General features: G+C 49.2%; 1 protein-coding gene and 1 long non-coding RNA gene across 2 annotated transcripts; one reads left to right on the forward strand and one right to left on the reverse strand.

Moving 5' to 3' along the window:
* Positions 1 to 11,880: 11,880 nt before the first annotated feature.
* Positions 11,881 to 35,141, reverse strand: LOC311620748. Its single transcript, XR_014794740.1, has 3 exons — positions 34,137 to 35,141; positions 13,323 to 13,543; positions 11,881 to 13,232 (listed from the first exon to the last, which is right to left on the reverse strand). It is a non-coding gene; the product is annotated as an uncharacterized lncRNA (long non-coding RNA).
* CCND2 (cyclin D2) lies at positions 32,823 to 58,548 on the forward strand. Its single transcript, XM_084880361.1, has 5 exons — positions 32,823 to 33,321; positions 35,148 to 35,363; positions 37,816 to 37,975; positions 45,822 to 45,970; positions 53,212 to 58,548. Exons 1-5 carry the CDS (start codon positions 33,127 to 33,129, stop codon positions 53,359 to 53,361), a joined length of 870 nt encoding a protein of 289 aa, XP_084736487.1. The 5' UTR covers positions 32,823 to 33,126; the 3' UTR covers positions 53,362 to 58,548.
* The last annotated feature ends 12,567 nt before the right edge of the window (positions 58,549 to 71,115 follow it).

The raw sequence follows: 71,115 nt of genomic DNA on the forward strand, positions 1-71,115 counted from the left end.
GTATGTCCACTCCTGCTCCTCCACTGAACTAACTAGAGCATTAGGCTAATGAAGACACAGTTATTGCTTTCCTGGGCTGGTTAGCTTTGACCAGGCTGAAGTCCTGGGTCCTGGGTCCTAGCATTGTTTTGTTGTTGTTGTTGCTGTTTTTGTTTTTGTTTTATTGATTTCAGAGATGAAGGGAGAGGGGGAGAGAGATAGAAGCATCAATTATGAGGGAGAATCATTGATTGGCTGCCTCCTGCATCCCCCTACTGGGGATCAAGCCCACAATCTGGGCATGTGCCCTGACCAGGAATTGATACATGACCTCCTGGTTATTAAGTTGATGCTCAACCACTGAGCTACGCTGGCCAGGTCCTGGCAGTGTTTTTATAGATGGTACAGAGAATTTTGTTAAAATCCATAACATTCACTAGTGCCCAGAGAATAAAACCCAAAATCTTTATGGTAGAACTGGGATCCTTTGGCCTCCAAGCCCCTGTATCTCCAATAATGTCTTTCATAGTCTTACTCAAATCCTAACTCTAATCACCCACTTCCCCCTAACATGGATGGTTCAGTCAAATTTAATATTTACCATTCCTTACATTTCTTATGCTTGTTACCAAGCCTTTGCTTGCATCTTCCTATGCCTTGTAGTGACACCCCATCTCTCTCTACCCAAATTTTACTGCCTTCCAAATTCTGAATTAAATCCCATCTCCTCTAAGCTTCCTGTTACCCTGGCCACCTGTTGGAAGGTCATTAAGATCTCACATCCTATATGTTCTCAGAGGCACATTTACTTCCCAGTATTATGGTTAGTTTTACATGCTCTGTGTCTGGCTGTGCAGAGAGCAGGGATGCTGGCCTCTCTGTTTCCTGTCTCTCTCACTCTCATCTCCAGCATTGGACCCAGGAGAGATTCTGGTACATCCCACACTGAGGGTCAAGGACAGTGGTCAGTAGCATTTCCTCTGGTTAAAAGAGCAGAGCTTTCTTAATTGTCCATGCTCTGAAGCAGGACATCCCAATGGACCATCCTTCCTTAAGCTAGATGAGGCCATTACTGTGTGAGGAGGAGACATTAGGTCTTGGGAACCATGATATTAAGCAGGGATCCTCTGAGCTAGCCTGTCCACTGGCAGGGGGAGGAGCCTAGGCTGGGAGAACTGGCTGGCCCAGTCCTTGGAAAAGGTCACTCAGATCCTCAAATGGGCAGGAGAACTGGGTTATGGGTTCCCAGGAGGCTCAGTGGACCAAAAAGAGTAGAGAGACCAAATGCGGACATGGCCATAAACCCACCAGCCCCTCTTCCTGCTCTCTCCTCCCATGTCCCATTGCCTCTAGGAAGAAGAGACAGAGGCAGGAATGACAGCATACAGAAGAGAACACGGGCATGAGGATCTTCTCTTTTTGGGATCTTCTTCAATACCTTTGTCAAGAAGTTGTCTTTTTAATTCAGAACAAAGCATATAAAGTTCCTACTCTTTGTAAACCGTCTCTACCTGGCACAAATGAGTGATTTGTTAAAACAAATGTTTGAAACTGCTTCCTATGTGAAAGGGTCTCCCATAGCAGGCCGTGAGGGCTCCTGTGAGGTCAGCCATCCTCTCTGGCAGTGTTCAGGGGCATAATCCACAGACATCACCTCCCAGCTGTCTACTTATTCCCTCCTTTAAAGGTCTCTAGAGAAATATTCCATAGTCCCTGGAATTCACTAGCCCAGAGCTCCAGCAGAGCTAGTTCCCATCAGTAGCCTTTTCCCAATATCCTCCATGCACCCCTCCCCCATTCACTCTGTGCCTTTTCCCTCCAAAGGTCACTGGGATCTTTGGATGGAAGGCATTAGCAGCCCCATGGGTTTCCGGGCAGCCGCTACTCCCCTAGACTCTGGGTACTGGCAACCTTGGCTCCAATACGGCCATGACCCATGGGCTTGGAACCTGGGTCATTAACTTTGCTTCCCTCTCATTCTCCTAAAAGTGTGTGGCAGGGGAGCTGGCTTCCGGGAAGTAATTGGGCTCCCCACCACCTGGTGCTACTTGGAACTTCTGACTCAGGGCAAGAACAAGAGAGCAGCCTGGGGTTAAGTCCTCCGTGCTTTCCTGCAGAGAGCCAGCTCACCTGCCTGTGAAGCACAGCTCCACGTCTGACCAGCTGTATGTGCAAGCTGCTTTGTCTCTCTGAGCCTCGGTTCTCTCACCTGCAACAAGGACAGGATAACAGAACAATTATAGCAGTCCCCTTTATTCATGGGGATAAGTCCCAAGACCCTCCATGGACGTCTGACACTATAGATAGTGCTGAACTATATATAGTATATACTATGTTTTTCCAATACATACCCATATAAAGTTTAATTTATAAATTAGGACAGAAATAGATAACAACAATAACTAAGAATAAAATAGAACAGTTATAACAAAATACTGAATAAAAGGTATGTGAGTGAGGTCTTTCTCAAAGGCATTGTGATGTAGTGTAGGCCACTATTGACCTTTCATAGAGGCCTATACTACATGATGATGTCATGTCTTCCACCCATAAATGCAATGCCTCTTTCATCTTAACTAAGCACTTACCAAGCACTATGGTTGAAACTTTTGCATTTTGAGGCTTAACAGCAAAACTAGCATGATTTTCTTTATCCTTCTTCACAATTTCACAAAAGATTTGTTCTTACTGTAGATCTTAGCAACTGCAGCATACATTTTCTTTTCTTTCCTTATTAAGTTGAGAACTTCCACCTTTTCATTTAAAGAAAATACGTTATGGTTTCTCTTTGGCATATCCAAATTACTAGCATCACTCCTCTTGCACTTTGGGGCCATTAGTAAGTGGGACCCAATGATCCCACTTCTAAAAATATATCCTAAGAAACCCAAAACATCAATCAGAAAGAATGTGTGCACCCTTATGTTCATAGCAGCGCAATTTACAATAGCTAAGATCTGGAAATAGCCCAACTGCCCATCAGCAAATGAGTGGATAAAAAAGGCTGTGGTACATTTATACCATGGAATACTATGCAGTAGTAAAAAAAAAGAAGAGCCTCTTACCCTTTGAGACAGTATGGAGGGACCTGGAAAGCATCCTGCTAGGTTAAATAAGTCAGTCAGAGAAAGACAAGTATCTCAGTAATCTAAGTAGCAAAACAAACTGATGTGTTATCTAAGTAACAAAATAAACTGATGAGCGGAGTGGATCCAGAGACATGGAAGCATGCAACAGAGTGTGGAATCTTGGAGCAAAGGTGGGAGAGGGTGCGTGGGTGGGAGGAAAAATAAATAAGTAAAAAATGAAATAAGGATCACATGCGTACAATCACTGAAATATCAGGACTGTTGATCTAATGACTGAGAGAGATGCCTACTGCGTGACTCACAAGAGATGCCTTGGTCACAGTGTGAACAGGCGATGTGATGGAGTGGGACAGTGTGAGATTTCATCATGCTACTCAGCATGGTGCACAATTGAAAACTTCTAAATGATTAATTTCTGGAATTTTCCATTTAATATTGTTGGACCAGGGTTGACCACGGGTAACTGAAACCGCAGAAAGCAAAACCACTGTACTATCAAACGTAAACAGCTGTTAGAGTGGCACACCGGGGTGGCCTCTGTGTGATTTCTCATGGTGGGACGCACAGGCTTTGTCTGGGAGGCTGTGGGCTTCGGGCTGGGAGAACGTGGGACTCAGAAAGAACTACTTGGGGGGGGGGGGGGGGAGGTCACAGCAATGGAGGAGGCATCCTTTGTCTGCTTCAGTATTCCAGGAAAATGCTGGTGAGGGGCCGAAGTGCTAATGGGAGTGGGAGAGGGTCAACATATTCGGTGGGTTTGGAGGCAAAATTGACCATTTGGTGAAACTTAAATGAGTTGAATGATAGAGAAGAGAAATTGAGGGTGAAGCCCTTACCAACTAGAATTATGGTTTTTCGTGATGATTAAAGGGGGGAAAAATGGATGGTATATAGTAAGCACACAAAGTTAGCATAATTATTCCTCTTGTTATTACTGAGGTTTCTTTCGGGGGGGGGGGGGGGGGGGGAGAGAAACCGGGCCATCCCCTCCTTTCCAAGATGGAAAAGCTGAGGCCCAAAGAGGCAAAGTCACTCTCCCAAGACCATGGGTGAGGAAAGGGGGGCTGGAGGAGGGGAGGGGAATGATCAGCCGTGAGCTTGAAACTAGTACTGGGGAATCCTTGGGCCAGGAAGCCAATGACATTGGTTCCATAGCTTCATGCAGAAATAGCTGCATTTTAGTTTTTAAAACCATGTTATGTGCTATTTAAATTAGCCCTAAAATGCTGTGTCCTGCAACAGGGGACAAGGGCCCTTTTATGAGAGGCCAGCTGCTGTCAGGGGCCAGACACCCAGTGTCTCCGAGGATGCAACTTGCCTGGAGGGTGGACCTTGAGAGCCCAGGGCACTGAGTGGCAGCAGCCCTGTGTCCGGCAGACTCTTCTGTCAACTCCATGTCACCGTCCCTGCACCAGGAGCCACCCTGCTCGGTGAGGGGGCCAGATGGGGAACTGAGTGAGAGCAGGCAGGAGCAAACTGGACAGTCCGCTCCATCTGTGTGCCCTCCGTAGGCTGCAGCTGTGTGTGGACGGGGGTGGGGCTGTGTGTGTGTGTTTTTTTTTTTTTTGGGGGGGGGGTGGCTGTGGGGGAAAGGATACAGAGATCTTTGCATACCAGGAGCAGCAGGTGAGTTGGTGGTCTCTCACATGATTCTGGCCCAGCAAGGTGCCTCTGTATTGGAGGAAGAGCCAGCTAGGACTGCCAGGCTGGACCCAATCCCCTCTGGTTGACAGGCCATGTGCACCTTATGTCCTGCCTGCTGGCCCCTACCTCCCAGCATCCCACACACAGGCTCCCGGCCCTCAGCCTGCCAGAGCCACCCACGCGGGCCCACGCTGAGGGCAGGCAGCCGTCCCCAGGCCTCGCGCAGGCTGGCAGGAGAAGGGCTCCCTCCAGCTCAGTACCCTCCAGCTGTCACTTCCCCTCCATGCCCACCACTTGGCAGAGTGCAGCCCCCGCCCCCACCACGGTCTGGTCCAGCAGGCACAGCTTAAGTTTCCACAGAAACTCTGACTTTCCTGGGGTTTGGAAGGCCAGGCGAGGAGGGAGGTCGGGTGGTGTGTGCCGGCCGCAGCCCAACTGCTGCTGGAGCCCTTCTCCTGCCACAGCCGCTGGCAGGGACGGTCCCTGCGCTCAGGAGGCGTGGAAAATCCTGGAAGACGAGGGCAGGGACCGTCTGGAGCGGGTTCCTGTTCCTCACGTCCTGCCATCCAGCACAACAATCACACTTAAATGTCACTTTTAACTTTTCCAACAACTTTCCAAATTTTATTTCACTGTGCAAAGGCCCTCACAATTTCCTTGGGAGGCAAGCAGGAGAACGAGGATGAACCCCATTGGGCCAGCAGAGAAACAGAGCCCAGGGGGAGGGGGATGACTTGCCCGAATCCCGAAGTCCAAAGCCAGTGGCCGGTTGGCTGGCAGGGGACCCAGGGAGTCTTCCTCAGGCCACATCGCCACCACCACCCCCTCCGCGGGTGGTACAACACCCGCCCAGAGGTCACGCAAAAATGTCTTTACACATTTTTTTAAAAATTCATTTTATTGATTGTTTTTGTTTTGTTTTGTTTTGTTTTTTACAGAGAGGAAGGGAGAGGGATAGAGAGCTAGAAACATCGATCAGCTGCCTCCTGTACACCTCCCATTGGGGATGTACCTGCAACCAAGGTACATGCCCTTGACCGAAATCGAACCCTGGACCTTTCAGTCTGAAGGCTGACGCTCTATCCACGAGCCACATCAGATTCGGCTGTTTTTACACTTTCCGCAGCCTCCCTCTGCAGACAAGAATCTGGAGGGACTCTGTTGGGGAGCACGGGGGAAGGGGGGCAGCTTCACCACGTCTGGGCACCAGACCTGCCCTCACTTCTCCCACAGAACAAAGCCCCCCTGCCCCCCCAGACTTGCTGAAACATGTGCTTTGCGATCAACCCTGTGTCCCGGGCCAGTCTTTTTCCTTATCAGCACGCAGACTGGAGGAGGAGGAGAGGTGCTCTGTGCGCTGCTAGAGGGGTAACGGGATGCTTCAAAGGGTAAAGGAAATGAGAGAAGCTTGGGAGTCTGAGGGCAGAAGAGGAAAAGGTGTGCAGCACGTGTGCGGCTGGGCCCGGCGGTGTCTGGAGCTTGCTGGTCCACGCCCGCTCTTGGCCGATCCCCTGTGGGCTGATGGACTTGACCCCAGCCAGGCTGGAGAAGAGGATGCCTCCAAGGGTAACCGGCTGTGCTCATCCTGAATTCACAGGACCCATGTCCCCGGGGCCATGCCTCGGCCTCTGTGCCGGCCCAGGGAGGAGTCTGAACCCTCGTCTTAAACATTTCCAGACCCGGAGATGCCTGACCGGTCTCCGCCTGTGTCTCCAGGCTCTGGTGGTTTTGATGCGCTTCCTTACGTCTACCCTCAATCATTCCTGCTGCATTTTTTAAAAGCCCTCTTCTTCTGTTCTCTGTGAAGGAGAGCAGGCATGGTGCCAATAGGCAGGAAATGAAATCACACTGCTGGTCATTTCCCCCTCTTCTTCCCTCGCCTGTCCTCCCTCCTCTTCCCATCACTGTTCCCCCTCACCCCCCCATAGGGGGGCTGCTTGTCAGATGTTTCCGCTGTGATGAGCAAAGCCTGTGTGCACAGTGCCTTGATGTGCTGTAGATTTTTGCTGTAAGCCTTCAGGCTTCTCCTTGCAGCCCTGACAAGGGAAATCCCATAATGAAGGATTTCACGGAGCTCCACAGGCCGGGAGAGGCTTTTCTCACCATCTGTCATTTTTCTTCAAGCCTTGACCTTTCTGTTCCCATGCAAGGCGGGGCCAGGAAGAAGCTTGGGCTGGGGAGCGGGTGTCTGGGTTGGGACCATGGACTGGGCAGGGAATAAACCAAAGCCAGGGATCTGAGTGGTTTTAAAATGGGGAGTTAACACCTGGCTGGCGTGTCTCAGTGGTTGAGCGTCGACCTATGAACCAGGAGGTCGCCGTTCCATTCCCGGGTGGTGGGCTCAGTCTCCAGTGTGAGGCGTGCAAGAGGCAGCCGATCGATGGTTCTCTCTCATCGTTGATGTTTCTATCTCTCTCCCTCTCTCATACTCTCTGACATCAATAAAAATATTTTTTAAGGAATAAGATACCACAGGGAATTAAGGGCGATGGTGCACACCTCAGGGGGTGTGGATGAGGCGGGATGGGGTGAATGGTTAAAAGAAAGAAGAGCCCCCCCGGGTGAGAGAGAAGCAGGTCCTGCATGCCTATAGGAGCATGAGATCCCAGGAGCCCCCTGCCTAGCCATCGCCCTCCAGACACTTGGGAGTGCAAGCTTTACCAAAGAGGGCGGCGGCTTTGGACCCCCCAAAATCTGTGTTTAAATACTGGCTCCACCCCCTTGCTTGCTATGACTTTGGGCCGTTTGCTTCATCTCCTTAAGCCTCAGTTTCCTCATTTGGAAGTTAGTGAGTGTGTGGGAAGAGGGAGAGGAGGGTAACTCAGACTTCCAGGATTACTGTGCAGAGGGAACAGGGTCCTCTCTCGTGCTCGGCATCACTGCCGGCAGCCTCGCAGAGTCCAGGGTGGCTGCCCGCACTCTCAGATGAGGAGAAACCCTCACCACCACCTGGAAAACGGGAGCCAGACGTCCCGCTTGGCCTCTCCTGCTGACCAGACTGCCCGAAACCCCGCAAGGGCCCTCACCCCGGGACGAACAGCCGATGGGAAAGCAAGCTCAAAGCTTTGATGCCAGCGAATGGCCACCTTCTGACCGACTTTCCCATGTCAGGTCTATTGGGAGACCGAAACAAAAAACACACAAACCCCAGTCTCCGAGCTCCATAATCAAACACCCGCCCCGCTCGCCGCCGAAAGGGCAAAGCCTCCGAGATGCACAAGGATTGTAATTGTTTGAGATGTTGGTAACATTTCATCTTCCCAGGGACCTTGTTCATTTATCAGGGTTCTTAAAACCCTTTTGTTCATAAGCTTGTGGTGAGCACAGAAAACATTCTATCTAATATCAGAGCACAGCTGTTCCGCAGCAGAGAGACTTAGGGAGAAAGCCCTCACAAGGAAGGGGGAAACCCCACCAGGGATACAAACATGGGAAAAGCAACCTTGGGGGGAGGGGGGCCGGAGAGAGGGCCTCTTGAGCAACAGCTGCCTAACAAGAATACGCTATTTGGAGAAGTGTGAGAAACGGCATCGCAGCCGCATGGACAGTGGGCCTCCGAGCTCTCAGTAAACACTGTGACCAAAGCAGCCCCAGAGCCGGGCTCCTCCTCTCAGTAGGGTTCCTGGCAATCACACAGGAGGCCCTACCAGGGCCCCTAAAAAATGTTTGAAGTAGGTGTGGAGCCCTGAGTAATATCTTCTTAAGGGCCAGTGTGGCTGGGGGGAAAAAGTTAGTGGAAAACTCTGTCCATCCAAGGCCACAGAAGACCAGGAAATATTTTCTAAAAGGGCTTTGATTGCTCCTGAAAGCACAGCACAGAGTGAGCGGGGCCGGGCCCAGGCGGGGACCCAGTGACGCTGGCCATTGGCTGTGTGAGGTCGGTGCCTACGGGCCCTGGAGCATAGGGTTTATTGACAGCTCTTAATTATTGGATAGGGTGCTATGCAGACCTTCACAAATTCAGATAAAGGAAAACCACATCAATGTTTACAGGCTGTGTGAACAGAGGAAAGCCATGTCCGCATTTATGAAAAGTCTGAATTGTAGAAGCTGTTTAAATGTAATTCCAGTTCATGTTTAAAGCCAAATGCTAGAAGGGGAAAAAAGGTAAGTCAATGGAGGTATATTTCCAACCCCCCAAACTACAGTGGCCTGGTAATCCAACACAAATACATTGCAGAGGTTATGAGCATGGGCTCGGGAATCAGAAAGACCTGGATTTCAATGCTGGTGCTACATGAACTTGAGAAAAGGTTTCAACCCTCTGGGCCTGGGTTTCCTCATCAGTGAAAAGGGAATAAAGGCGCCTACTTCATAGGGTTGCTCTGACAGTTACACGTGTACGATATGAAAGCATTTCGAGAGGATGGGGACCTGTTGAGCAGCCCCCCCCCCCCCCCGCCCTGCACACCCCCCTAAACAAAAGCTATGGTTGTAATGAGACGGAGGTTTTAATGACATTTTGTTGCAGTAATAAGAAGAGAACTGAGGAGGTCTCAGCTTGAACAGTAATTGAGTCTTCTAACACCTCCAAGCCTCGATTTTCCCTGTCTGAGGCAAACACTGCCTGGGCACTGGCTCTGACATGAAGGCAGTGGGTCCAAGAGGCACATAAAATGTAGACATATATCAATGTGACCTATGATTACTATGAAGTATCCTTATTATGCAATTTATTTCCCTATGTCCAGCAAACATCCTAATGCAAGAATTTTGAATGACCAGCCAATCATTCTACATGACACTAGAGATCTGGCCTCCCGCTTTGTTTGGATCCTGATCCTAACAGATCAATTGCAAGAGAGACAGACAGACAATCAGGGAAATTTGATGATATTAGATATTAACAACTTTTGTTAGTTGTGATAATCATATTACACACACACACACACACACACACACACACATATATATATATATATAGGTTCTTACATGATTACACATGGAGCATTTATAGAGGAAATTACATGATGTTTGGATTGCTTTAAAATCATCTGTGTGGGAGGGGTGGCTAGGGGTAGGTATGGATAAAAGAAGGTGGCCATATGTTAATACTTGTAGAAGCTGGGAGAGGAGCACATGGGAGTTATTTAGATTCTATTCTCTAGCTTTATGTTTGGAAGTTTTCCACAATAAAAGAAAAAATAATAGCAAAAATATCCAAAAGGAGACTGATGATTAACTGTCCGTGACGGCAGCTGAGGACCAGGTAGAGAGCCCTAAGGAGGGACGGTCAGGTATGTGGGTGCAGGAAGAGGCAGAGTGATGCGAGAAGGCTGGACACCAGACAGCCTGCCACAGACAATGCCTTGATGTGACCGAGTCCCTTCTGTTCCTCGATTTTAAAGTGAGGAGGTGAGACTCAAATGCCTCTTTCAGCCTTAACATACTTTTTTTTAAGGATTTCAAAATCAAGTACACTTCGCATATTTTCTGAATGGAATATATAAATCTCACTTTCAAGTGAATGAAACCATTTAAAACATACCAGACATGCTCTCAATTTAAAGAAGCACTGTGGGAGAGCGTCTGGCTCAGGTAACAAATCTTTTGGTGAAGTCTGTACCTTCTTCCCTCATTTTTTTTTTTTAATGTGTCTGTGTGCGTATCTTCCAATTTACTTGTTACAGTAAAAGGTCAAATTGACCAAAACACACAGAATTTGCAGAAGTTTTTCCAAAGTCTATATTTATGAGCTGAATGTTAATCTGAAAAACATCCTTTATGTTTCAATTCTTGTTACAGAGAAATCTCTCAAAAACTGGAGTCTACTTTCCAATCTCAGCACAGAGAAACAGATGCAACCTTCTTGGTGATCGGGGTTAGGGGCTTCTTTGGGCTTGAGGTCACCACTGGGCATCAAGTCTTACGGTCCCGGGGCTGGAGGTGTAGATGGAGGGGGCTTGGAGATCAAGTGAAGTCTACACAGATGCTTGGCATCTCCTGGAAGGTACATTTTCAACATCAGTCCTTGTGAGAGCTAGTTTTATCTCATAATTCTTCAAGGACAGAAGAAGTAAGAGCAGTTAATGATGTGTTGTTTTTTTTATTGGGTGAGTCAATTAATCAAGATTTAATTGAAATGGCTTGTCTCCCTGAACCCCTCTCATTTTTCCCTTTGTTTCTATGAACTTTCTCCACTCACAACACATTTGACACCAAATGTGGGGCCATTTCTCCACACTATTCAATTCTCCAACTCTCTGGACATGGTGTCCTGCAATTCTGGCACTAACATTTGGAGTTAGCATAGAGCCTACAGGTTAGGGGCTCATCCCTGAAGCTGCCCCCACTTTGGATGCAGTCACAAGCCCCGTGTTGCCAGCCGTAGCCCTGACTGACCATAAATGCAGTGTTTCCCACACACCCTCCTCAGATTTGGTCATTTGATAGAGCTGGAGTAGTTCACAGAACTTGGGAACAGTTTACTTATTACCACCAGTTTATTTTAAAGGATATTATGAAGGTTACAAATAAACAGATGAAGTACACAGGGTGAAGTCTGGCAGGATCCCAAGTAAAGGAGCTTCTGTCCCATGGAGTTGGCATGCACCACTGTCCCAGGCATGACTGACCAAATCCTTGGCCTTTGGTGATTAACTCCATCTCCAGCCCCTCTCCCCTCCTAGAGGCTGGGGGTGAAGCTCAATGTCCCAACCCTTTAGATATGCCTGGTCCTTTTGATGACCACCCGCATCCTAAAGCTCCCTGGGGACCCCCCAAGGGTGGCCTCATTAGCACAAAAGACCCTCCTGTCACTTCTATCACCTAGGAAATCCCAAGGGATTTAAGAGCTCTGTGTCAGGGGACAAAAAACAAACATTTTTTTATTGTATCACAGCTACCCTGAAGACTTAGAGTAAAACGTTTTAGGCACTGCCTACAAATGTCACATCTTCCCAAATGTACATGATGTTGTCTAGCGATGATTCAGCACTATTTTGTCCTCTCAAAAGCACCCCAACTCACTGATCAATGAACAGGCAGACAACAAATGTCTTTGGTCAGTCAATGAGCCAGCATTTACTGAACAACCACTGTGTACAACCACTTGCTAGGAGCTCTAGGAAATTCAAAGAGACAGAAGGTCCCTGGCTGCTGCTGCTGCTTCTTCTTCTGGCTGCTTCTTCTTCTTCTTCTTCTTCTTCTTCTTCTTCTTCTTCTTCTTCTTCTTCTTTTTTTAAATATATTTTATTGTTTTTTTACAGAGAGGAAGAGGGAAGGATGGAGAGTTAGAAACATCAATCAGCCACCTCTTGCCCACCTCCCACTGGGGATGTGCCCGCAACCAAGGTACGTGCTCTTGACCTGAATCGAACCTGGGACCTTTCGATCCGCAGGCTGACGCTCTATCCACTGAGCCAAACTGGTTTCGGCTTCCTGGCTTCCTTTTGTTGAGGACAAGTAAGAGATAAACCCCAGGCTTTGGTGCCTGGGGTTTCAACATCATGTTCAAGTCCCAGCTTTCTCCTTAGCTGCTTCGGACTTGGGCCTCTCTCCCCTCCTTAGTAATGTGGTAATAATAATAATAACATCGATTCACAGGGTTGTCGGGAGAGTTAAATGGGATAATTCCAGGACAAGTTATGATAGTGCTTGATACGTGGTAAGTACTCAAGAAGTGCTGTCTGAGCATCTGACAAATGCATACCTGCAAGAAGCTGCTAGCACAGGAGACATCATGCCAGAGAGCTGACGGGACACTGACTCGGAGACCAAGGGAACAGCGGAAGGGGGCTGATGCGGGAGAGGTCCTGGGGCTGACGGGGTTGGCTTCCAGAGTGCCTGAGGCTTCCATCAGCAGCCTGCCTGTCTTAGCCTCACCCCTGAGGGACCCCTGCCCGAATGAATGTGGGCTGGTCTGGACCTCGGATACTTAGGCTTTCTGTCCCCTCAGTGGAACTCTGAGTCCTTCGGCGCGGGGGATAGCAGGTCCGGAAGAGCTTCATGAAGAAGGTGGCGCTGGAGCCAAGGGTCTCAGCAGGTTCGGGGCAGAGACAACGAAGAGGTCAGCTTAAGGGTGGCCCATCTGTTCTGTAGGGGCTCAGGTCTGTGGCCACCGCTCCTTGGTGGAACACTGTGCACTGTAGGGAATGTGCCCTCCTTCTCCCTGAAACCCCCCTGCTGCTGCCCACACAGAAACCTACTTTCTCTTGCCTGGCACTTGGGAGAGCCGCCTCCTACACCCCCTGTGCCACAGAACAGCCCTTCTCAGATCTGAAGGCTGAGGCCATGCCAGCCCTTCCCTCCAGTCTTCCCTCCCAAGCACCACGCTCTGCTGGTCTCCCAGAAGCCGCGGCTCGTCGCTGTGCACTGCCCAGCACAGGGGTGCCAACCCACGATGTGCTCTGAGGCCTCCCCTGGCAAAGCCCCAGGCTTGTGGCTGCCATCTCATCGCCCTCTCCACCCCCTCCATCCCAAGACTTGCAGGGACGTGGTCGCTGGCACCTCTTCCCAGCTCAGCTCAGAGACACTCTTCTCAGGATCCTGGCACCCCCACTCTGGGCCATCAAAAGAGATCTGAAGTGAAAAACAAGACAAAAACTAAGAAACCTCCTATTTTATCACAAAATATGAGCGGTGGAAAATAACCCCAGCTTTGCCACTTACCAGCTGGGCAAGCTTGGGCAAATTACAAAACAACATCAACTTTTCTGTGCCTCAGTTTCCCCATCTGTTACACAAGGGCGACTGACGGTCGTCTCTGTCATGGTGCAGTTGTGAGGACCACAGGGCTTCCTGTACTAGGGATTGGAAGCAGTGCCGTGTACGGAGCGGGGGCAACGCTGGTTTCATGTTGTCGTCGTTACCGTGGTGAAGAGGGCTAGGCGCTGAATGAGCAGACACACAAAACCTCCCTGAGCTTCATTTCTTCATCTTCTTAAAATGGAAACAATAATTGTACCTACCTCATTCATTTGTTGGAGAACCAAAGAGATGCTGCATCCTCAGGGTGTTGTTAATGATTTTTTTAAAATATATTTTATTGATTTTTTTTTTTTACAGAGAGGAAGGGAGAGGGAGAGAGTTAAAAACATCAATGAGGGAGGGAGGGAGGGAGGGAGGGAGGGAGGGAGAGAGAGAGAGAGAGAGAGAGAGAGAGAGAGAGAGAGAGAGAGAGAAACATCAATCAGCTTGCTCCTGCACACCCCCTACTGGGGATGTGCCTGCAATCAAGGTATATGCCCTTGACCGGAATTAAACCCGGGACCCTTCAGTCCACAGGCTGACGCTCTATCCACTGAGCCAAAATGGTCAGGGTGGGTGCTGTTAATGATTGAGCACAATTACTTGATACACATCAAGTTAGAAAAAGGTAAGAAAAAAAAAATCTTAGAAGAAAAAAGAAGAAAGACACCCCCCCCCCCCCCCCCCCGGCCAGGAAAGTCAGGAGAAAACTCATTCTCAGATCTAAGACGCACCCAGCCTCCCACCCTTGTCTGCGCTCTGCAGCCCCTCCAGCGCCCACCTCCAGCTGCTCACCTTCCCTCGCCTGCCTCGCCAGGAGTCTTGCACCACACAATCGCCGAGCTCAACCAGAGTTGAATGAACAGCATGTTTATTTCATTATTTATTTATTTTTTATTTGTTGATTTTAGAGAGAGATGAAAGGAGAGAAAAAAACATAGACATCTATTTGTTGTTCCATTTATTTGCACACTCACTGGTTGATTCTTGTATGCCCTGACTGGGATTGAACCCACAGCCTTGGCATATCACAATGATGCTCAAACCAACTGAGCTACCCAGCCAGGGCAAATGAACAGTATGCTAGACATGCCTACCCGACCCCCAGGAAACCAGGAGAGAAAAAAGAATCCCTTTAGCCCAGAGTTCCACCTCCTGGGAGGGTGGCTGCTGTGGGTGGCACAGCTCCCACACAGCAGTCACATGACTGAGTGCAGTGGTCAGGAGCCCAGGCTTTAGCTTTTGAAAGACAGTGGTTCAAGTCCTGATTCTGCCAGTTTCTGGCTATGGATTCAGGTGAGTGCTAGCCTCAGTTTCCTCCTTCATAAAATGGGAATTGTGAAAATTTCCTCACCACGGAGTTGTATTAAACGAATTCTTTGGAAGGAGCCTCGCACCGTGTCTGGTAGATCAAAGTGCTTAAAAAACTTCAGCAACTATTACCCACTCTGGAGTTGTCGAACCTCTGGGGACAGCAGAGCATTTTGTTCAGGAAGTGGTTCTAGGGAAAAGCTGGTAATATCTAATTTTTCTGGTGGGGGTCAGGAGAAGAAGGGCGTGGCTATGGCCTGAGCCCCTGGAATGCTCCTGCCCAGTGGCCCCGCGTTACTGACGTGTGCCCATCCCGCTTTGGGGTCAGCGTCCTCCTCTGGCTGCCATTGTCATTCCCGTCACCGTGCACACTCCTCCTTTGAAGAGATGGGAACACTCTCACATTGTTTCTCGTGGCCAATGGCTTCTCTCTGGCCTGTGATTGGTACCCCCGAGATTCCATCGCAACGCAGGCATGCCAGCTATGTCAGCGTGACTCGAGTTGTATGTGGCTGACATCCACATGGCCCCGTAGAAGGCAGGCTCCAGCTAAAGGTTATTTGGAATGCTGCTTAATGTTTGACGTCTGTCAAGTTATCTTTTTTGGGGTTAGGCCATTAAAGTCGCATCTGATGTTTTATGGAACAAACAAGATAAACTGCATGTTGAATTTCATGGGGCATGGAAAGAATTTTTATGGATGTAGACAGAGTGGCAGCTAAAAGTAGGTTGGGATTTTTCCCCCCCCTAAAACTTTGTAGTGTTTCTTCCACATGGCTGTTTCACTTGAACACAAAGCAGAAACAACCCCAAAAGTGAAGCATAGAGGCTGCCATAGCAACAGACTCAGTAACACCTGGGGCTATTAGGCACCTGTAAAGAACAGAGATCCATCTATCTGGCTCATATCATCCCAATCATAGAGCTGTCAACCCTGTCCTTAAATCCTCTACCCAACCTTGATCATACGCTCTGAAGAAAAATCCTTTTCCAGGCAAATCTGAATCCTCTTGGGCGCTTTTTTAGCCCACGCCCTGACATCCCTTCTCCCTCCCGCTTCCCAGGTGATCCATGCGCCAGATACTCCAGCCACAACAGCCGGTTCCTGGCCTCTGCGCATACTGTGCACTTTCTACTTTTGTTCCTGAGCTTTGTCTCCACTGCCCGGAGTGTCCTTCCTTTCCTTCTCTGCCACTGTGCATCCAACCAAATGGTCTAACAGAGCCCAACCAAATAATAGGCACATTGCCAGGCAATGATAGAAGGATGAGTGGACAAAGCATCAGAGCCTTACCATCCTCCAAGCTCAGACTCAAGGACCACCCCCTCCAGGCATTCTTCTCAATCATCCACTCAGCTGAACCCGTTTCTCTTTTCTGCACTCCCATTGTGGTAATCCTTATCCACCACCCCCACCACCCCTTATATTACAGTGAAAGTTATGTGTGTATGTGTCTGCTCCCTTATACCTTGTAAGGCCGTAGAAGCGAGGAACCTCAGACATTCATTTTCTATTTTGGCCCTCTTAATTTATAGAATCAAGACCTTAATATTTTCCTCCCCCTATGGACACTCAAATGCACAAAGAAGCAAAGTATAATGATGCTTGATGGAATATATTTCCAAAAGCAAAAAATTGGTAAGAGAGGGCACCCAAATATTTATTAACTGTAGGAAATGGTTAAATTAGAATACTTTTGAGAAACATTCTGTACATATAATGAATGAAATAGAGCTATATGTACCAGCAGAGAAAAACTCCAAATAATCATTGTTTAACTGGGGGGAAAAAATTAAGTTATAGAACAATAAGTTTGGCATGATCCTGTTCAGGTTTTTAAACTTTTTTTTTTTTAAGATCTCACTGGTATGATATGGAAGGTGATGAGTTATCTGAAAATGTTGGGAAAGTGAGAAATCGTTTGAAAAATCATATATACCTTAAACATTTCTTTGAAGTTAACAAACATTTATTTACCATTTTTTTTATGTTTTCAAAAGCCTATATTTAAGTACATGTATGGTGATTAGTGTTCTGTACCACCTTTTATGTGTAGTCACACCCATAATGCACTGGTTAAGTGTTCTAGTTTTATTTTCTGTACAGTGGAATAAGAACTTAAAGACAGGGATATAGTCATTTGAATTCAGGATTCCAAATTAATGCTATGTATCAGTGGTATGACCTATGCAACTTAAATAACCTCTCTGAACATCAGTTTCTCATGTGTAACACAGGGCATCATAATAGTAGCCATAGGTAACCGAGAGGAAAAAATATGACTCTGTGTGTACAACGAAAAATGCTTAGTGCTCAATAAGGCTTAGCTAATCTGGAAAGCATTTTGTTTTCTATTACTGTACCATGGCAGGAAGATGAAGCAGCCAAGAACCACCCTACACGGCACTCTGGCCACTTTCTCTTTCTGCCTCCAAGATGGATGCTCAAAGCCCATGAATGGCAGGGAGAAATAAGTGCTATGGCCTGAAGTTTAGGTGAATGAGAACCTGCTGTGTGACAGAACTGGACCAGGGTGCACGGCAGCACAGAGCTCATCAAGTTATTTTATGATCTGAAGGCTATTACAATCTAATGGCAAAGGTTAAGGCAAAGATGACAATATAGAGTATCAATTACAAAATTTTCAAAAACAGCAACAACAAAGTAGCTTAATGCTACATTTTTCAATTGGCTCAAGCCATGGAAAATTCCAGAGGTTAGGGTAACTTCAGGAAGATACTAGATCAGCCCTGTGCTTCTAGTTCTCTTTGATTTCTCAGCTCTGCCTTACTGCATTTGCTCTCAGGCTGGCTTCCTACTCGTAAAATAAATAAAAATACATACATACATACATACATACATACATATACATATACATACATATACATATGCATATACATATACATACATATACATACACACACACACACACACACACACACACACACATATATTTTTTTTTTCTAGCAATTCAAGGCCTCACATCTGAGACCACATCATCAAACTGCAGTCTTGAAAACCACTCTGAACTAGTCAAATTCATGTACCTATTTCTAACTGACAAGATGAATGGAATTATGTTGATCAGATTGGGCCAGTCGGGGCTTACCCCTCGATCTGGTGGTGGAGTCAATTTATTGAATGCTTCTTGCATGAGCCAGGCACTGTGCTACCTGGCTTTACACATGAAGTAAGTGCAACTAGCATCTCTAGTTTGTAATAAGGAAAGTGAGGCCCAGAGAGGTTAACAATTTTCCCAAGGTTACACAGCTAATAAGTAATACAGCCAGATTCATACTTTGGCCCTCTGACTCCAGACACCACATTCATAACCACTAAGCCATAGAATCAATCAAGACATCAGTCCCAAGCAGGTGTCTGATGTATATTGTAGATGACACTAGCTGGGTAAATTGAGAAAGAAGAGAACTTTGCCAGGCTGAGGTGATGAGAAGGCAGGGCTTGTGGAAGGTCTTATGCAAGTATGGGAAAATTAGATTAAGTGAACCTTCAGACACAGGAATCACGTTATAGCAGAAATAACAAATACAGTGGGGTCAGACAGCTGTCAAGCCTGCCACTTACATATAAACTGATTGGCCTTTCCAAATTATTTGACTCTCTGAGCCCACAGATGAAATAAGAAGCCATCAGAATGAATCAAAGGTGCATGGGGAGACTCTAAAGAGAAAAAAGGGAAGCAAATGCAATCCTGGAAACTCTAAATGTAAGTCAGCCAAATCATATGAACATGGAAAGGCCTTGGGAGGGTAGAGAGTAGGAAGCCACATGGCCTCACTATAGTGACAAGTCTAAAGCAATTCTACAGCAACCTTACCAACCTTGCCAGCTGGGAAATTAAAAAAAAAAGAAAGAAAGAAAGAAGGAAAGAAAATGAAAGAAGAGGATAAACATGAACTATGTCCTAATTATGCCTTCATTTTTGAAGGATAATTTTGGCAGAAATAGAATTATTGGTTGATAGTCTTTTTCCTTCAGCACTTTGAAGATGTAATTCCACTGCCTCTGGCCTTCATGGTTTCTGATGAGAAGTCAGCTATTACTAAGGATCCCTGGTCTATGAAAGTTACTTTATTTCTTGCTGTTTTTAAGATTCTCTCTTTGTCTTTTTTAAAAAAATAACTATTGCTTTAAAAAAAATCTGTTTTTATTTAGAAAGCAAGGAAAGAAGGATAGAGAGATAGAAACATCAATGAGAGGAACATTGATTGGCCACCTCCCACATTCTCCCTACTGGGGATTGAGCCGAGCATGTGCCCTAACCAGGAATTGATCCTGTGAGTTCTTGGTTCACAAATTGATGCTCAATCACTGAGCCACACCAGTTGGGCTCTCCTTGTGTTTTGAAAGTATGACTATGATATGTGTATTTGTGACTGTCTTTGAGTTTATTCTACTTAGAGTTTGTTGAGCTTTTTGAATGTGTAGGTTCTAAAATAAATTTGGGAAATTTTCAGCCATTATTTCTTCAAATATTCTTTCTGCCTCTTGCTCTCTCTCCTCTCCTTCTGGGACTCCCATTACAGGTATGTTGGTATGCTTTATGGTGTTCCACAGGTCTCTGAGATTGCTCTCTTTTCTTCACTCTCTTTTCTTTTGTTCATACGACTGAATAATCTCAATTTATATTCAAGTTAGCTGGTTTTTTCTTCTGCTAGCTCAAATCTTCTATTGAAACTTTCTAGTGAAATTTTCATTTTACTTATTATACATATTTACTCCAGAATTTACATTTGGTTTTTTAATAATTTGCTTCTTGGTTGATATATTCTATTTCTTATGCTTTAATTCTTTATAGTTTCCTTTAGTGCTTTGAACATCTTTATATTTTAAATAACTGACTTAAAGTTACACATTTAATCAACCTCTGGGTTTGTGTGCATAGGTTTTCCCCTGACCTTTCTATTCAGATTATCTCTTAATACATGTCTTCCTGAGGACAAGGTAATCTGGAGTTTAGAATGGACTTGTTTGAGAGTAAACCATGTTGGCAGCATCCCTGAGTAACCAGCCCATGTTGGTGGTAAACAGTGGGTACAGACACCCAGAGCTGAGATATGGTACAAAAATGTTGACACTTTCACAGAGGATATAAAATACATTAATAATTTCATGAACTCCTAGAGCTGAGAAAACACAAAAAAAAATAGAGTTTAATGATAATAATAAACCTCACTTAGCTTTCTTTCCATGCTTACTATACTTTAGGGCACTGTGCTAAATACACTACAAACATTTACTCCTTTATTTTTTATTTATTTTTTTTTAAAAAAATATATTTTATTGATTTTTTACAGAGAGGAAGAGAGAGGGATAGAGAGTTAGAAACATTGATGAGAGAGAATCATTGATCAGCTGCCTCTTGCACATCCCCTACTGGGGATGTGCCCGCAACCAAGGCCGTGCCCTTGACCGGAATCGAACTTGGGACCTTTCAGTCCGCAGACCGACACTCTATCTACTGAACCAAACCAGTTTCAGCCATTTACTTCTTTCAATCACTTTACTAGGTAGATATTATTACCATCTGACATATGAGGAAACCAAGGATCAGAGAGAAAAAAAAAAGAAAAGAAAAGAAAAAAAGACTCATCAATCCCCTCACAACATCCCTAGTGAATTACCTGGTCCTTTATTTGATCACTGATGGTACCTCTTGACTTGTTAGGATGGATGGTAGAGAAAGCTCATTATATGAACAGAACTATGTCTCCTTCTAATGTTTTACCAGAGACACTAGTTTTGTTCTCTGAAGCCAGAGAACACAGATAAGGTATGATCATCCATAGTTTAATTCACCCAATGTATAGGTGAGAAAATGAAGTGAAATTTGGGGTTTTATTAATAAAAGCAGCTTCCACAGCCGGGTCTGGTGTGGCCAGGCCCGGAGCAGCGGCTGCCAGGCTGGGAGCGGCCAGGCCCGGAGCAGCTGGGTTGGGTGCGGCCAGGCCCGGAGCAGCGGCTGCCAGGCTGGGAGCGGCCAGGCCCGGAGCAGCCGGGTCGGGTGCGGCCAGGCCCGGAGCAGCAGCAGCCAGGTCCAGAGCAACTAGGTCGGGAGCGGTGGTGACCAGACCCGGAGCAGCTGGTTGTGGAATGAACCAGAGCAACAGAGGCCAGACCCGGAGCAGCCAGGCCCAGAACAGCTCGCTCCTCGCCTGCCCCTCCCCCACGGCTGCCTCTCAGACATGGCTGGAAACTTTTGTGGGAACTTGAGGGTCTGCTGAATCAAGTGATGAAGGCTTAGATCTGGATGTGTTGAGTTAGTATAGGGCTGGGGTGTTGATCTGTGAGTGCCTTGGGTGGGGCCTGGATGAGGCTGGTTAACCTATTTGGAAATGTCTTTTGTGTGAAATGTATCATTGGGCATGTGGTGGTATTACTGATATGAGAAAATGCTAAGTAACTGATTTACTATCTGAAAAGGGATTTACTATTGGGGAAAGGGAGGGAGGAAGAGACTGAACATAAACTGCACCTATGGATGAGGACAGTGGGGGATGAGGAGGGGGCGGAGGGTGGGGTGGGAACCTGGTGGAGGGGGGAAGAAATGAGGAACCTTTGTAACAATATGAACAATAAAGATTGATTTAAAAAAAAAAAATAAAAGCAGCTTCCAGAAGATGGGATAACCATTTTATATTTCCTTTCTAGGTAGGTAAGTCCTCAATGGTCCTGGGGGATGCTTTCTCTGGAAAAATGGGGTGAGGGAAGATCCATTGGCCTAGTGTGTTTGCTGTAACCACATTGATTATCTGAAGGTTTGTAAGTTGCCGAGTTGCTTTCCTGTTAGCCTAAGATGAAGGAAACCACACTTTAAAATGAGTACCAGTGAACTATTTGAGATCCAGAGGAGACTGGCCTGCTAGTATCCAAATGAGTAGCTGAAGAGAAAGTATAGTCCAGCCTGGGGGAAAAGGGTGAGGAGATGGCATCCTCAAATATCTGACCAATTGTCAGCATAAATAAGGGAGAGGGTTAATTCTGCCTTGTTTCAGTGGCCAGAGACTGCATTTCTGGGCAGAAATGGCCAGGAAGCAGGAAGTTTGGGGCGCCTTATTGACTGGCCTTCAGTAAGTTACTTAACCTTCCTGTCCTCCAGGATTGCAATGACACATGGTTCTTGGAAAGCTCCTCTAAGGCAAAGGACCTAGCTCAAGGCCCACCAAGAGTAAGTAGACACCAATGTTGCTGAGTTCAGATGTTAATAAAGAATCCTGTTCAGCCCTAACCGGTTTGGCTCAGTGGATAGAGCATTGGCCTGCAGATTGAAGGGTCCCCAGTTCCATCACGGTCAAGGGCACATGCCTGGGTTTGGGGCTTGATCCCCAGTAGGGGGCATGCAGGAGACAGCCAATCAATGATTCTCTCTCATCATTGATGCTCATACCTCTCTCTCCCTCTCCCTTCCTCCCTGAAATCAATAAAAATAAATATTTCTTTAAAAAGTAATTATTTTTTAAAAAAAGAATCCTGTTCAATCTAAGAAAGCAACATATAAACTTACAATGGGCATACAATGGGGTTATGACAGGAGTTCTTTATCAGTAGAAACATTGGAGCAAAGACATCACCTTTAGGGATGTCCTAGGGGTTCCCCTGTGATAGACCAGGGTACGGACTAAGAGACCCGTGGGTTCTTTTACAACCCTAAAACATTGTATTATCATACAGATCTTGCCCTGTTACACAGCTTGTGGAATACAGGAACTAGTACTCACTAACCCGAACCCTAAGTCCAGTGCTCTCTCCATGACACTATATGCCATACATTTTAAAAAGTTATATAGAGCCCTAGCTGGTTTGGCTCCGTGAATAGAGTATCACCCTGTGGACTGAAGGGTCCCAGGTTTGATTCCGGCCAAGGGCACAAGCCTAGGTTTGCGGGTTCAATCCCCAGTGGGGGGCATGCAAGAGGCAGCCAATTGGTGATTCTCTCTCATCATTGATGTTTCTATCTCTCTCTCCTTCTCCCTTCTTCTCTGAAATCAATAAATATATTTTAAAAATAAATAAAATAAAAAGTTTCATAGAACACCTATCTCAAATATAATTGTTTATTAATTACTACAATTTTTTTCTTTCATTAGTCACAATTTAGAAAGAAAAATGTCTACAAACACATACATCTTTAAAGTAAATAATGTGTATCTAAGGGTATTTTATTGGAGTATAAAGGATCCTGATGTGCGAAGTTTCTCACACATTCAAAGTAATAAAAAGTGGAGCACAGCAGACAGCTTTGCTTGCTTATCCCTAGTTATCAGAACACACCAGAAAGCAAGCAGAGATGTCTTATCTAATGTTGCAACTCTAGGAAATTTGCCTTGCCCTGTTTTTACCAAAGGAACCATCTGATGCTCCATGAGTTCCACAGAGCTCAGGATGAGCCCCATTTAATGATCCCGCAATGGCTGTGAGCTGTCACTTAGTCACCTAGAAGGATCAGCAAATCAGGGTCCATTCAAAACTGGATGTCTCTATGTGCTCTAATGGGGGCTATGTTTGAGTTGTAGAAATAAGTATGTCAGTTTAACTTATGTGCTGGGATTGAGTGAAGCACCTTGAAACAGATATATGTTCCATATATTTTTACATCTCATATAATTCAGAGAATTGCCATTCTAGTCTACTGACTTAGGATAAGGAAAACAGCATTCTCCTTCACCTGACAACATACATCATGTCTACCTATAGAAGGAACTGAATTTTAAAAGTTCCAACCCAGGGTGAGTTAATATCTCCCAGGTACCTGGGGAGTGAGAATATAGCTAAATCCACAATTTAAGAATCGTTCTGTAAAACATAAAATATATAAAAGGTGCTATAAGATATGATTCCTATTTTTAGGATTCCTATCAATGGCTTGATAAAGCCATTGGGAATTTTATAAATCTAGAGTTGAATGGGAGGTTCATATCTTTTCTACAGCTAGCTAAATTGTGCAGATGAGGAACTTCAGAAATGAAAACATTTAAGCTATCCCCAGGTCACACAGTGCTGGCTTGTGGCAGAGTAGGAACCAGAATGCAAGTATTCTGACTTCCAGCCTAGTGTCATTTCACCCAACTGGTGCCAATGAGAAGGACATTCCTTCTTGCATCCGTTTGAGGAGACGTCCAGGCTAACAATCAGTGGTCTATATTCTGCTCTGCCCATGTCTGAGTGATTTAGGACAAGTAAATGAACTACTCTGACATCAGCTTCCCTAATCAAAGCAGTGAAACACTAATCAATACCCTGTCAGATTCAGGGTGGGTTCGTTCAGACAAGAAACAGATGCTCTGGGAAATACAGCTACTCAAAGAAAGGAATGCTCTCAGGATGGTGGGCTAAGCAAGCTGCTCTATCATTGGCTACTTTAAAAGGATGAAAAACGAAGTCCAGAATGTGACCAAGACATCATCTAATGGTAGTTTTTAAAGATTATAAACAAATTAAGGACATAATTTAAGAACATAATAAAAATACTGTGAAATCCAAGTAATAATTACTTGATTAGACTAGTTTTAAAGAGAAGATAAATTTCCAAATCCCTGGTTTAAGGTAGATTGTATAACAGGGATAAAGCATGGCATCTAAGCATCCACTTATGGGATATTAATTATTTCCCATATTTAATCACTGAACAATGCACTTCTCAGGGACAGGGACTGTATTCTTTTTTTTTTTTTTTTTTTGGGGGGGGGGTGGTGGGGGAGCTCTGTATTCAACTCTTTTTCCTTCCTGCCTGCCTTTTAAAACATTCATTGAGTGTCTAACTATGTGGCCCACTACATCCCCAATGCCTAACACACTTATTGGCACATGTTAAGATCTCAATTTTTATCAAATAAATAAATGAATAAATCACAAAAACCAAAGGCATTTGCAAAGCACAGAAATCTCAAGGTACTTGATTTCTCCATTAAAATCATTAAAAGTAAACCTTACAAATCTGAAGCATACCCCACATGCTCTGATGTATCTGTACACAGTCCTATGATGTTATCAGTGTAATACATGGGATCGCTCAGCATGAATAACCTTGATGAATACTATATAGAATTTCAATCTCAGACTCCCAGACACAGGAGGCATATTCTATGACTAGCCAAAATGTCATGAGATTCTACCCTCTTTTCCCTTATTTCCAAACACGACTGCATTTAATCTATGGTAGTGAACAAGGCTTTCCTAAATCTGGAAGATTTTCACTCAGCAAAACTTACAAACAGCCTAGGTAAAGTCTTACATGTGTAAACGAAAGGTCAGACTTTGATTTCTCAAGGTAAGTTTGGTTTTCATCCCAAGTGTAGCAAATTTCACTGGCGTTCCATTACGGACTGACTTAAGTCATTTGCTAGATGACATAAAATTGCTGGTAATTACACTATAAAGAGTAATTTTATTAACTTTTTTTGTACAAAGGCAAGTAAATTGAAGCTTTATTCGATTTCTTATTAGGGAAATATTACAATAGACATACCATCTTATTTAAAAAGAGAAACACTAGAAGAGTAATCTTTAGAAGTAGGGGTTAGAAAAACCTGCTATTTACCAGTTAATTGGAATCACACAACGGAGACCTCAGGGGCTGCTCCTGGAGACAACAGAATTTCCTGAGGCCAGATGATCTCAGGAAGACACCCCCCCCCCCCCCCAACAAAAGGCTCTGCACACATCTTACCTCTGACCTAGACTCCCCTCTCTCAAAATATTTTTAAAAAATAATGTTTCACAATCCTGAAAGAACTGATGTACACAGGATGCCACATGTAAGGCATTTCACCTGAAACCTCAAGCAAACTAACCCAAACCATTTGTTTCAGATGTTTTCCTTGACACCAGGAGAGAGTTTTGGTCCTGGGTTTGCATTTGCTTGATGGACCAGCTGCTCTCAAAAACGGAAACATATGTGGGCATGATGAAGGAAAGAATTTGGAAGTTAGGCACAGAAATTCTCGTTCTTTTCTAATCCTGTGTGTTTTTTCCTTCACCTTAGCAAATGGTATATTAAATTTTGGTGACTTTTCATTTTCAAAAGTGCAAAATTGAGTGCTTTAGTATTATTTTCCAGGACAAAAACCCAGCTTTAACATCCATGATTTTTTTACAATTTGATGGCAATTTTTAAGGAAAAATAAAGTGAAGGCTTACACATACGCTCATTGATAAAAGAAGAGACAGAGGAATCATCATCATCATCATTATTAAACAAGGCTTGGAGGAACACCTTCACACATCACAAGAATGATTGGGTTTGTAGTTGCTAAGACCACAGTGAAAGTATGATTTGAGATTGCTAACAACAGAAATAAAATATAATTTTTTGTTCTAATTTCACCTTTCACACAAACCCCTCAGCTCTGGATTTGTGCTTTCCTAAGTTGTTTAGATAATGCATAGGCACACACTTTGTTTCAAGTTCATGTAAGAGCAGATGCTCTTTCTTCAGGCTGAGCGAAGAGGAAATACATTCCTCCGAAGAGTCTAAATCCAACCTAGTTTGGAGTGTCTAGCATACTTACACAAACTGCCTGCTTTCAGGTTAATCCTAAAATAGAAACAACATCTCTCTCCAGAGGTGCACATTTTGCAGATTATAAAACTTTAAAAACAACCTGCTTCACACTTCAAAGCTCATTCCTTTTAATGCCAACAAAAGACCACCACAAAAATAATTTTAGAAAAATTTTCAATCTGTCTCCTGATATTTACCACTGGGAGAAAAAATAGAAAGAAAAAAGCCTCAACAAGAAAACTATTTCTCCAGTTTTTGTTAATTAGTTTTTAAAAGTTTGGAGAATATGAATTCAGCATGTCGTAGAATTATGTTACAAACGGCACTAACAGATGCTGGCAATCTTTGTGTTTAGAGATTAGAAAATAAAATATGAATAAGGAATATTAATTATAAATATTTTATATTGCTTCAATTTGGTTGCTATTTAAGCTGAATAAATCCATGAAATCGAAAGAATATTCAATCATACTGAGAAAGTGGACATTTTTAAGGGAAATGAATGTGTGAACTTTGACCAAATTAAAGAATTTAGAAAACAAATAAAAATAACTATTGCTCAAAAAAAAAATTCTGGTGGGAATAGTCTTGACATTTTACTAAGAATTTAGATCTACAAAGTGCCTAACTTGACCTCCCATCACTTAAATGTCTAAAATTAAGCAGGAGCAAAATTTAAAGGGCAGTTGCCTTTTTGTTTTTTGTTTTGTTTTTTTGAATACTTCTTCCCTTTTTTCCCCTCTTCAATAATTTATCCTATTTTTCTATCTTTGTACACAAACCAAATGTCCATCAAGTCAGGCACCAAAAAAGCAAGCCCTCAAATACAGTTCACTCATGCTGAACATCCCCAGCAAATCTTGACATTTTTATTAATTTTAACCTTTTTGTCCAGAAGGAACAAAACAAAGTCACTTGAGTCAGATCAGCAACCATTAAACGAAAAAGAAATATTAAATTTAAAATAGAAGGACCATGTTAAAAATCAAGAAAGTACTGCTCATAACCAAATTCTGTCATCTTAAAAAAAGAAGAATTGTCACACTTGAAATATGAGTCTAACAGTAAGCTTCTCCTTTACATTAGAAACAAATAATTCCAACTCAAATCCACATTTTTTCGAAGAAGCCCCCAGCTTTCTGCATCTGATTCCTGCCACCATTTCTGTACCTCACTGAGGTAGAAGTCAGTTCATTATTGACTGTTTTTCTCCCTAACATTCCCACTGAAGGTCCTTGTACATTTCAGCAAAATCTCAGAATTGTCACCGTGGGTTTGGAAATGACATATTTCAGATCTCACCCCCTAGATTGAAAGATTAAAAGGATGTTGCCCAAGTTTAGGGGAAATGAAGGTGCGTGGGCTCACTGTGCCGCCGCAGCTTGCAGCCCTGCAGTCTGGGTTCCCCGCGAGGAGGGTACCACAGGGGCGCCCGCGGGTGGAAGGGGAGCCCCCTGCACGTATGCCCATCTATTTGTTTCTGACAAGCATGTTTCTAGACGAATTTGCTCCTAACGCCAAATTGGTTCCAATTTTGCTCACACCCATCATCAGCAGATGTATCTTACACGTAATTACCATAGTATCAAGCAACTCGGGGTATTTAAATGGTGAGTGGAGCGGGCAGCAGGAAGGACTAGGTCTCGCGTGGAGCACTCCTGGCATAAAAGCAAATGCAGAACTCATGCTCCTAAGGACAGAAAGCTACGTTCCCGTCCCCCTGGCTGCAGAGAAGGTAGAAAGCTAAGTGACGGGTGTCGTGACCAGCAGTCGGGATGTTCAGGCAGCTGTCAGTATCCAGCGGAACTGGACCACCAGCCAAAGAAATAAGCCTTTTCCGGAGTCAAGAGTTGCTCCTGGTTTAAAAAAGACAAAACAAAACAAAAAACCAACCACACACACAAAACAAACAAACAAAAAACAACCACCACAAAACACCTCTCTGGCGGTGGCGGATGGAGGGGGGCAGTGGAAGATGGCGGGGGCGGAGGGGTTGGGGAGGGTGCCCGGCGGCTCGCGAGCAAACCAGCCTTCCCCTCCGCGGGGCCCCGGGGCGCGCGCCCCCCGCGCGGAGCCGGACACGCGGCCGCCACCCCGCGCGCGCCCCGCCGCCCCCGCCCCCGCCGCTTCCTCCCGCGCCCCGGCCCCCGCCCCCCGTGCGGTGACGTCAAAATTCCGCGAAAAAGCCGCGTGGTGGCTCCGCGAGCGGAGCAGCGGCCCCCTCCCGGGGCGCCCGGGGGCGAGGGGGGGCGAGGGGCCGGGAGGGGCCGTTCCTGTCCTCCCCGGAGGCAGGGCCGCCCTCCGCCCCAAATCGGGTTGGGAAATTCACTTTTATGAAGCGAATGCGCTTCCAGAGCTATTTTCGGCCACGTGAGGCGTGTCCTACCGCTGAATCAGACAGGAAGAGGGGGAAGTTCGGGTCTTTTTACTGTTTGTTTTCTAAGAGAGGGCAGAGAGATGCGAGGTGGGCGAAAGGACGGCTGCGCCCTGCCCAACCCACGCCAATCGCAGTGCAGCCCCGGCGCGCGGCCCCGGCCCGAGCTGCAGGCCCCCCGGCTGCGCCCCCCAGTGTGCCCCCGCAGGACCCCGAGCTCCCGGGGACGTGGCGGGTGGGGGCGGCGGCGAGAGCGCCCCCGGAAGCCTGTTCACACCTGGAATTGCCTTGCCCAGGTTTCGGGGGGACTCCCGGCCCCTCGTTCCGAACCACCCACCCACCTTCCCCCTTGTTCTCCAGTTGCCGACCTTTTCGTCTTTTACTTTCACACTTTTTTTTTTAGTTTATTCTTATTCTCTTTTTATTCTCTCCCCTCACACACACACAAAAAATTATCTTTCTATACTTCTTCCCGTTCCGTCCCGGTATTCCCGAGGCCCGAAGCTGGAACTGGGACTTATTGCCGTCCACTTTGCAGTAACTGTCGGGTTTTCGGTTTTGGTTGTCTGACCATCCATCCCTCCAAGGAGAAGCACACAGACCGCTCTGCCCTTCGGGGGAGGCAGGGGAGGGCGACGGCCCCGTCCCTGAGCCTGAACTCATCCCCTTCCTCCACCCCGGCCTGGCAGCCCCGACGCGGAGGCACCGGGGCTCGAACTCTCCGGACTCCGCAGCTTGGAGGCTCCGGGATCACCTGGAGGGCGGGCATCTGCCGGGCTAGCTGGGGAGTCTGTGTGTTCAGCGTTGCAAGTTCCTGCAGAAATGTGTCTATAAACACCCAACACCTGGCTGCACCCTGCACCTACAGGGTTTTGTACACTTTCCAACCGAAACTCCAAAACGCTAGGAGTAGGAAGTGGGGAGCCCGCAAGGGAGGGACTAAAAAAAGGCTTTTAAAACTTGCATTTGCTCAAGTTTATCACTGATCCTACAAAGGACGGGGTGTGGGGTTCCCCCCACACACACACACACTTGAAGGGTGAAAAGATGTAAGGAAGAACCAACATTTTTTTTTCTTTCTTTTTCCTACCACCCCTCCCCAAGCGCCCAGTTTTTACTTCGAAGCCTCAGCACAGGCGCCTGATTTTTCTCTCAGAGCAAGTCTTCACTTACAGAAAACGCGCGCTGCTGCCCAGGAGGCAACACGCTTTTCCCCCACGTGCGGGGCGGAGAGCTGCCGGCCCAGCAGAAGTAAGGCTTTAACACGTGGTCTGAGCAGCCACCGAAGGGAAAGTCGGCTTCCAGTCCAAGCCTCTCCGAGGCATTCCTGCCAACCTCCGCACCCTCCCGCGCCCCACCCCGCGAGTGGGGGAGACTGAACCGGGACTGGGGGGGCTGATTCGCTGCGAAGTTGACGTTCAGGAGCAGTCCGTATAGGAAGGGGAAGTAAATGGGGGAACTTGCAAAGGCGAGACCTCTGAGCCGCGGGAAGCTTCCTAACCTGAGGGTCCCGGTGAACTGAGAAGGGGGGGCTCCACTCTCGCCCCGCCCCGCCGCAGCCACCTCTGCCCCCGCCCGCTCCCCACTGAATTCCTCTCCAAAGCGGGACTGGGGTAGGGGTAGGGGTAGGGCGGAGGGAAGGGGCCAGAGGGCCGGAGACTTGAGGGTTCGCCACCCGTGGTGTCTCCCCAGGGTGGGTGAGACCCGGAGGTAGACCACCCGCCTCTTCCCCGCCCCCTCCTGGGGACCAGGGCTGGGGACGCTTTTTCTGCCGGAGGGAGGGGTAGGGGTAGGGGTGGGGGTGGGGGGTGGAGAGAGAACCCCTCTCGATTAGTTATCAAGTGATGTCAAGAGGCTGGAAGCCCTCCCTGGCTTCTGTCCTTGCCTGTCGGGGTAGATTTATACTTTAAAAATACCTCTCCCAGCACCCCCCACCCCCGCAGCTTTCTTTGATCTGCTCAAAGGCGGCTACGTTTGAGTTTTTCCCTTTAAGGGGGTCTTCACATGTAAGTCGGTGTATTTACCCGGAGTGACTGACTCAAAGTTGGAGTCGGGAAGTCCAAGTTGAGCAAAATCAATAGGTGATTGTTAGGGACCGACTCTACTCCGGGGAACAAGCACCCGATGTCATCGCTTTGAGCTGGTCCTCCTCGACTGTTTCATTTTGAATTTGCTACTCGGGTTTTTCAGTACGCTTTTTTTTTTTTTCTTCTTCCCTAAAACTAATGGCTTCCACAGCAATTAGTCATTTTCCTCGCCCGCCCCTCCCCTCCCCTCTCTCTCCGTACAGTAGATGGAACACCAATTGCCGCAGCTATTGATAAGGACCGAGGCGCCCGGCCTCTGCCCAGCCTCGCCCGCGGGCCCCGCTCTCCCTCCGCCCAGCCTAGGCTTCCTTTTGATGTAGCGAAGAACCCTTCCTACCAAAAGAAAAAAAAAAAGAAAAGAAAAGAAAAGAAAAAGAAAAGAAAAAAAAAAAAAGTAATCTGCCCGGTAACAATCAGCGCGCAGTAGCAGGAGCCCCAGAGCCATTGGCTATGCAAATAGAGGGAGGGGAGACGGCGCCCCAAACTCTTACACACCCTTTTAAAGCGATATCCCCTCCCCCTGCCCCTTCCGCCCCACCCTCGTTTAGGGGCTGGCCCCGGGCCTAAGTTAATCGCTAGCACCTCTGGTTTTATTCAGTCCCTGCCACCTCTATGCCACCACCCCCTCCACCCCTCCCTTCAGGGCACGGCGTTAGCTGCTCACCCAGCCTACCCCCTCTCCGCCCCCCCCACCACTTGCTCTCCACACCCCGGTTCGGGGCCCCAGTTCTCGGTAAGGGCGGCTCTCGGTAGAGACGGCCCTCGGTAGGTCCAGAACCCCGACCCACGCCAGGCTCCCTGCACGTGCCAGGTCGGCTCGCACGCTGGGGTGCGGGGCTCACTCCCCTTCCTCCCGAAGCGCAGTGACACACAGAGGCAGGGCAGGGGTGGCGAGAGGAAGGAGGTGAGGAAACGCCACCATGTCCCTTGCGAAAGCAGCCAAAGCAGCCAGACCCGAGGATGCCTGTGAGCACGTGTCCCCGCCGACCGTGCGGGCAGCATCCCCGGTCCCCTCCGCAGGACCGCTCCCCGGAGAGGACGCCTGGCGGGCGGGCGAGGCGCGACCCCGAGGGGTCTGCGGGGGTGCGGACGCAGGGCGGCGGTGGAGGCCAGGGGCCCCCGGGGAAAGCACAGGGTGGCATTAGCACCGGGGTAGGGAGGGTGAGCTCCCCCCTCCCTCCCCTCCCCTCCCCTCCCCCTCCCGGCTATTTCCTAGAAAGCTGTATCAGTGCGGCCACGCTCGGCGCAGACACCTCGCCCGGCTTGTCGCAGAGGCCGGGGCGCGGAAGCGGGTTTCTCCTGCGTGGCCGCCGGCCGCGGGGGGCCCGTGGCAGCCCGTCCCCGCCCCGCCTGCCGCGGCTCCGGGCGCCTCGCCCTGGCTCCCAATAGCGCCCCCAAGAACAGGCCGGTTGCAGCTCAGGGTCACATTCTACCACGTCGGAGAGGCTGCCTCCTCCCTCCTGCCCCCCCCCCCCCTTCCTCGCCACACACTCGGTGTGCGTGTGCAGACGGGCGGGGGGGGGGGGGGGGTGCAGAGAGGACGCTTTTCTGGTCCCTTTGAGTGGGCTTTTGAAACACCTTCGAGATGATCAAGAACTTAAGATATATAACCTGTGTCTCTAGGTATGCGAGGTAGCAATTTTTCTGGAATCGCACTCCTTTATTTTTTTACTTAAGGGGTCTATTTCTAAATTGTCTCCCCGTCTCCAAGTAATCTGCCCCTCATTCCCAGGTCTTCCATACATGGGCAGGAGTGACAGGATGAGTTTTGAAGAAGCCAAAATTGGAGGGTCGCACTTTGGTAGGCTACATCGACAGCGTGTGCGAAATTAGAGGCAATCAATAAGAGAATAGGTGCTTTTTGGTGGGTTCCCCTATCCGGGGCCCCTGGCATGCGGGGCTGGATGGAGGGAGAGCGTCTCGGAGAGCTGGGGGGGCGGGGGGGGGGGGCAGACCGCGTTTGAAGTTAGGTCGGGCCAGCTGCTGTTCTCCTTAATAACGAGAGGGGAAAGGAGCGAGGGAGGGAGGGAGAGATTGAAAGGCGGAGGGGAGGGCCGGGAGGGGAGGGAAGGGGAGGAGGAACCGGAGAGGGGAGCGCGGCGAGAGGGAGGAGGACTGCCCAGCCAGTTTGCGTCACCGCCTCGCAGAGCAGAAGAGGCGAGCGAGCTGGGGAGAGCGAGACAGTCCGGAGGGGAGGAGAGGCAGAGTCTGCAGACCCCGCGGCTCTCCTCTCCACCACCCATCCCTTTCCTCTCTCCTCCCTCGGCTTCCCTCTCTGCCCTTACCATTCCCCCCCCCCGACCACCACCCCACTTAGCCAGAGCAAGGAGGTTAAGGGGAACCCTTTCCTCTTCCCCCCCCTTCAAAAAAAAAAAAAAACTTTTCCAGTCCGAGAGAGAAAGCGGGGGGACCGAGCGGGCACCCCGCTGGCCATGGAGCTGCTGTGCGGCGAGATGGACCGGGTCCGCAGGGCCGTGCCCGACGGCAACCTGCTGCGCGACGAGCGAGTCCTGCAGAACTTGCTCACCATCGAGGAGCGCTACCTCCCCCAGTGCTCCTACTTCAAGTGCGTGCAGAAGGACATCCAGCCCTTCATGCGCAGGATGGTGGCCACCTGGATGCTGGAGGTAGGTCCCGGGACACGTTCCGCCTGTCCCCACCCGGAGGTATCTCTTCCCCCACCACCACCCGCACCCGCACCCGCGTAGGGGGCCCTAAAACTGGGAGAGGAGGAAGATAGCCTCCGCTCCCGCCTCCCGGCTCCTGTGTTCGAGGTTCCCCCGCGCCCTTTGGCGAGACGCGTGGCCCCATTTCAGGCCCTTGCAAGATGCAAGATTCACTGTGGGGGAGGGGAGAGGATGGAAATCTGGGAGAAACGAGGCAGGCTCGGAGTGGGGGTGGGGGAGCATCCGCGCGCGCGTGTGCATGCATGTGGCTGCCTCTTCCCACCCCCATTCTGACCTGCCCTGTGCGCAGTTAAGACGAGAGACTAGGACGGTAAAATCGGGACCTAGGCGTTTTTTTAAAAAGCAGCCCCCCGGCCCCCCACCCAGGCTAGAGCAAATTCGCCCTCGCCCCAGCTCCCCGCATGTGGTCGCGACTCCGCGTTGGCACTCACGGGGGGAGGGGGAGGGGGGAGGGGGAGGAAGGAGAGGAACGGGGAATTGAGGAGCCCCGGAAGTCACACTGAAGAAGCGTGTGTTTTAGGGGGAGACCCAAAGAACCATGTCTTTATCCTTGCTCCAAATCTTGGCCGAGAGCAAGCCGTGTGCCCACGTATGCACAGCCCTGGACCTGCCGTGGTTTCGCCATGTTGCTTTGCAAAACTCGGGTTGGAAAGGCTAGAGAACGCCGCCCGCTCCCCCTCGCACCCCGTTATCGCGGCCGCCCCGCTCCTCCCGCCGCCCTCTTCCCCGGCCCGCAGGTCACAGAGGTTACTTACAGTTTGGCTTCCCAGTGTCCTCGGTGCGGAGATTTGGGTGGGGTGGGGAGGGGGGAGGAGGTGTGTGCAGGGGGGGAGATGGGGGCACCCCGAAAGAAGAGAGCGGGTTCCCCGTGCCTCTCCGGCGGCTCCCGGGTCCTCTCGGTCCCCCGGCTCCTCACCACGTACCCCCGTCTCTGCCCTTGTGGGCCGCGGCCGGACACTCCCGCCGCGGCTCTCACCCCTCCAAGTTTCCCCTCGGGATCCGAAGCCCCAGGGATAGAGCAACGGACCTTTCCGGCACCCGAAACCTCCGTTTTGGGAAGCCTGGGTCCTCTTTGGGGTTTTCACGCCAAAAGGGCTTTTCTAGGGTATTTCCTCGATTTTTAATTATTTTTTGAAACGGTCCCCCCCTCGCTCCGACTCCTGCCGCCTCGGCTGCGGCGCTCTTCCTCCTCGCCGCCCTCCCCCTCCCTTCCCCACCTCTCCCCACCCACCCCCCCAATAGCGGCGCCTGGGCCGCGGGGACCACCCGGGACAATTTTTCCAATTGTCGGGAATGATAGAGTAGAGTCTGGGGGTTCGAATGAGACCAAGAAGAAGACCCCCGGAGCCTCCAGAATATTTTTATTGATTTTTTGAAAAGATGACGAAATCCAAAAAAGAGAGTGAGTGAGTTAGAGTGAGGGAAGAAGTGAATAGCCAAATGGAGCGGCGTGAGGCTGCGGGCGGCGCTGCGGATTTCTTTGCCTCCCCCCCCTCAGACAAACCCCGTTTTGAACCTTTAATTTCACCGTTTTTTGTTTGTTTGTTATGTTTTTTTAAGGTTTCTGGAGAATCCCCCAGCACGGATGGGCTATTTAGATTTACCCCAATTTCCTCATTTCTATTCTTATCACATTCTACTCCCCTCCCCCACCCACAAAAAAAAAATATTTTTGTAATTTCTATAAATTATGCTTTTTCTTTTTTCTCTCTTTTCCTGATATTTTCTCCCCTCCCCCCTCCCTCCAATTCTTTCCCACGCTGTAGGTCTGTGAGGAGCAGAAGTGTGAGGAGGAGGTCTTTCCTTTGGCCATGAATTACCTGGACCGCTTCTTGGCTGGGGTTCCGACCCCTAAGACCCACCTTCAGCTCCTGGGTGCTGTTTGCATGTTCCTGGCCTCCAAGCTCAAAGAGACCATACCCCTGACTGCAGAAAAGTTGTGCATTTATACCGATAACTCCATCAAGCCCGAGGAACTGCTGGTAATGTCTCCCCTCCCTCCCTCCCTTCGTGTCCCACTTCCAGCTCTCTCCTAGACTCTCCTGGTCTCCAAATAAACTCTTAGGATGCAGAATTACCCACCACCGGAACGTTCACATTTACAGGGAATATTTGTTTTAATAAGATTTTTGTGTGTGTGTGTGTTCTCATGAACTATTGAGGCTATATCCACAGAGAAGATCCTCATGGAGATTTGTATTGGTGAGATTCATTTTCAGTTGTGTGTGTGTGTGTGTGTGTGTGTGTGTGTGCGCGCGCGCGCGCGTAGGAGATGCATGGGAACCCAATGATAATATTTTAATAAAATTCAATCACCGTATTCCGAGAAAATAGCCTGGCTACACACATGATAGGAATGAGTCCACATGATTGGAATGAGTGGTGGTGTGTGTCCCCTAAGAACTTGAAGTTCAACGGTAGTGTCTATATTGCTATAAAGTCTCAAGATACCTGCACATAGTAGCTGTTCAATAAATACGAGTTCACTGACTTTTGAGCAAAGTCAAAATGTGGCCCCCGCTGGAGGAATCTCAGACATGAGCTCCAGCCTCCAGTGGCGCTGTGACCTCTACAACCACATGGGTCCTGTCTTCACTGGTTTTCTACCAGCAAACCCTTTTCCTACCAATCTAACTCTTTTTCCCTGCCGCGCCACACTTAAGACGTCCATGTTGCAGCAATGGAATGGTAGAGCCGCCCACCTTCAGTGTCTGCACACCTTTCTCTACACCGTTTAGAAAAAGGGCCCCCTCCTACCGCCCTTTCCCTTACTGGCAAGGCCTGCACAAAGTCCACCAAGCCGACTGGCTGCTGGGACTGAGCTCTTTGTGAGAGGCCTTCCTTTCTGGAGCTGTGCTGCCATCTAGTGGCAGACATGTGCAAGAGTGGGGGAGGAATTGCCGAGAATGTAGCGGGGCCTGAATGACTTCACCTTTGAACCGCTGCCAGATTTCAGCTGCTTCTGGGTTGGTCCGGAGAGGCCCAGAAAGGTGCTTTCTTCTGGGAGATCTGCTTCCTTTAATAATGGTACAAGATGAGAGATTTATATTCGCATTCCCCCGTGAGAAGGAAGGGCTGGAATTTCAAGACATCTCAGAAGACACGGGTGGTTTAGTCGTCTTATCAGGGATTTTGTTCTACCTCAATAGTCTTTACAGTTTGTAAAGAAAAAATTGTTAGAATTGGCAACCAGTTTGTTTTCCTCAAGTGGGGGGGTGGGGGGCAGGAACATTGATCTTCCATATGGTCCATTTGTTCCAACATGATGATAGACTGAGGTGTTCTTTAGGACACCCCGATTTTTCCAGGATCAACCATGCTGATTTATATTGCTCCAAACAAATACTCCTTCCCATTGCTCATCTCTTGATCCCAGAAGTTGCGGTCTTGAAGAGTTCTAGTATTTTACACCCGAGAAAGCTGAGTCCGGGCAGGGAGCAGGCCCAGCCCACAGGCAGGGAGCGCTGTGGAAGCAGGGCTGACTCGGGTTGCTGCCTAGCAGATGGAAGGGAGTCTGGTCAGCTGTTTTCAGGGACAGAGAGAGCAGGGTACATACAGGATGGGTGCTCCTGAAGATGATCAATTGATAGATCCATTTCCCCTCCAACTACACATTTGTAAGGTGTTCATTTTGGCCTGCTTCCCTTTGAATGCAATTCCCCAGAAGTATCTCAATAAGGGAGAAAAGGTTTTTTTACTAGGTGAGCTGCTGACAAAAGGCCTAAAAAAGACAAAGTTGTATTGTCCCCTTTAGCATTTGCACTAAGCACCTTCACCTGACCTTGAATCACCTCCCAGGTGCACAATGGGTTGCTAATGACCATCTTGGTCATTCAGCTTCACTGGCAATGCCCTATGAAAGGGTGCTCTGGCTGTGTATCATTGCCCCAAGATTTCTGTATTATGTGTTGAGGGAAGGTTTTAGCGGAGAGGAAAATGGCAATTTTTTGGCACCAACTATAAGCAAGCTAATTGGTTGCCAAGGATTTGGGCCAAGGAACCTTATTTTGAGCTTTATCTGTGTGCATCATTTTTCCATGAGGATTAGAGAGACCTCAGTGATGGAGACATATACAATAAATTAGTACCAAAGGGCTGCAGTGACCTTGGCAGCAGCCTACTGTGGGTTCAGCGTTCTGGGTGGGCAAGCAGTAGCATTGCATGGGAGTCAGAGTGGGGTGGGGGGTAGCTGGAGAAGAAATAGAAGAAAGTGGAATCTTGGCAGCCGCTACCTGGGCTCTCAGTTTCAGTGGAGCCTGACATTGGAAGCATAAGAAGAGCCTTCCGCAACTTCAAAGCTCGAGAGCATTCTGACAAATGGGCAGCCTTACAGCCCAGCAGCGTCCTAATGAGCATCATTAAAACTGTCTGGACCCCAGCCCCAGCAGCACCGGGTCGCCGGTGTGTTTTATACTGTTCTCCCTTCTCCGCCAGGAGTGGGAGCTGGTGGTGCTGGGGAAATTGAAGTGGAACCTGGCTGCGGTCACTCCTCATGACTTCATCGAGCCCATCCTGCGCAGGCTGCCCCAGGACAACGAGAAGCTGCCTCTGATCCGCAAGCATGCCCAGACCTTCGTTGCTCTGTGTGCCACCGGTAGGAGCAGGCCAGGGGTGGCGGGGTCCCGGGGAGGCAGGCTGGGTTTGGGGTGTAAGGGAGGGGTGGCCTGGAGAGTCCAAGGTTTCATTCCCGGGCTGCTTCTCCTTTATGTGAGCTGCCATATTCTCTTTCTCTACCGAACTCATAAATGGTTTATGAGGACAGGTGTGGTAAGGAAGAAAAATAGCGCCTGTTAAAATATGCTTTATGGTGTCTAAAGTGCTCTTTGAAGATTACACATACTGTTCACTGGTTGTGTTTAAATCTTTAATCTTTTGAGGAAAAGGATGGCTTGGAGATAAGCCCCAAGAGGAAATTTGGGGGTGGGAGCAAATACAGGTGAAAGGAACACTGTCAAGATAAACACACGGCCTGCACCGAAAAGTGGTGAGGGAGGCCAAAGGAATTCTTTTTACCGGAGGGCCTTTGCTGCCTCCTTGCTGTTCCCGGGCTGGGTGGGGGAGGGGACCTGGTTGTCTCTCAGCCAGGATTCATGTTCTGCGCTGGCTTCCGGTGTCCTCCGTGTGCGGCTGTTTTGACTTCAGTTGCAGACTAAATACAGCCACCGCCGCTGGCCGTTCCACGTTCACATCTTTCCACCCATTATGTTGGTCCCACAGCTGATGCAGAGTGCCTGCCCCATTTGCTTTGCCTTTCCCGAATGAACTAAAGGCAGTGTGGTTTGATACTGTCTCATTCAACGGAGCCCTGGCCAGTCTCTACCATTTTCTTCCCTGCCGTGGCCCTGGGTGAGAGAGAGAGAACCTGGACCTTTCATTGTGCAGGGGAAAGGTTTCAGGAACTTATATTTTCACATTCAGAAGTGTTAGATAAAGATCTTTTGCTGGGAGGGGAGTTTAGCTCATGTTTGCCAAAAGCAATATGGATTGTAGGGGTGGGACTCCAAGGGGTTAACTTTTAAAAACTTACTGCATGTTATTTGTAGGTGGGTAAGGATGACCTTATAATATGTACTAGTGTATATGCTTAATGTCCACAGTCAAAAGGTCAGGCTTTGCCACTTATCATTGAGGAGACCTTGGGCAGTGTTCATGTGCAAAACACGCCTATAGATACATGACTCTACAGCCTTTTCACGGTGGTTAGAAAAATGAAAATCAGAAAGGATATGCAAGGAAGTAATTTGCAAACCAAGAAATGTGTAGGACAACGTGCCACGGCACTAACGGAAAATGCCACTGTCTCCAGCCGAGATGGGTGTGATTGCTTCTCTAGCTGCCCTCATTCAATCCTGGGGGGACCCTGTGCCCATGCCACCCACATGTGCATGGCTCAGGGTTCCTCTCGCTGGTTCTCTTTGGTCCTGCCCTTCCAGGTCGGGACCAGGCCTCGTAGTGTGTGTGTGCCCTGTGCCCCTTTGTGGGAGAGTTAGCCCCCTTCCCGCAGCCGTGGGGGCCATTCTTCAGAGCTCCCCGGGTTCTTGCTGCTTTTAGACAGTAGCCATTCTTTTGCTTCCTCCCTTCTGCTGTCTAGCCTGGGCCTAGAGGTCAGGCCTCATTGACTTGCCAGTTTGTCTCCCAGGCCTAGCTGTTTCTTTCCACTCCCTTGTCAGTATTCACTGGTGGGGGTGGGGGAGTGGGGAGGAACCAGTCCTTTTTCTATGGCCCTAGGATAGCTGACCGCAACCCTAAGCTCCCCCGTTGCCCAGCTGTTGATAGCCCGAGTTCTGCTTTGACCTTGTCTCTTGACTGACAGATCTTTTGGGGTCTTTCCACTCATTCCTCCTCCCTGGTTGCTGATTGGGGTGGGGCTGGTGAGTGGAATAACCCAGGCATGGGCAGATCCCCAGGTTCTGCAAAGGCCCATTCTCTAAAATTGGGGATTCCATCCCCCACTCCTGGCCTTCTTACCCAGATCCTCGGAGTGGCTGCCAACTCTGGGGCCAGAGTAGGGAGCCTGGGATTCAGGGACTGAGGACAGAGGTCTGAGGGGAGGCAGAGGAAGTTATGCAGACTGCCTCTGGGAACTTTGAGCTGGTTTGGGCAGAATCTGGGGACAGAGAGGAGAAAGAACACCTCTCACAAATGAGAAGCCACGTGCTGAGTTCTAAGCCTCCAGTGTGGACTGTCGGAGCAGAGGGAAGTTCTCAGACGTGTCCTGGGTTGAGAAAGGATGTTCCTGTCTCTTTCCCTGGTCTGGCCTGGAGTGGTCTGCAGGACCGAGCCCTACAGAAACTCACTGTGTGCAGGTTTCCGTGGTGGCACAGACGGTATAAAAGCTAAGGGCTTAGACTTTCTTGGAGAAAACACCCTCTGACTAGATGAGATTCCACATCCTGGGGCCAGGCTGACAGACGGGTGAGGGCCCAGGACGGTCAGGTAAGTAGCAGGCCCAGGGTAACGGAACCACAGGTAGGTGGCCCTCCCGCCTTTAGGTAGGAGCCCTCCCGCCTTCCCCGTCCACGTCACATCTCGCTCCCTCCCCCCAGTCCTGGGCCTTGGGTCACGGAGCTGAAGAAGCACCTGCGGCCAAGGCCAGAGGCCCACAGGGGTCCGGGGGAGCTGGTTCATGGGGAAAGCTGGTTGTGAAAGAGCTGGCAGGGCGTGCAGCCTGGAGAGCGTATGTGTGTGTGAAAGGGGAAGAGAGAGCGGAGAGCACCGAGGGGCCGCGGGAAGGGGAGCGGAAAGCCAGCCTTCCTTTTCGGGGCTGAAGGGGAAGATGGTGGCGGGACAGAGAGGTGCCCTCCTCCTTCCCTGCGCAGCCCCAGTGGCTTCTGGAAGAGATGGCCTCCAACTGCCCGGTATTCCTCTCCCCGCCGACCCGCTCAGTGGGGGCATTGGGGTGAGGGTGAGGCCATCATCACAACTACTCCTGGTATTCCCTTTCCTAGGGCTCTGACCCTGGGGAGGCAGACCTGTGCCTCGGAGCCCCCAGGTCTGCGAACAAGGAAAGAAGCCCGTTTCAGATGACTCGGCCTTGCACTCCTGTGCTGGGAGATTCTTGACACCTGAACCTATGCACAGCAGGAGATTCCAGTAGACCCTAGAAGACAGACGGTGGCATTGAGTCTGAAGTGGGAGTGGCGGTGGGGGAGGAGGTGCTTATCCTCCCTATCCATGGCCCCCCATGTCGTCCCGAGCCTGGGAGCCCCACCTCAAAATGCTCTGCTTGGCTAATTGGTGCCACGCACAGGAGAGCCCCAAGGCCTGAGCCCAGGTGATGGTGAGAACCATGTGCCCGCCCAGCCCTCCTGGCTTTACCAAAAGGGTGTCTCATGGCTTTGTGGCACCAGGGACAGTGGAGGACCAGAGAGGGCCAATGACTCGGCCTCTTGACCCAAAGAGAGGAGGCTTACCTTCATGGTTGCCCAGAAGGAAGAATTGAAACCACCTTTCCAGCTGTGAGTTTCTCGCTGCCTCCCCAGCGGAAAGGTCATGAGGCTGAGGGGAAGCGGCCAGTTGAACTAGGAAGAACTCAGAGTCTCAGTTCTGTAAGTGCGCCTGTGGGGACGGGCAGTATGGCATCTCACTTCCCATCTGGCTGTCAGATGAGTGATGGGCAGGCTGCTCACCATTCTCCAGGCTTCCCCTGTTCCTCCCACCGAGGCCTGAGAAGAGAAGTTGGCATGAGCTTGCCATGGCAGTCCTGCCCCACAGGGACAGGGTGTGCTGAACCTCTTCTGGGCGCGGCAGGTGAGGTGTGTGCTACCAACAACATTCATTGGCCTTTTAAACTCCCACCTGACTGCAGGTTGGAGGAGGGAGAGAGATAGGAAAAGGCCTGGTTGGATTCTTTGTTTCTCTATAGCCACAGATCAAGGGTCTCTTGCCCCCTAGTGGTGAGCTAAAGTAAAGCAGTTTCTCTTGTACTTCAAGGCCTTGGTCACCAGAGCCAAAACCATCTGAGCTAAATTTACCCACAAGGCCATGGAACCAGTGCTTTTAAACCTGGTTAGCTCATAACTCTTTCTTCGGAGTAATCTTACCAAGAAGCACAAATACCAACCTCACAAATACTAGCACTTCTCCCTGCCCTTGCTCAGACGAAGGATCCCAGCAGGCCCGGGAGGTGCTGTGGTGTCCTTGGGTGGCTTGTGCAGGTCGCCCAGCACACCGGGGCATGGCTGGGAACAGCACCCATCTTATTGACCCTTGAGCCAGGGATCTTTCTTCTGGGCTTTTCTTCCACTTCCGCTAGGAAGGAGGACCCTGTATTCCTTAGTGGGATGACAGGGGTGGTCTTGAGAAGACAATATAGAGCACTTGGATCCAGAGTCCAAAAATCTTGATCTTACCCCCAGGCCTAGCATTAGACATCAGACAAGTCACTTCACCTCTTGAGACTTCATTGGTTTTTCGGCAAAGGAAATGTTTCAGAATAGATGTCTGGTACACTGTCATTAATTCCTCACTATCCCTACCACAAGGGAGCAAGCAGACAGCAGCAGAGTAACCGTGGATTCGCCTCAAGTCTGCCCCTTGCCCCCACCGCCTCTCCAGGAGAGCGGAGGCTATGCCAGATGCTTCTGGCTCCTTGGCTCTGTGTGGACCACACCTGAGTGAATGTGGAGTCCCCTGGGAGGAGAGTTGCCACCTTAAGTCTTCCTTGTGTGCTTGTGACCTCTGTCAGTTCTCCTGTGGGGCCTCGGTTTCTCCCACTCCTGACAAGCCATCAGGAGGCTTTGGGGACTTGATGAGGTCATTTCTGGGACACACCCACAATTTAACAGTGAAAGATTCTTCGGGTCACACAGCCCTCTTTCCTCCCACCCTTGGCGTGCTTGGCCTGCTCTCACTCAGCATCTGCCTGCAGACCCAGGATGCCGGGTACCTTTCTCCTCACCTCTGCTGAGCAGATTCCAGCTTTCCAAACTGCCCACCACAATCCCACATGAGTTTCCAGTGGCAAGAACAGTGGTGGTGATGACATGATGGGGGTGGCAGCAGCTGGTCGGTTCCTTGCCATGAGCCAGGCACTATGCTTTTACATGGATTATTTTAGTTAATCTTCAGAACAACCCTATGAGGCGGGTATAATTATCCTTATTTGCAGGTGAGAAAATAGGCTCAGAGAGATCAGGTAACGTGCCCATGTTCACACAGCTATGGGTGGTGGGACATCAGCCTCCATGCATTCCACCTTCCAATTCTTGGAGCTTCTTGGCTCTGCTGTCCAAATCCTACCCATCTCCTGGGAGAGTCCTCCTGTGTGTATCCAAGGCTTCTGTCCACTTGAGCACCTCAGTTCTTTGAGAAGTTTCTTTAGAAGTTACCATGTGTGCACCAGGCATGGGGGACGCACCAGGCTGTGCCATCTGACTGTGTTTCAATCCTGGGGGGCCATCCCTCCGAACGGATCACTGGCCAGTCCCTCGCTTCTCATTACACTTCAGGAGAAGGGGGGGGGGGGCGGGGGAGGGGGGGGTGAGGTCTCAGGAGGTCACAAACTTCTCACCTTTCCGTGGCAGCGAGGCTGGAAAGAGAACCTGACCCTGCATGTGCCTTCTGCACCCAGATACAGCTTCTTGGAATTTTTGACCAAGAGACTTAGAGATTTCTGAGAGATTTTTTACTTGGTTTTATTTCCTAAAGTAAAATAATACTAAGAGAAAATTTACAAAAATGTATTTCCAAAATGGTAGTAAAGTTTGTATACCTTTTCTAGGTATGCTCCTAGTTCATCCCTATGTGTGTGTATATATATATTTACATATTGATGAAAGGTTGTAAAATTAGTTACCTATGCATGTTTTTCTGTTCTTTCCCCACCCCCAAGTAATATCCTGGGCATTTCTCAATCCGATCACATAGCCAAAGTTTTAAAGTTTCCAGGAATGGCTACATGGGTTGGTAGATTGTTCCATGGATGGGAGTGTTGGGAGGGAGGGAGGGTTGGCTGACTAAAGCCAGTGCAAGTTCACGACCCTTCAGATGTTTCATTCTAGTGTTTTTCTCGCTGCTGTTTCCCTACCAGCAAGGGGGGAGGGGGGCTCCCTGAGGTGGTCCCGGGACCGCACCAGATGCCTTGTGACTGCTGGCTGATGGAAGCCCAGCTATATTCTGCTGTCTCTTCCTTGCTTTTTTCCTAGGGAGTTGGGTGTTTGTTTTTTTTCTTTTTAGCCCTCAGGATATGTTTTTAATTGATTTCTAGAGAGAGAGAAACATTGTAAAAGAAGCATTGGTCACCTCCCACACATACGGTGACTGACCCACAACCTAGGTATGTGCTCTGACCAGGAATTGAACCTGCCACCTTTTGGTGTATGGGTCGACGCTCCAACCAACTGAGCCACCCAGCCAGGGCCAGTCTCTTCTTCCAGATATTTGAGTAAAAGCAAATTAGAGCTAGAGGGCATCTGGGAGATTAGCTAGCCTGAGGTCTTTAAGCTTTTTGACCTAAACCTCGAAGGATGAAACACACTATATAACACAACTCAGGAGAGACACATAAATACAGCAAACTGATACAAAAGTTTCTCAAAATGGTATTTACTCTTACTACCTGCCCTGCTTCCTGATACTTTCTATCCTCTTCTGTTCCATTAAGCAACTAAAAGTGCTGGTCATGCCCCACTGATGAATTTCATGACCCACTAATGAACTGCAACTGGAGGTTAGAAAAACGCTGATCTTAATGGGATTCCAAGGGCTGTGGGAGGTAGTGACCTGTTCAAGGTCCCAACGCCCGGACCAGGCTTCTTAGTGCTGAGGCCGCCTCCTGTCTGACTAAGCAGGCGAGCTGGGCAGCTGCTCCTGGCTCCAGAGGACACCAGTCTGCTGCCAAAGAGGGTGGCACAGAGCGGCGGCCAGCCTGGTTACCAGCAGCTCCTCACCACGGGGGTGCTAGGCCAGTACTCTGTGCTGCTCTGACCTGTTGAGAGGCAGCTGTGTCCATGCACACGGTGCTCCCGGTTCTGGGGAGAGGGTTCGTGTTTCCCAGGACTTCCCCTCGGTGTTTTCCTAGCAAAACAGAGAGAGAGAGAGAGAGAGAGCCCTGAGAGCCCTGGGTAACTAGTGCCTGCTGCACCCGGGACCACCTCCATAGACCTCCTGGCTTGCAGAAGTTAATCTGCTACAAATAGAAGTTGCTTTTGAGTGCAGAGGGACAACCAAGATAGGTCTGTGTGAGGTGCGCTTCTTGGTCTGAGCGCTGCACAGAGGGAGGAGAGCTCAAGGACCTGCCCTTCCCTGCCAGATGCTCCCACCCAGGCTTCCGCGGGCCCAGGGCCACGGGCTGGCTTCCTCCTCCGCGTTATGAACGGCTCAGGGGGAAGCTAATGAGGTTATTGGGCAGAGAAGCACTCCTGTGACCCCCCGGAGAAGAGACCTACAGCAGAGCAGGAGGCAGGGAGGTTGGCTCTGTTGGTGTCTGTGGGGAGGGAGGCGGCACTGGAGGGGCTCATGGACAGCAGGCTTTGGGCAGATGATCACCATAGATGTCCCTCAGGAGGCAGACATAGTGAGAGGGCTCGGGAAAGAACGCCAGCCAGACCGTCAGATGGCCAGGCCGGCTGCGCCCACGGGGCTGGCCGAGCCGGGAGGGAGGTCTGAGCATGGTTCAGTGAGCAGCGGTATTTCTAAGAACACCACTGCCTTGGCTCCGGGCAGTGGGGTCACTGGTAAAAGTGCTTCCGTGGGCTGTTGTCACTGTGCGTTGCAGAGGAAGAAAGGGGAACACAAGGCTGAACTGTTTTTTGAAGGTTCAAGTTGAAGTGCAGCCCATGTCTTCCCTCTGCACACACACACACACACACACACACACACACACCCGCCCTGACAGGTTGGGTCTGCAGGGCCAGGGTCTGCTTCTGAGTATCTTCAGGCTGGGGAGCTCCTGGGTCTCATTCCTTCCCGTGCCCTGACCTTGTGCCCCATTTTCACAGACTTTAAGTTCGCCATGTACCCGCCATCGATGATTGCGACCGGGAGTGTGGGAGCCGCCGTGTGCGGGCTGCAGCAGGACGAGGAGGTGAGCTCGCTCACCGCCGATGCCCTGGTGGAGATGCTGGCCAAGATCACCAACACCGACGTGGTAGGTGGCAGCCCTCTTCTTGGTTAAGACCAGACACCTCCTTGTTTGGTGACGATGTGTCAAGTACTTCTGTTGGTGGTGGTTTCTGTTTTCTAAGATCAACCAAGGGAGTACAAAATCCAGCAGGGAAGGCCTCCTCTTAAGGTTTCAGAAGCCTTAAAACAGAGAAAAGCACTGAGCAAGCAGGTGCAACGGGACGGGCAGGCCGGTTACTAATTTGGCTCTGTGACATGGGCTACCCAGTGGATGTGAACCTGCTTCCTTCCCATTGACATACACACCAGGCTGCCTCCTCCCCCTTTGGGCGAGCTTTCGTGTCTGCTCACGCCAGGGAGGCACAGAGGAGAAGGGAGGGCCAGAGCAAGGGCCTGCTGTCCTGGAGGGCGTGGCCATGCAAGAGGTCCCCACATGAGGGCGGTGCTGGCCTTGGCAAGCTCCTCCGCCTCCTCTGCCTCTCACTTCCCTTTGTCCCATGTGGCAATAGGGTACAAGACACTTTGAGAAGAATGAAGGGCCACACCAACGGAAGGAACTGCTCTTAGACGTGGGTTTTCCCGTGCTGCGCCCCGTGGGAGGCCCAGAGGCTGTGATACTGGCTGTCAGAATTTGAAGCTCCTTCCGAGGAAAAAGGTTCTGAGACAGACCAGGGTTAAATGAGCCTCCTAGTCTAGCTGGGAGAAGACTGCAGCCCTTGGAAGGCCTGAGCCAGGGGGTTCTGAGAGATCGGGAAGGCACAGAGGGGTGGGGGTAGGGCAGTGGCAGAGCTGGGATTAGAACCCAGGAGCTCCGACGTGGCCTGGGAACTTTGCTCTCCACCCTGGCTGCAGCCCTGGCATCTTATTGTTTGAAAAAGGCCTTTGGTTTAAAGGCAACCGGAGCGGGTGTTAGTCTAAGGCCCTTGTGAGTCACCATGGAGAGGCTCAGGAATGCCGGGGACGTTATGATGGCCCTCTGGGTGTTCTTGGTGGGAGGGAGGGGCGGGGGGGTCTGAATGTCATGCTGTGGGAATATATTGAGTTAAGGGGTGATGTGGTTAACAGGCCTGTGGCCTGCGCCTTCTTGGGGACACTGGGCAGAAGGTTAAGCCTGCCGCCTGCTGGCTTCCTCCCCCACCCACCTTGCTGCTCCTCTCCAGGAACTGACGCAGGGAGTAGCTGACGGTGGGATAGAACCTACCGGGCCTCCTCTGAAACAGTTCTCAGATATGCTTTTAAAATGCTGGCTCCAAAGCATAGGCATTTGAAACATGGTTTCCAAAACATAGATTGAAACGACCCCTCCAGGGCAGCTCCAGGTGAGGAATGCTTTTTGAATCCTCTAGAGACAGGACTTAACATTTATAGAAATGACTCACTTCCTCTCTTTTCTGAGGAATGCCTCCTATTTAGGCTGCCTTTCCACAAGGACTCCCAACCAGCTTGTCCCTGACATTTCTGACCCTCAGAAACAGAAATGTCAGGGACAAGAATTGTAACATCTCTCAGGTACTTATAGATCTGCTCCCGGTGGCTGATTGCCCCACTGGTGGGTCTCCACCCTCTCCCATCTCTCTCTCTATCACCCCTTACTGGTTTCCAATGCATAGAGGTCATTTCTGGGGCACCACCCAGGCTCTCAGGCTGCTTTGCTTTCCAGACTGCAAACCACTCTCATTTCATGCTGGAGGAACTGCTTGCCCTTCCAGATAAGATGTAGCCAGTCCATTCCAGTCAGCTGTCAGCCTGGGTCAAACGAATACAAACTCCCTCCGAGTTCTATACATCCCAGCTAGTGACCCCCAGAGGTGCGGACATGCCTCCTTCTCACAGGGCTTGGGGTTAAACATTTTAATATTAAAAACGAAGCAGAAACTTAAAATCTGAAATTTTACCACTCTTCAGGTAACAGTTGGAGACCTCAGTAAGTCTCAAGCTTACCCCTAGTCCCCAGAGGGCTTGCTCACCCTCTCGCTAGGAAAGTTCTCAGTGGAAAGGCTTGAGCATCCCCGGGCTAGGCTATCTGTGTGCTTAACTCCCGAGTGCTAAGCCTCCTCCCACCCGTCAGCCTGTGTTCTCTGAAGAGCCGAAGCACAGAGTGAAGGGAAATAAAAGGACTAGAATTTAGGGTGCACCAGCTCTTGGAGGGAGGTGAGTTTTGCTTCCTGAGCTCTGTGTACCATGTCTTGAGTTGAGAAGTGGTATATTTCATCCAAGCACTTACTCTCCATCACTTGTGCAAGTGTTTATTGAAGGCCCATTTGTCCCAGACCCTTGCATTATGAGCAAGGAATAGACCCAAGGCACTAAGGTAGAAGTTGGGGGCGTGGGTTGTGCATGGAAACTAAAATATGGGGCTCTTTCCTTCAAGGAACTTTAGCAGCAGTGTGGAGAATCATGAGTGAGGTAGGTAAACCCTGGCAAAAGGAGGTCACCGATGAACGACAAGTCATGTGTTAAGAGCTATAAATGCAATAGAAAATCACGTCAGATGAAGGTGCTCACCAGGCCTCCCAGCAGAGGAACCCTGATGACTGAAAATATTGGAATGGAGAAATAAAATGTGGTATGTACACGCCATGGAATATTACTCAGCCTTAAAGATAAGTCAAGTTCTGACACATGCTACAACATGGATGAGCCTTGAAAGCATGCTAAGTGAAATAAACCAGACACAAAAAGATAAATATTTTATAGTTCTACTTATGTGAGATACCTAGAATAGTGGACTAGAGGATACCAGGGCCTGGAGGGAATGGGGAGGAACTATTTAATGGTTATGGTCTTTCAGTGTGGGCTGACATGTGGGAGCACCACAAGCTGAATGTACTTAGAGCCGCTGCATACTTAAACATGATTTAGATGGTCAATTTTATGTTACCCATATCTTGTCACATAAAACATACATGTACACATATACTACATATATACAGTGTCCTTGGGCCACACTGAAATGCCCAAAGGTTTTCATGAGCTCTCCCCAAGGAAGTCAAGCACACAATACTGCATTTGCACATGCACGCGCGCGCGCTCCCCCACACAGACACACACACACACACACACACACACACACACACACACACACACCCTGGCTCTCGGCACTGAGTAGGAATCAGGAGGAGCCAACATCTTACCCTGGAGTCCCTGCAGGCTGGGCCTGTCCTGTGCACCTTGTTATTTGTGGTCTCCTGAAGCTTACAATGTTCGCGGTGCAGGGGTTGTCCGGGATCAAACTGCTGAAAAGGGGGTCCCCTTGATTGGCTGGAGACAGCGGAACAAGCTCCTCTGGCTCCCTGGCTGCAGCAGAAAGCTTTGATAGGAGGGACCCATGCGGTTCTGAGAAAGTTGGTCTTTGTTGCTCCCTCCGGTTGCCAAAATAAACCGGAACGCTTCATTCCAAACAGAAAGCTGAGTGAGAAGCCTGACAGTTTTACAGGGAATAAAAGTCTCAGAGGGTGGTATATTTTAAGTACTTTTTCCTTCCACTCGTAAGTGCTGCTAAAAACAGACACCAGCCAGAGAGGCAGTGCTGGCTTTTGGGGGAACCTGTACCGACTTCCGTTGCCAAGGGTAAGTCTGAGGGGCACTGTCCTGGTTCCCCGTGAACCTTTCCCTGCTTCCCCAGGCAGGATTGGGGTTCCTCTTCCGTCCCCTGGGCACTCTGCTCGTGCCCTGTGCCAGCGTTGATCTCACTGCTCACTTGTCTATAGAATCTCTTGAACAAGACCCAGCTTTGACTCGGCTCTTTCTCCGGAGCCCCTGGCAGAGTCATTGCGGAGGGATGCTGAAGACAAGGAGAGGAGGAGGAAGGAAGGAACAGAGGACAAAGGCTGGGCACATGTGTCTCAAGCGCATTTCTAATCCTCCGGTCTCTCAAAGGCTTTTCAAAAGCTTTCTACTTCTCAACATCAATTATAGGCCAGGGCCCTCAGAAAGTCTTACCTGACCTTGTCTTAGAGCCAGTCGCTTCACTTTCACACAACACAACTTCACTAATTGGCTAATGAAAAAGTAGAATTGAGACTGGCGGGCCATGGTGATGTTGTGAAGTTATTGGAAGATATTAAACAGAACAGACACGGACTCGAGTGACCGGCCATGACGTTTATCCTCTTCTTAGGTTGCATCAGAACTCTGTCACAATCTAAAATATCACCAGGAGAAGGTTATGAGATGTCCCTTCTTTAGGGTCACCCTGGCATGTCCTGATGGTCGGTGAGCTGTTTAAAAAGTTAGCAGTGGCCGAGACCGGTATGGCTCAATGAATAGAGCGTCGGCTTGGGGACTGAAGGGTCCCGGGTTTGATTCCAGTCAAGGGCATGTACCTTGGTTGCAGGCATATCCCCAGTAGGGGGTGTGCAAGAGGCAGCTGGTCGATGACTCTCTCTCATCGATGTTTCTAACTCTCTATCTCTCTTCCTTCCTCTCTGTACAAAATCAATAAAATATATTTTTAAAATAAAAAAATAAAAAGTTAGCGAAGTGAAAGAAGCCTATTTGACAGCGTCATTCACAGGGTCCCTCGCATTGTCTTGGTTCTCCTGGCCTGTCGGCACACCTTCTCTAAGACCAGTCTCTCAAGACATGAGAGGTGCTGGGAAGGAAGCGGGGGTAGGAGGTGGGGAGTAGCATTGGAGGTTGAGGTTTCCCGCTCCGGCCACATTTTTGCTGTGGGCCTCATTGGGATGCAAGGAAATTCCCCAAACAGCCTGTGAAGAAAGGAAGAATGAGGCAGTTTCCGAAGTTGTCTCTGCCTGAGTTGGCAAGGGTCTGGGGCTCATTCAGCCCTTTGTCCCCCTTGGAGTGCAGTGCATGTGTGGCGACAATGGAGAGATGTAGCTACACTGCGAGCTAAGGGTAGGAGTTCCGTCGTCGGGTCATTCATGGAGGCAGAGGAGGGTGCAGGGCTCGGGCTGGAGCCAGCCAGCGAAGGAGTGTGACGAGCTGGAAGTCACAAACACACTGTCAGGGCGCCGAGGCTAGAGGCGTGGGCAAGGGGGGGCCGGCATCATGGGATGTGTGCCCACCACATGGCCCCAAAAGCAAGTCCGCTCCTTCGGATGGTGCTCAAATGGAGCACGAGCTGTCCATCGGCTGAAGAAAAACCAACAGAGAAAAACTGCCTTCCGAAGGGATGGTCAAGACTAGTTTTGACTTACCAGGTCCTCTTTGCCTTGTATAATATGTTAATCCCACAGTAACTTTGATTTTTAGATGATTATTTTTTTAGATCGTAAGGCTTTAAGGTTTTCAAATGTCTCCTACTAAAAGGCCAGTGTCCTTATAAAAATGATGCTTTTAGCCTTCACCGCCTAGAGCTTTTGACAAGTGGTGAGTAACTCAGAGCCCCGGTGCTGTGGATGGCCTCGGAGCAGGAGCAGGGGGGCAGGAGAGGCCCACCAGCTTCCTAATCGCTGCTGAGGAGGGTTCCCAGGAAAAGCCGCAGGAAAGCTGAGGGATGTCAGTAGGTCTCTTGGTTGCCAGCCCCCGACACCTCACCTTCTTCGGGGTGGCGTGGGGACCTCTGCAGCTGGGCTATGTCTGTCTTGGTTGACATTCAGTTCGCAGTGCCAGTCACCATGCCCTTCACCAATCTTGAGCAAATGCATCCCTCATTTTAAGAAGTCTAAAGAGTCCGGCTGGAGTGGCTCAGTGGTTGAGCGTTGACCAATGAACCAGGAGGTCATATTTGATTCCGGCTCAGGGTACATGCCCATGTTGCTTGCTCTTTCCCCAATAGGGGGCGTGCAGGAGACAGCTGATCAATGATTCTCTCTCATCATTGATGTTTCTATCTCTCTCTCTCCCTCTCCCCTCCTCTCTGAAGTCAAGCAAACGATATAAAAAATATTTGGGGGGCGAGGAGGAGTCTAAAGAATTCGTTCAGATCCCTGGATTGATTATCTATTGTTTTTCATAATTAATAATGATCATTTATTGAACTGCCACTTAGTACATCATACATAATATCTCAGTTGATCTTTACTCCATGAGTGTTTCAGTATCCTTATTTTACAAGTGGGGAAACTGAGATCAGAGAACTTAACTTAGCTGCTGCCTGCAAGTATGGTGGGAGGTCAGCAAATACCCACCCTTCCTCTTTTATTTTTTTACCCCCCACCCCCAAACTCTCCCCTGCCTTCCCTGGCCTTTCCTCTTTTTCTTCTTCTTACATTCTGGGGGATATAGCACTTGTTGTTCCTACTCTTAATTTTCTGCAGTTGTTCCTACTCTTAATTTTCTTAAAAAGCTATAGTTTGAAATGTGGAGTGGATGAGAGATGGGGGACTGGAAATTCTGTTTCCGAGTAGTTACCTCCAACTTTATTTTAGATTTTTGGGATATAAAGATGACCCCTCTGTGCTTCGCAAACAGTCACCTCTGTTCATTGACAACTGCACAGTGAAACAGACACATGGAAAGAACCAGGCAGCTTCAACTGAGTATATTTTCCATGTGTGTGCTGCCCAAGAGAGTGCAGAAAAGCTGCCTCACAGAGGACAGAGGTCGGAATACCCACTGAGCAAGTGGTGCAGCTCACATCCTGCTTTTTAGGAGGAGCCACAGTCTCTCCTAGTGACACCATGGATTGCCATTGCATTCCACACCAGCCAGCTGCCAGCGGCTTCTGCCTTGGGCAGACACTTGGCATTTTTCCTACCAATACACTAATGTCAGCAATCCTGCACATCTTAGCTTATCCCCAAATTGGACAGCACAGAGTGTCCAGAATTTGATAAGCATTCTGAATTGTATTTTTCTTAGAGTTAATGGGATGGTAGGTAAGCAGAAAAACAGATTTTTTTTGTTTTTAAGCACTTTCAGTAGTGAGAGCTGGTGCAGTTCAGCCCATTCTTCTCTTATCCCTTGTCTACCTACTACAGCGCTAACTGCCCATTTTCTCCATAATCTCCAACTTCCCCAGGAACTGTCTTATGGCCCTTAGATCCCTCCGGGACCCTGCGTGCCCATCCGTGGCTCACCATCTAGGCCAGAGCTTCTCAGATTCTCCTGTGCACATGAATCCCCTGAGAGTCTGCATTTCTAACACGCTCCCAGGTGATGGCGAAACATGGACTGGGAGTAATGAGGTTCCATGGCATGTCAAAAACACATCTCCTTTATTTCACATTTATTTCTACTGCAAAACTAGTATGGAATGATAGGCTGTTTGAACTGTGTGTGTGTGTGTATTTTCTTTATCAAATGCTCTATACCCTGTTCATGTTGCTAACAGTTCTCTGGTCTGTACCATTCTCCTCCTAGGATTGCCTCAAAGCCTGTCAGGAGCAGATTGAGGAGGTGCTGATCAGCAACCTGCAGCAGTTTCAGGAAGCGGGGGATGGATCCAAGGAGGAGGAAGAAGTGGTGGACCAAGCCAGCACCCCTACAGACGTGCGTGATATTGACCTGTGAGATGTCAGTCGGGCCGCATAGGAGAGATGTGCTCAAATCTGCGCTCTCCTTCTCTCTGGTTATTTTGTTCTTTATGTTTTAGGGTGAAATTAAAAACAAAAACAAAAACACAAAATTCTGCCCCTACCTAGATCATATTGAAAGGTCTTTTAGAAGTGAGAGAAAAAGGTCCGATAAAGCCCGAATAATTAAAAGCATTTGGTGCCTATTTGAAGTACGGTAGAAGGGAATCCCTTGTGTATTCGAACAGTTATTGCTTGATTATGTTAAAAGTGGTAGTAAAATGCTTACAGGTATACTGCAGAGTAGCTAGAGAAAATGTACGCCTGCATTATGGGAAGAAATTAGAGGAGACTTTTTTTCATGTTATGAACTAGCACGTATACACCCCTACTAGGATAACTTCCAACCACCGTGTATACATTTTACGGCATTAGATTGCCAAGCCATGAACTTGAGAAGGAATTGGAAACAAGGATGGACACAGTGGGGAGGGAGGATGGAACAATCTCTCAGCGTGACTGAACCATTTTGGATGTAGAAGCACCTTTGGTCTTGACACCTATGACTAAGTCAGGATTATTGCTGGATCTCTAGTTAGGAACTCTTGCTGTCTACAGTAGCTGCTACCTAAAACAGATGTTTTACTCCCCAGTTGGACACAGGTTATTTGGACCTGGGATATGTTTTTTGACATCTTGCTTCTTCTTCCAAACATGGTTCATCGCGTGTACCACCATATTTTGTCTAAAGGGGCAATGTGGCTCTGGGCCGTTACCAAACCTCACATGAAACAGAGGCAGATGGAGACCAAGGGTGGGATCTGGAATGGAATCTTGTAACACCTAAAGAGAGTTATGTGACCCTGGCATTCCTTAATAGGAGAAAACTAATTTTTGGTGCTGATTGGCATGTCTGGTCCACACTTTAGCGTTGTTATAAACCATTCCATTCGAAAAGCACTTTGAAAAATTGTTCCAGAGGGATAGATGGGATGGTTTATGCAAATTATACTGAGTAGACTCCTCCCTTCTTCTCTGGTGCCCCGCCCCCTCCCACCTGGTACTATTCGCTTCTGGTATCTGGCATTCTCTGGTACACAGTTCTGATGTCCCTCCTAGGAATGGAGAGACAGCCCTCTCCGCTGACATTCCCATCACAACATTCCTCAGAAAAGCCTAAAAACAAAGATCTGTTACCGTTTTGATGGCATGTAAGGATCTTCACTCCCACCTATATTCTTCCCCTTTGGACACGGAAAGCAATGACAGCTGAACAGCAGTGTGGCATTTTGTTCCCTTTTACACTTTCTGTTAATTAGTTGCAAAGTTGTTCAGTGTACTTGAATTTTTTCCCTTTCCACTTCTTAAACACATTCAGTTAGCCAGGAGGTTGGAGCAACAACTTTTTTTTTTTTTTTTGCACAATTATAATTGACAGGTAATGAAGCTATTTGTTAAAATATTTGCCTTTTTTTTTTTTTTAAGCAAAAAAAGAAAAATCAGAACAGGGCTCCTTTGAAGAATTGTTTTATACACAGATTCTGCCTTGTTTCATAGTATTGAAGATGGAGAAAAACCTAAGGGTCTCTTATTTTCATTTTATTATGTTCAGTTTTTTTTATTATTACTTTTTTTTTTTTTTTGCGCTGCTAAGAAGCTAATTCATCCTTATTCACATTAACAGTACCTAGCTGTAATGTTTTTCACAGAGTGTGCTGCTATTTTATAAACATTTTTATAATATATTATTTTACTGCTTAAATTCCAAGTCCTGAAGTAGATGGTTGCTATATGAGTTCTTTGTACTGGAAAAGCCCTTTCATAGTTTTTCTTCTGGTAGCATATTCACAGTTGGTGTTTTTTGGTTTTTTTCCTTTTGGATTTTTTGTTTTTTCCTCTCTGGTCATATTCTTCAAAGACAGAGTATTCTTTACCTCAGGTTTACTGGACAAACATCAATAGCTACAACAGAAAACAATTCACATTTTTGTTTTCATAATACCTCACAACCACACATACAGTTTCTGCTTGGAAGCCCATGCGTGTGGAGAGAAGGCGGGAGGAGGCTGCGGGCAGCGGGGTAGGTTTGGCCCGGGGCTCACACCCTGGGACCTTTTCAGTAATGAAGGTCATCAGGCTTCCATTTTGACTCTGGTATCCTCATCATGATGGAAAAAATGCAATTGAACCAAGGGATTCCCCCCTCCACACACACACACACACACACACACACACACACACACACACATGCAGACATTCAGCACAGACATTTAGGCAGTGGATGAGGAAGCCACGCTTTGCACTTAGGTATCAGGAGACAGGCTAAAGCATTCAGCAGGCTGCTTGGAGACCCTCATCTTGCAGCCCTTCCGAAAGCAGGGCTTTCGTCGCTGGGGTCCTCTCATCCTGCAGGGACCCTTCCCTCCCTCTCTTTCCCTGACACAGGCATCCCCAGGGGACAGTGACCACAGGGTTTTCTAGGTCTGAATCTGCAGCTCGCAGTGTTGTGGGGATTCCTCCCCCACTGGTCTCCGACGGGGCAGCAAGGCCAGGTCCTCTCCGAAGCAGCAGGACATGTTTTTAGGTGCAAATCACATTGAATTGGCTTGACTGGGGAACTAGGTAGGACGATGACTGGATGGTAGTTGAAGGGGGCGTGGCGAGGCTGCTTCCTTACAGCGGTGCCAGTCCTGATGCGGGAGATTCTCACGGGGTGTTTAGAAGGTCCGGGACTCGGTGAGTTAGCAGAACCCTACATTCTAGGGAGTTTCTGGTGGGGTAGTGGGTGGTGAGTTCTGAAGTTCTGGAGAGGGAAGCTGTCAGGCGGTCTTTTATGAAGAGCCCACTTTGCACAGGACACTGCTGGCCCTGAGGAGCCTGCAGCACGGAGGGAGGCTGGTCCGAGAGCTGGGGAGTGTCCGGGAGCCTAAAGACGAGATGAGGGTACAAACCTACTCCCTAGTGACCATCCCTGAAGCGCAGACGGAAGCAGCAGCAACTGAGAGAACCTGACGAGGAAGGAAACGGACTCCCTGCAGCCTAGAACTTCCTGCTTTTCCTCAGGCCCAGATGCCCCGGGGCCTTCTAGTCTTTCCCATCCTCCTGGGGCCCAGGTGCTAGGTGTGGGCTGCTGCTGGGGAAGGTGCTAGTTGGTTTTCCTGCCTGTCCCCTCCTTTAAACAAGAGAAGGAGCTCATCATTTAAGTGGCTGATACCCTCTCCTTGGATCTTGGTTTCCTTGGTAGGAGACTGTCTCAGAGAAGCTCAGTTTTCGTGGTTTTGTTTTTTTCTTTTTCACTTCCTACCTAAAGGGGTTTTAAACCTGTTCTGAACTTTTTCTACCTTAAAAACAAACAAAAGAAATCTCTTCTTCCTCCTCTCCGTCTTTTTGTTGTTTTTATCCATCAGTGGGGGCTAAGTTGTTCCCCAAGCTTGCCAAATTTTGTTCCTCTCCCTGTTTTGGCCAAACCCTAGGTGGGGAAAATCCTAGCATGTCAAAAATATATGCTAAGTATAATTTAATTCCTGTGGGTTCATATCAGCCATGAAGCCTGCAGGTGGAAGCAGGGGACAGATCCCCAGCAGAGAGTCCCTGCTGCCCAGAGGACAGCCCCTCAGAACGGCTGCTCTTAGAGGAGCCTGGGCTGGGTCTGCCCCCAGACCAACCGCTGAGGGCTCGCCACGCCTGACAGCCAGGTCCTCCTCGGTCTACACGCTTTGTTCCAGAGGCTCTGTTCTGCCTCTGTCGTCCTGCCAGGGGACACATGGCTCGGAGACTAGCAGGGGCTTAAATGACAAGACTGGGGGAGGAAACAAGTCTGACTGCATCAGCCTCATTCCCTCACTAGGGTAGGCTCTTCTCAGAGGGAGCAGTGGCTTTCCTGCAGTCTCCACACTGCCCTGGGGCTCTGGGGCGGGAGTTAATAAGGACATTAAGCAGGATTGGATGACTTCTCAAAGAGGGCAAGGGACTTTTCTCTCCATGGCCCAAAGCCGGTAAGCCTGGGAGAAGAAATAGACTTGCACCTTATATCATGTAAATAATGATTTTCTAGTTCAAGGAGATGATGATGGTAGTATGGGAATGGAAGATAGAGATGGGAGGAGGTCTGAGTAAGCCAGCTGGCTTCTAAGCCAAAAGGATTCCTCTTTGTTTATCTTTGAGCCAGTCCAACCCTGAGAATAGCTTTAAAAGGGAAATCAATGCTGAGACAGTCGAGTCCCCTTAAGCCAACAAACCAGCTATAGAAAGTGCAGGCTTCCACTGCTATGGGCTTGGACCCGTTCTCAAGAGCCGCTCATGCCACTGTCCATTTGTACAAAATAGGGCAGGGAGACAGACTCAGAGGATGTTTATGACTTCATCACGACACATGGTTTTTCACGATTCTAGACTCTAAACCCAGAACATCATTCTGCCTAACTTTTTCAGAACTGTTCTCCTATATTTGTGTGCCTCTGCTTTAGGCTTGGCTGGGCTATCAGACCTGATTCTTGGCTCAGGTTTCAAGAAGCCATCAGCAAATGTATCCATGCACGCTGTAGCCCCATCATTTATTCCTTTGCCTGCAGCCTAGGTTGGAGAAATAAGTGCCTTACCGAGTGTAGCCATTATAGTATTCCATGTATTTTAAAAGGTGCCCGTCCTTTAAAAAGCAAGGTGGTGTTTTGTTGTCCGTGGGTTTCAGTTCTTATTGCTAGCCGCCTCTTAAATCCCCAGCAAACCACCGGGCCATTGGATTTTTTCCATTATGTTCATTACTCTTGTACCATGTACCTCAGATCTCTCTTTCTCTCAGTTACAGTTTCTCGTCTTGGACTTCCTTTATTATTATTATCATTTTTTTTCTTTGCTTTAAACGAGTGTGATGCCATTTCAAGTCCATGTACTTCTCTCACAGTGTACTCTGTAAGAGGTATGGGTGTTTATTTGGTCGGGATGCTAGCAAGTGCTGAAATAGCGTGATCAATATGAAAGGTTTTTAGGAAGTGTGGGGAAATGTTTTATTGGATATGGTGGTGACATGGTATAGTCAGTTGCCTCTGAAGAGGTCCTATCTGTTCAGTGTTAAGTGATCTTAAGAAATAATAACCTGTTATTCTGACTAGCTTAAAGATGAGTTTGGAAATGGTTTTGGATGTGATTAGGAAATGATATGTGGACAATAAACTCACCTTGACCTAAACTCTCTGGCCACTTGGACTTATTTATAGACCAGAACTTTGCCCAAAGGAGTCTCTCTTTCTCGTGTCAGAACTCTATTGGCAACATCTGGTGGTGGTGCAAAATGCCAATCCTAACCCGGAAGGTAACCTACAGATGCATCCAGGCTATCACAATGCAAATAATTGATGACATTTTTCCCCTTGAGGTCACCCATGCTACCTCCTTATAAACTGGAAGCTTCAACCCACTTTCATAAGGTGTGAAAGCAATTGCTGTAAAGATAAGGCCTCAGATGCTGGCCCCAGTTATTGCCAGCTACTCCCTTTTGGCTGTGAGTGAGCTCCTGGCGTGGAAGGTGCCATTTTCACATGGAGGATCGCCGAGAGCCCTACCCCTGCAGCATTCCTGACCTCATCTGACTCCTGACCTCTATCCCTCCCGTGAGGACTGGGCCACCACTGCCCTTGGTGGAGAGGTGGTGAGGCAGAGCCTGGGAAAGGGTGGGACAGTCAATATTGACATGAATTGCCAGGACCCGGTCCCAGCAGCGCCAGGCCCTCGCCTGCTCAGATCAGCTTCCATCCCAGGAGTGACGGGTAATGCCAAGTGCAGAGTGACTTCACAGCCATTTTGATGCTACTATGAAAACTTTTCTCTCTAGTTCACTCTCACTTACTGAAGGCCGTTTTCCAGAGTAATAGTGGCTGAAGCTGTCTGCAGTAAGGTTCATGCTGTCCATTGGCTACATCCGGATTAAGACAGTCCCTGTTCATCTCAAGTAACCACACCCAATAGGATTTTAAATCCTACAAGGACTCTAGAAATGCCCCTTTGTCCCCATCCCCGGCTGACATCACTGTTCTTGCAGACAAGCAGGGATAACGTTTTTCCTGGGTTTCTGCCTGGTGGAGTCTGCTGGGCCCCCTGGGTGTTTCCCAGGTTGTCACTCTTACCCACCTTCCGAATTCCCTCTGCATGACTCCCACCCTTCCCCCATCGGCTTACCCTGAGTACTGGGGCAGTGCTGTTAACAACACTAAAATTCCACTCCGTCCAAAAGCATCCCAACGGGGTGTCCCCCACTCGGAGCTGTGAGTGTGTAAAGGTGGGGGGAGCAGACACAGCATGTGCTCCCCTCCCCACAGTGGGCTGGGGACACACCGCATGGCCCCTATACCACTGTCAGACCTGTCTCATCTTACATTTAGAAAAGCTCAAATTTGACACAAAAGTGCCCCTTCTGAAAGTGGAAATTAGGGATGGAATGAAGACCTAGAAACCCAATACGTTTTGTGTGTGCTTTAGTGAGTGTGTTTGTATGTCTAACCATTTCCCCGAGATCTGGAACGTTCATTCAGCCCACAGAGCTAACACCAAACACAGCGTTTCATGTGGCTTCATAATAGCCTCAACGTACTGTCATGAAGCCAGTTTTCAAAGCTGAAGATCATCCCAGATGACTGCCCCCTGCTCTTACAGCGGTAACCACGGCACAGAAATGCTGGCGGCTGGGCAGGAAGGGTCAGAGTGGTGAGGAAAGGAAAGCTGAGCGTCCACAGCCAAGCCGTGTGTGCAGGGCTAATCGGGTCTTCAAGGAAAAGCCGACAACAAAACCCCAGCCCAGGGGTCTTCAAACTACGGCCCGCAGAGGAGTCTGATCCGGCCCGCCAGGTTTTTTGGGCAGTGAGCGCAGCCGAGGTGTTACAGTAGGAATTAGTAGTTCATATAGTCCGGCCCTCCAGCTCTCTGAGGGACTGTGATCTGGCCCCCACTTTAAAAAGTTTGAGGACCCCTGCCCCAGCCCCATGGATTGAGCAACGTTCCACAGGAGACAAAACCCAGGAGGCTGCACAGAGGTGCAACCGCAACTGCTAATGCCCGTGGAGTAAGGTGGTGGTGCCCCAACGTGGGAGGGTGCTTTCTGAGGAGCTGGGGCAGGGGCCCTCAAGCAAATGGGTTTTAGGGAAACATTTGGTAAGATGCAGCATGGTGTGTAAACAGAAACAAAAGGTTGTCCTTTTCCAAAAATAAAGGGGTGAGAAGTGATCTTAAAGTTGAAGGGAAAATAGTAAAGTAGCTTGACAAACACTCATGAAATAGGGGATTTTAACACAGTAAGCACAGGTGTTACTCTCCTAAAACAGGATAAACTGAGCCCCAGACATGAACTGGGGATTCCCACCTACCTGGTTTCCCCCGAGGCGACAGAGATAAAGCCTGCAGCCTTGGCATGATGACTTCAGTCACGACTTTCCTATTTCCCACTCGGGGCTCTGGGTGCCTCCGTTGGAACAGAGGGGCAGACTCTATCAGCTCAGACCACAGGTTTGGTCAAGCAGGACTGGGCAGCCTAAGGAAACAGCAAGACAAAACTCCACTGACTTCCCTCTGGCCCTAGCAAGTGGTGTATCCCACTCAGCTTTAAGTCGATGTTCACCCAAAACACACTTCCATTTCTTTTTTTCTTTTTTTTTTAAATCAATCTTTATTGCTCATATTATTACAAAGGTTCCTCATTTCTTCCCCCCTCCACCAGGTTCCCACCTCTCCCTCTGCCCCCTCCCCATCCCCCATTGTCCTCATCCATAGGTGCACAGTTTATGTTCAGTCTCTTCCTCCCTCCCTTTCCCCGATAGTAAATCCCTTTTCAGATAGTAAATCTGTTACTTAGCATTTTCTCATATCAATAATACCTCCACATGCCCAATGATACACTTCACACAAAAGACATTTCCAAATAGGTCAACCAGCCTCATCTAGGCCCCACCCAAGGCACTCACAGATCAACACCCCAGTGCTATACTAACTCAACACATCCAGATCTAAGCCTTCATCACTTGATTCAGCAGACCCTCAAGTTCCCGCAAAAGTTTCCAGCCATGTCTGAGAGGCAGCCGTGGGCAGGTACAGGCGAGGAGCGAGCTGTTTCGGGCCTGGCTGCTCCGGGCCTGGCCTCTGTTGCTCTGGTTCGTTCCACAACCAGCTGCTCCGGGTCTGGTCACTGCCGCTCCCGACCTAGTTGCTCTGGACTTGGCTGTTGCTGCTACACGCCTGGCCGCACCCAACCCAGCTGCTCCGCTCCGGGCCTGGCCACTCCCAGCCTGTCAGCCGCTGCTCCGGCCCTGGCCGCTCCAGACCCAGCCGCTCCCAGCCTGGCAGCTGCTGCTCCTGGCCTGGCCGCACCAGACCCGGCTGCTCCGGGCCTGGCCGCTCCCAGCCTGGCAGCTGCTGCTCCAGGCCTGGCCACTCCAAGCCTGGCAGCCACTGCTCCGGGCCTGGCTGCACCAGACCCGGGTGCTCCGGGCCTGGCCGCTCCCAGCCTGGCAGCTGCTGCTCCGGGCCTGGCCACACCAGACCCGGCTGCTCCAGGCCTGGCCGCTCCCAGCCTGGCAGCCGCTGCTCCGGGCCTGGCCGCAGCAGACCCGGCTGCTCCAGGCCTGGCCGCTCCTAGCCTGGCAGCCGCTGCTCCGGGCCTGGCCGCACCAGACCCGGCTGCTCCGGGCCTGGCCGCTCCCAGCCTGGCAGCCGCTGCTCCGGGCCTAGCCGCACCCGACCGGGCTGCTCCGAGCCTGGCTGCTCCCGGCCTGGATGCTCCGTGCTTGGCTACTGCTGTTCTGGGCCTGGCTGCTCCCAACCCGGCTGCTCTGGGCCCGGCTTCTTTGGGCCCGGCCACTCCGTGTCTGGGTGTTCCTGGACTGGCCACCCTGGGCTTGGCTGCCTCTGCCTCAGGCCTGGCTGCCACTGCCCCAGGTCTGGCTGCTCCAGTGCTAGCCGTTGATGCTCTTGTTCTGGCTGCTGCTGCTCTGGGGCCTGGCCACTGCTGCTCCAGGCCCAGCTGCCACTGCCTTGTGCCTGGCTACTCTAGGCCTGGTCGCCGCTGTTCCGACATTCTGTCCCTTTTTTTCTTTTCTTTTTTTCTTTTAAAAAAAAAAAAAACAAACGCATTTATGTTGCAATGTTGGCTGGTGAGTTGAGTTCTGACTTAGTCTTTGATTTTTCAAGATCTTCTTTGTATTCTTTCTTAAATAATTTTACTATTATTTGCTCTCACTTGATTTCTTCACATTGAGAACTTCTTTGGTTTCTTCCTCCTTGTCCTGGGAGCTCAGCAGGTTGGCCTGTGGCACCCCTTTGTTCTCCGCAGGCTCCTGCGCTGCTTCAGCCTGTTACCGGGGTCGGCGCCGCCCAGGAAGCAGCCCCCGTCCTTGGCTCTGTTGCCCGCGCTCAGCAGTCGAAGGCTCAGGGGCACCTCTCCCCTGGGGGCCCCGTCGCCCGGCTCCTTGCTGGCGCCTGGCTGGCCAGTGTCCGGCAGGGGCTCCTGCTCCTCGTCGCGTTCCTCCAGTCTGGAGCTTTCTTTCTCCCTCCCACTAGGGGAGTTCAGGATCAGAGTCAACATACTGTCCTCTGCGCGCAGTGTGCGTGACTCCGGTGGCTCGGCCTTTCGCCGCGCTCCCAGGACTCCACTTCACAGCCCCGTCTCCCTCTGCTTGAGCTTGGGTCCCCAGGGATTGGCCTAGAACTGAGGTTCAGAGCAGTCCGGACTGAGGCTCAGGGCCGCCGGAGGCTTTGTTTCTTCAGGCTAGGGTAATCCAGCATCAGAGTCAACATTCAGTCCTCTGCGCACAATGTGCGTGCGACTCCAGGGGCCCTGCCTTTCGCCGTCCCCCGGGATTCCGCCTTACAGCCCCATCTCCCCCTGCCGGAGCCTGGGTCCCCAGAGTCTGGCCCATAACTTGGGGCTCAGCGCTGCCGGTTTGGGGGTTCAGCCCAGGCTGGGGGTTCTATTTCCTTCCTGCTAGGGAACGCCAGGCAGCACTCAGCCCTCTCCTCCTCTCCGGCTGCGACCTCTCTGCGCGCGCGTGCGTGCGAGCGCGCAGCATGTCTCCGTACCTTAGGCTTTTTTTCAGCTCCTCTGATTTTCCTTCTGGTTTTCTCCCTCCTTCCTATTGTAGAGTTTTCAGTCAGTTGACTACCTGTAGCTCTGGGCAATGTCCACTCTACATTTTAGTTGTATTCCATTGAAATTGTTGTGAGCTGCTGCGGCTAGGTGTCTACCCGAGCAGCCATCTTGGATCCTCCTCAAGATGAAGATCAAAACACACTTCCATTTCACTTGCAATTTGCTTCAGCACTGGCTTTTGCTTGTCAGCATGTTCCCCACCACCCTCAGACCTCTGTAGGACTCAACTTGGAGGTCTAAACATAGGGCGCTCCCTGGAAAGTCCACTAGGTGGCACCACTGCCACAACGGACATGAACCAGTGGAGACAGGTGTGGGATGCCCAAGACCAGCAGATCCCTCACCAGCTTCCCTCAGCACCACCACCGTCTGACCATCGGGGAGTGGCTGGTGCGATTCCTGAGATGGCTTACTGGCAGCCTACTGATCAACTGCTACTTGCAGATGTATTTGGTTTGACTCCCACCGTGTTTTCAGTTGCCTTGGACTTTCTTGCTAATATAGAATGAGGGCTCTCACATACAGGTCAGGATGCTAACTACCCAGGAAATCTACTTTCTAGCAACGACAGGCCTGAAAGGCAGTAGGAGCTGCAGCTGAGGACCCTGCTCCCCGCGACCCCCAGCACCCACCCACCTGTTGTGGCAGAATGCAAGGGAGAACCATCAGCTCACAGATCTGCTAGTCCAGGGGAATTCCAGATCCAATGCCTGAACTGAACTCTGGAGAGGCTCTGACCTATATATCTCCTGCTGTGGTGGGCCCCTGAGGTCCCCGCAGCTCCGCCCAAGTCAGCTGTGGTGGGGCCTTGGGGTGAGGCTCCGCAGCTCCCCCAAGTTCAATCAGAGTGCGGAAGTAAGACTACAGTTTTAACAGATACTGAACTAGATTGCAAGCACACCCTCCCCTCCTGCGCCCCTCCTCCCCCCACCCCATTTTCCTTTCACACCCACCTTCAGTCATTGATGCCACCTGCCTCTGCCCTAATGAGTTTGCAGCTCTGGAGCCTAAACTGTGCCAGTCTCACCTCTCTGATTATGCAGTAGGACTCCTGTAAGCCTCAGGTGGAGCAAAAAGGCCTGAGACCCTTCCTCCACTTGCCTACCCCAAATAAAAAATACCTGCACTCCGCATTAGGCTTCTAATCCCCTTTCTCTTTTTATGGGTTTTAAGTTGGGGCTGGGCCAGGTTTTTTTTTTGTTTTTTTTTTTTTTTTTAATATATTTTATTGATTTTGTACAGAGAGGAAGGGAGAGAGATAGAGAGTTAGAAACATCGATGAGAGAGAGTCATCAATCAGTTGCCTCTTGCACACCCCCTACTGGGGATATTCCTGCAACCAAGGTACATGCCCTTGACCGGAATCGAACCCGGGTCCCTTCAGTCCCCAAGCCGACTCTCTATCCATTGAGCTAAACCGGTCCCGGCAGGGGCCAGGTTTTTGAAATTACTTTTGTAGAGGGCCCTTTGGGAATGGATGACCTTTAAATTAATGTCAGCTGAGTCCGAGGTGACTGGCACGGCCGTTTCCCCGGAAACAGTCTCCCAAAATGTGGGAGACGGTTATCAGTACCGATTTCTTATCTTTATCCACATGCTTGGAATGAGGAACAAATAGGACCTTGACTTACCCAGGTCTTGCTATGCTAAATCCCAGGAATGAATAGGACCTGGGCACACCCAAAACTTCTTTGACCTTAAACCCCTCTTTGGAAATAAATAAATGTGCTGTGTTGTCTGTGGTGGGTGGTTAACTGTCTCTCCATCAGAGTGACAGCCCCCCACCTGGGTCCCAGCTTGAATCTATTTCTGTGTCTTGGTCTCTGTTTTTTTTTTTTTTTTTTTTTTTTTTTTTTTTTTCTTTTTTTTTTTCCTTCTTTAATTTCTTAATCCCCAGCTTCTCCACTCAGGAACCTGTCGTTTTCCGTGTGGGTGGCAGAAAACAGAGAAACAGCACCCCACACCTTGAAGACCAGGTGAGTTGTCATCCCATTCTGAGGTCACCAGGTGGTCTGGGTTAAAGATCAGTGTTTTTTCTCTGCTGTTTGTTTGTTTTTGCCATCATTTGTTTGTTTTTACTTCTCTGGAACCTTAATGAGCCCTTGAGAAGACAAAGCGTTGAGATACTCGCATCTGCTGAAAAAGTACAAATGCCACGGCTACCCTTCAATGATCCCATCCATCAGTAAAGATGCCTTGTCATCACCGCTTTCCGAGTGGGGCTCCTGGGCCCTGCTCTTCACTCAGCAGAGGAGAGCTGGTTATGTGCCAGGCACTCTGCACCAACACCTCATTCAGCAAATGGTTCTTTGGCTCCTGCTTCCCCAGGCACTCCTTGATCTCAGTGGCTAATGGCAGAAACAGATAAGAAGTCACAGACGACTTACTTAACATGGTAGTGGGCCAGATTTTCGAATTTCCTGCTAGGACTACTCTAGCCCGTTTGGGTCAATGGAGAGCATTGGTCCTGGAAAAAGGTCCTGGGTTTGATTCCAGTCAAGGGCACATACCTTGGTTGCAGGCATGATCCCAGGCCCATCTCTCCCCCCTCCTTCCACTCTCTCTAAAGATCAATGGAAAAATATCCTTGGGTGAGGATTAACAAAAACAAAACAAAACAAAAAAGAACGACAGGGCTTCTGAGGATGCCCCTTCGACTGCCTGCCCTGGAATCCTAAGGTTAGAAATAGGGCAAACCCCCCAAGTCAGGGGTCCTTGTAGAACACAAAACATACTCAGGAGCCAGGCAGAGAGGCAAACATCTTTACTTCTGTGTAGAAGGGTGTAGACACATGGTCTGCTTGGCACACACATACCAAGCAGGTGGTCTGCTCTGGTTTATAATCCCTGATGCTTGTGACCTGTCCTTTGCTCCTGATTGGAGCTCAGGCAAACAGTCTTTTGAGATTGGCTAATTCAAAGGGAGGGGTTGGCTTTTGCTGTATCAAGATGGTAGCCCCAGGAGAGCTGCAAGCCATCAACCAACATGGCGGCTGCCAAGTCACGCAGTCCAAAATGGCGGCTGTCTAAACTGTTCTTTGTCTGAAAAAATGACTTGTGTTTTCTCACACTAAGCACATCACTTCCAGGGGTCTTCAAACTACGGCCCGCGGGCCACATGCAGCCCCCAGAGGAGTCTGATCCGGCCCGCCAGGTTTTTTGGGCAGTGAGCGCAGCCAAGGTGTTACAGTAGGAATTAGTAGTTCATATAGTCCGGCCCTCCAGCTCTCTGAGGGACTGTGATCTGGCCCCCACTTTAAAAAGTTTGAGGACCCCTGAGTCTTAGCCCCTCTATGACTGGTTTTCTTCATCTGTGAAGTGGATGACATAACTACCTCCTGGGCTCCTTCATTTTAGCACTTCCATGGTACCTGGCCTGTAGCAGAAGCTTGACAAATGTTACCTGTCTTCAGGCTAAAGCAGACTGCCAGAGAGGCCCCATTCAGTCTTTTTGTTGTGTTAATCTTCACTCGAGGATATTTTCCCACTGATTTTTAGGGCAAATATGAGAGAAACAGCAGTGTGAGAGAAACATGTCCTCCTGCACATGTCCCGACCAGGGCTCAGGCTGGGGAAGAGCTTGAAACCAAGGTACATACCCTTGACTGGAATGCAACCCAGGACCCTTTGGTCCACAGGTCTATGCTCTGTCCACTGAGCGAAACCAGCTAGGATCCAATCAGTCTTTTTAAAAGTTAATTTTACAGACAGCGACCAATTTTTTGCCTACTCAGTACTGCCAACTTAGGCACTGAGATGAGGGAGACTTTACATAAGCATTTTAGTACTCACAGCCCCTTGGGAAGTGGATACCTCATTTTGTAGCTGAGTAAACAGAGGGTCACACAGCTTGAAGTAAGGAGTCGGGCTGGGACTGGAACCAGATGTGGCTGACTTAAATATTACACACCCTCCCCCACACAGGGCTGTTTGCTTTGTTTCTGTCTTGCTCGCTGAGAATTAAGCTGGAGGAGTGAGCTGTTCAGCTGGGGTGGGGTGAATTGAATGGTGATATCACTGCTGAAATCATTCACTTTCAATGTCAACAAAGTCCAAGAAGAAAGAAAAGCGCCTTACAATCAAAGGAGAAGTTTGTTGGGGGATTTATATTCTGAAAATAGCATTTTCTTTTGAGGCATGTTTGCGTTGCTTTTTGATAATTCACAGTAATCCTGTCCCGGTTTCTCCCAGGACATGTGGCTTATAAATGTGTTGCCACTAGGCTTCTCAGCTCAGAACTCACATGTTCGAGGATGTACCTGTCTTCCTCTAAAGCTCATTTTGACAGGAAGACTCTGACTCTCAGGTCATTCACAGTGTGTTCTCCTCCTCCCCAGGTTTGCATTCTAGTTTGGGGTCACCTAGCCACAGCACTCAGGGTGGGGCAGAGGGGCTGGGGTGCGCCTCCAGTTCAAGCCTGCAGAGCCTCTTCAGGATCAACAGCTTTTCCATGCTGACAGTCACTAAAAAAGCTAAAGTGGGTGAGCGTTGGCCTCTCCTTCACAACTTGGCTGAACATCCACCTTTCAGCAGACCAAGGGGCAGGTCCTGAACAGTTCGCGTCTTCTGGCCCCTAGTGCTGTGAAGCCCGGGCTCTGTCTCCACAACCGCCTGGCATGAAAGGATCACTCCTCCAGGCAGATGTTTTACAGATAAGATTCTCTTATCTTTAGAGTCTGCAACAAGCAAGCAGAAGGCTCCCTGACCCTGGAGGAAGGGCTGGAGGAAGGGCTGGAGGAAGGGCGGATAAAGAGATAGGCTCAGCAAGGCTGCAGGCCAGTCTGCACCTGTCCATTCAGGGTGAGGAGTGTCTCCACACTGTCTCAGGAAGCCGGTACACCTGCCTTGATTTCAGTGAGGCCTGTGTCTAGCTTTCATCGTGATAGTAGACAGGCTGCTGTTTTCACCAACATAATTTCATTTGTGAAATTTAGGATACTAATTAGTAAAGCATGCACCCTCAGGCAAGATACAGCTCTAGCTGGTGGGCTCAGTGGTTAGAACATCGTCGCGGTTCAATTCTCGGTCAAGGGCACATACCTGTGTTGCAGGTTCAATCCCACCCCCCCCCCCCCCCCCCGTTGGGGCACGAGTGGGAGGCAACCAATTGATGTGTCTTTCTCACACATTAATGTTTCTCTCTCTCTCTTTCTCTCCCTCCCTCCTGCCCTCCCTTCCACATTCTCTAAAAATCAATGGAAAAAATATCCTTGGGTGAGAGTTAACAACAAAAAAAGTAAAATACAGAAGTTCTTGTGGACTGTGCTTCTCCTGATTAGGACAACAGTGGAATATCCTTAGATTGTACATTCTTGACTAGAATATGTTATGGACTGAGTTTTTGTGACTTCACCTGCCCCCCGCCTGGCCCCTCACCAAATTCAACCAAATTCATATGTTGAAACTGAATCCAATGAGATGGTTTTGGAGGTGGGGCCTTTGGGAGGTTATTAGGTCATGAGGATGAAGACCTCAAAAATAGGATTAGTGCCCTTTTAAAAAGCCAGAGGGGGTGGGGAAGGAGAAGAAGCCAGAGAGCTAGCTTGCTCTTTCTGCAGCCCAGAAGAGGGCTCTCTCCAGAACTCAACCATGCTGGCGGGCCAACCTTGATTTCCAGCCTCCAGAAGTGTGACAAATGTTTGTTGTTCAAACCAGCCAGTCTATGGTTTTCTATTATAGCAGCCTGAGCTGACTACCACAATACTTGTAGCATCTGGGGTATAGCTTATCTAAGTCACCCACTTAGCTGCATACTCTGAAATAGTTTGAAAAAAAATCACAAATATTGTAACTGTGGCTTTCTTGCACTTGGATATAAAAGTCAGATTGTGCTGCTCCCACACCATGCTGGGGGAGGGGGAGCTGAAAGGTTGTCTGAGACCCAGTATAGGATGTTGTGCAGCCACTTCTTCTCTGGGATCCTGCACCTCAGGGGAACTCCATGTGGGAAGGGGCAGTGGGCTCTGATTTCCTCTGAAACCACAATGTGTGTTGTTTAAAAAGAATCACATTTCACCTTAGCTGGTTTGGCTCAGTGGATAGAGCATTGGCCTGTGGACTGAAGGGCCCCATGTTTGATTCTGGTCAAAGGCATATACATGAGTTGTGGGCTCAATCCCCAGTAGGGGGCATGTAGGAGGCAGCCCATTTCTCTTTCTCTCTTCCTTCCTCTCGGAAATCAATAAAATACATTTTTTTAAAAAAATCACATTTCTAGTGTGTCCCCACTGCTCAAGGACCCATCAACATCTATGTTCATACCTATTCTCCTCCAACAAACCCCCTGACCCCCCTTCCAACACACACACACACTCAGCCCACAGCATCTTTCTAGTCCAGGGAAGACTTGCTCTTCTCATCACATTCTCTGAAGCCCTTGCTTATATCAATATTCTTTCCATTGTCTTCCAGGGAGAGAGATTCTTTTCCTTGGCTCCTCTGTCACCTTCCGTTGCCTGAAAAGGGGGACACGGGATAAAGGCCAAAAAATGAAGGGGGAAAATACTGGAGGGAAAACACTGATTACTATTTCAAAAAATATTATTCTATAGCGGATACATCTGAGGCCCTGCAAGTGTTCCTGTCCCGATTTCTCCCAGGACATGTGGCTTATAAATGTGTAGCCACTAGGCTTCTCAGCTCAGAACTCACATGTTCAAGGATGTACCTGTCTTCCTCTAAAGCTCATTTTGACAGGAAGACTCTGACTCTCAGGTCATTCACAGTTTGTTCTCCCTCCTCCCCAGGTTTGCATTCTAGTTTGGGGTCACCTAGCCACAGCACTCAGGGTGGGGCAGAGGGGCTGGGGTGCGCCTCCCGTTCAAGCCTGCAGAGCCTCTTCAGGATCAACAGCTTTTGCATGCTGACAGTCACTAAAAAAGCTAAAGTGGGTGAGCGTCGGTCTCTCCCTCACAACTTGGCTGAACATCCACCTTTCTGCAGATCAAGGGGCGGGTCCTGAACAGTTCACGTCTTCTGGCCCCTAGTGCTGTGAAGCCCGGGCTGTCTCCACATCCACCTGGCATGAAAGGATCACTCCTCCAGGCAGATGTTTTACAGATAGGATTTTCTTATCTTTAGAGTCTGCAACAAGCAAGCAGAAGGCCCCCTGACCCTGGAGGAAGGGCTGATAAAGAGATAGGCTCAGCCAAAACCAGTTTGGCTCAGTGGATAGAGCATTGACCTGTGGACTGAAGGCCCTCATGTTTGATTCTGGTCAAGGTCATATACCTGGGTTGCGGGCTCGATTGCCAGTAGAGGGTGTGTAGGAGGCAGCCCATCAATGATTCTCTCTCATCATTGATGTTTCTATCTCTCTCCCCCACTTCCTTTCTCTCGGAAATCAATAAAATACTGTTGTTTTTTAAAAAATCACATTTCTAGTGTGTCCCCACTGCTCAGGGACCCATCAACATCTATGTTCATACCTATTCTCCTCCAACCATCTCCCACACCCCCTTCCAACACACACACACTCAGCCCACAGCATCTTTCTAGTCCAGGGAAGACTTGCTCTTCTCATCACATTCTCTGAAGCCCTTGCTTACATCAATATTCTTTCCATTGTCTTCCAGGGAGAGAGATTATTTTCCTTGGCTCCTTTGTCAACTTCCATTGCCTGAAAAG

This window comes from Pipistrellus hanaki, assembly GCF_964339955.1.
Source record: "Pipistrellus hanaki genome assembly, chromosome: 3".
Taxonomy (NCBI): domain Eukaryota; kingdom Metazoa; phylum Chordata; class Mammalia; order Chiroptera; family Vespertilionidae; genus Pipistrellus; species Pipistrellus hanaki.

Excerpts from the sequence above, each read along its gene's own strand:
- CCND2 (XM_084880361.1), top strand. The coding sequence starts at position 33,127 with ATGGAGCTGCTGTGCGGCGAGATGGACCGGGTCCGCAGGGCCGTGCCC. Across the intron at positions 37,976-45,821 it reads CGTTGCTCTGTGTGCCACCG|ACTTTAAGTTCGCCATGTAC; the intron begins GTAGGAGCAGGC and ends CCATTTTCACAG. Across the intron at positions 45,971-53,211 it reads AGATCACCAACACCGACGTG|GATTGCCTCAAAGCCTGTCA; the intron begins GTAGGTGGCAGC and ends TTCTCCTCCTAG.